Genomic DNA, 72089 nt, shown 5'->3' with positions numbered 1-72089 from the left:
GATCAGTAACAAAAGGTTCAGGAATGGAAGGTAGTGGTTTAGATTTTGATTGGGTTTCCACAGTGTCATCTCCACTTTTCCTTTTGGCATTGGCCTTCTTTCTGTTCCCTTTCTGCCATTCCTTTCTTTCCTCCACACTCTAACCAACCACATTCCCTATATCCACATTTCTGCTTTCAATCTTGTCTTCTTCACTCTTGTCTTCAATCTTCTTCTTTTCTTCAGTCTGACTTGACTTTAGCTGTTTTTTAAGTTTTGATTGTGCTCTTTTGTCAGCTTTTAGCTTTTTAGCTTCTTCCTTTAACCTCAAGGTTTCTTCCCTCTTGGCTTTTGAGAATTTGGGATCTCCTTGCATCACACAGATACTCTTTCCCTCTCTATAAATGATAGCCATATTCATTCTTTCCACTACATCATTGGTCTCTTTGTGCTTTATGATGCTACCACCCAAAACTTTGTCTTCATCAGGTTTTGGAAGAGGAAAATCCACTTCTTTTGGTTGACCAAGGTTTAAAGGGTTCTTTGTAGAGTCCCTGTTAAATCTAGTGGATGGCTTCAGTACCATGGGTTTCAAATTCCTGAAAGAAGTTTCTCCAACCTTATTCCTCCTTACTAGCTTGTGCTCCATAATGATTGGCTCAACCTTTGTGCTATGTTTCACAGATAATGATTTTTAAGTTGTAGAGCCAAACACCTGTTGCATCCTTTCATCAATTTTTCTCCTTTTCTCCTTCACCTTCATCTCAGCTGCTTCTAGCTAGATTAGATCAATTCCATCACATTTTTCTTTGATTTGAAGTGTTGGAGAAGTAGTGATGGCAGGAACTAGCACTTTGGATATTTGGATGTTTGTAGATGGCTCCCCTCCCCCTTCCATTTTATTCTCCCCCTTTTTGTTATCATCAAGGAGAGGAGTCAATCCTTGTGCTTTAGCCAGTTGCATTAGAAGACTTGTTTGAGACTGTTGATTTTGAAGAATGGTGACCACAGAGTTTTCAATGACTTGAACTCTGTCCTCCAACTTGGCCAGCCTCTTTTCAGCATCTGATTCTCTTCTCAGTCTCAGTAACAAGTCCTGCATGGTACCATAGGGCATGACTGAATCCAGCTTCTCAGAATTGTAGGACTTCAAGTCAGCTATATCCTTCTTGAGTTCATCCACACTCAGATTCTCTCTTAATTGCTGTATCTTCATGAGATGTAGAGAATCTAGGTGGGCTTGAAGAAGAGCCTTGGTACCAGCATTGGAGGTGTTCTGAATGGCTTTTTGGATAAACATGATTTGTTTGACTAAGGATACATTGAATTGTCCTGGTGTTGACTCCTTTGTCAATGCGCATTCAGGTAAATCTGGAATAGAACTTGGGCCTTCATCTCCCCCTAAGTTCATGCTTCCATCAAATGAGACAGAGTCATCATCATTAGAATTTACTACAAATTCTTCAGATGGCTCACCAGCTGTAGAAGGCATCAAGTTGACAGCAGCTTTATCCCTTTGTAGAGATTCTGAAGTATGTACTAGATTTAAAGTCTTTTCTGCCTCCTCATTGCCCTGAGTAGCCAACAATTGATAGGCTGACACAGGATGAGTAAAAGTGTCAGCATCCAAGGAAATGTTATCAACTACAGCTTTGTAATGTTGTTAAAATTGTCTTTCCTTTTCAGCATCATCCACAACCATTGACTCATTAGCAATGGCTGGATCCACCCTTTTACCTTCTATACCTGCTTTTCTCTCAATTTCTCTCTTTTCTTGCATCAGGGGCTCCCCCTGGCTCACACTCCTCACACCCTCACCTTCACCTACTAAGGTGGCACTCCTCTCACTTTCTTTTGCCATGCTAGAAGAAATAGCATGCATATTTAGACTCTCAAGCTCTCCTTTTGCGTGGGAGCAACCCAGCCTCTCACTCAAATTTTCACTCCCTTGCCTCAATCCTAGAAGTGATTGTACAGTAACCATGTCTTCTACACTTGGAATTGATTTAGTTATTTGTGTAGAGACTATCAACGGATAGGGAGTATCCGTTGAAGTAGGAACTGATGGTATCAACAGATAACTGCTGTTAAGCTTATCCGTCGAAGAACAACCATTTGTCAAAGGATGAGGAATATCCGTCGAAGAAGGAAAAGAAGTAGAAATTGAAAGTGACATAATTGTTGAATCTGTGTGGATTGATTTTAATTTAGGTGACACAGATTCTTCAACTAAGTCTGAAAGAATTGGCTGATGATCCAACAAATCATCTAAAAGATAATGATCACCAGTATTTGAGTGGGGCTCCTCCCTGAGTTGTAAAGAGGGAGAATCAGGAATTGATGTGAATATCATGTCCACATCCAAAGATGGTGATGTAGAATTTGGTGATTGATATGTGTCAATTTTGAGAGAATGGGGTTGTGACTCCACATTTGTTGGAGTCACATCAAGCTGAATTTGAGAAGGCATAGATACATGTGGGTATATCTGTGCAGTGTGTGCACCTTGTGTGGAAACTAAGGTTTTGTCCCTCTTTCTTCTTGTAAAGGCTTTTACAGGTGAGTGTGTGGGTTCAGTGTCCCTCCCTCTTTTGTTCTGTGTCCCTGGTTGGGACTATTTTCAATAGTTGCACCCTTTTGGGAGGATGTAACTAGGGATGAGTTTGAATCCTTTTCAACCACCTCAGTCTTTTGAGAAACTATGGCTTGGCTAGCTGGTGAACCACTCACCTCTCCTACCTTATCCTGGGGGGTTTCTTGATGTTCACCCCTCCCCTCAACACTCACACCCTGTTCACTCCCCTTAGGGTTTATGGTGGTTGTTACAACTGTTGTCTTTTGAGAAACAACATAGATGGCTTTCTTTGAATTTGGTTTTGAAACCTTATATTTGGTGGCCTTGGTAGGAATCTGTTGGGACAAGGACACAGATTCCATGGCCACTCATGAAGGCAAAGAAATAATGGGGTTGGAAGTAGTGGGAGTTGAAGAAGTATTTACCTCACTTACCTGAGGTGCATTCATTATTGGTAAATATACCAATAGCACCTGATTGTTGAGGTTAATTCTCAAAAGGTCTGCAAGGACCCTTTTCTCTTGTGCCCAGCATTTGAGTTTATTACTCTCATTGATTATGACCAAACCTTCAGCAACATGGTTAGCCAATAACATAAAGAATCTAGCATAGTAGATGTTATGAGGTCTATTAGCTTTGTTACCTAACCTGGTACCCAATTCTAGTATAACATAGTTGCTAAAATTAAAATACCTATCAGAAACTAGCATATAGAGCATATTAACAAGAGATGAAGTTATTGCATCAAAATTACTAATTTTCCCAGAGAAAACCTTGATAAAGGCATCACCAATAAAACTCCATTCTTTCCTAAGGCCTTTTCTTCTAATACTCCCTAAACTAGCAGAATTAAAAGAATAGCCTATGTAATCTAACATGCTAGTTACATCATTATCAATGTGTGGTGTCATGGCATTGTTCTCAGGTAGTTTGAAACAGGACTGTATATCATCACAGTTAATACAGTAATCTTTACCTTTGAGAGAGAAAGTGATGGTCATATCAGTGGGGTTGAACTCTGTAGTTGTCCAAATCTCCTCAATTACCTCACAGTAAATAGTTGGGGCTTCCAGCATTGCATAGCTTAGTTTGCAGTTTTTAATGAAGTCCATCATCTTGTGATAATCTGAGTGGGCTTCATTCTTTTCCACCAAAGCTACGAAATTGTTTTTCTCATAGACAAATCCAGACTGGGACATTATCTTTACTACTGGTGCCATTGTAGTGGGTAGAGGTTGCAGAGAAAAGTTGAGAGTTTTGGGAGAGAAAGAGAGTAAAAGCTTTTGAAAAATTGCAAGAAAGCGTAAAGTGAAAATAAGAATTCAAAGGGCTTTTATACTTTCTCAAATTAAAACGTAAGGAGAATGATTAAACAATATTTTTAAGTAAATTAGAGCCATTTGAGAATAAAGAAAACCGTATGAATTCTAAAAACTGTCTTTAATATAAATACATACAACTGTGTGTATATATATATGTATCAACGGTTAAGTAAAAGAATCAACGGTTGTGACTTACTTAAAACAACTGATGTGACACTTCAACGGATGAGGTAAACAGTTATCCGTTGAAGATTAACACAGTTTTATCCGTTGAAGGATAAACTTACCAGAAATGTATTTGTCTTTCAACGGATAATGAATATCCATTGATATAGACCAATTTTGGCTTTCAACGGATAGGGAATATCCATTGGTAGAATAAACTTTACTTAAAGCCAACTTTGTTCTTGTAACAAATTCATTTCAGGCTTCAAAGCAGATTATAATAAGGACATGAATTTATGAATAATTAAGCATACCTAGCTCACTTACTAATCTTGTGAATGTTGATTCATCAAGTGGCTTGGTAAATATGTCTGCAATCTGCTTTTCACTTGGAACAAAATGGAGTTCCACTGTACCATTCATCATATGTTCCCTTATGAAGTGGTACTTGATGTCAATGTGCTTGGTTTTTGAGTGTTGTACTAGATTTTCAGTAATGGCAATGGCACTTGTGTTGTCACAGAATATTGGAATTTTGTCAACAGTTATCCCATAGTCAAATAGTTGATTCCTCATCCAAAGTATCTGTGTACAACAACTACCAGCAGCAATGTACTCTGCTTCAGCTGTTGATGTAGAAACATAATTTTGTTTCTTGCTGAACTATGACACAAGCTTATTCCTTAGAAATTGACAGGTGCCAGTTGTACTTTTCCTGTCTATTTTGCAACCTGCATAATCTGCATCTGAGTAGCCAATTAGATCAAAACCAGACTCTCTATGATACCAAATTCCTTGATTTGGAGTCCCTTTGAGATATCTGAAAATTCTTTTAATAGCCACTAAGTGAGATTCTTTAGGGTCAGCTTGAAATCTAGCACAAAGACATGTAGAAAACATTATATCAAGTCTACTAGCAGTTAAATATAGAAGTTGAGCCAACCATGCCTCTATAGCTTGTAATATCCATAGACTTTTCAGCCTTGTTTAATTCAAGCTTGGTGACAGTGGCCATGGGAGTTTTTGCAGATGAACAATCTATTAAGTCAAACTTCCTTAAAAGATCATAAATATATTTAGTTTGACTAATGAAAATTCTACCACTAACTTGTTTAACTTGTAAACCAAGAAAATAAGTTAGCTCTCCTATCATGCTCATTTCATATTTACTTTGCATTAACTTAGCAAACTTTTTACAAAGCTTATCATCTGTAGAGCCAAATACAATATCATCTACATAGATTTGAACAAGTATTGTAGAGCCATTAACATTTCTAAAGAAAAGAGTTTTGTCAACAGTACCTTTTGTGAAGTAATTATCTAGAAGAAATTTTGACAAAGTCTCATACCAGGCTCTAGGTGCTTGCTTTAGTCCATAGAGTGCTTTCAACAGATAATACACATAGTCTGGAAAGTTTGGATCTTCAAATCCTGGAGGTTGGCTTACATAAACTTCTTCCCCCAATTCTCCATTCGGAAATGCACTCTTGACATCCATTTGATAGACTTTGAAATTGGCATGGGCTGTATAGGCTAGAAAGATTCTAATGGCTTCAAGTCTTGCAACTGGAGCAAATATCTCATCAAAATCTATTCCCTCTTATTGAGAATAGCCCTTGGCAACCAATCTAGCTTTATTCCTTATGACAATGCCATTTTCATCCATCTTGTTTCTGAATACCCATTTTGTGTCAATAGAGCTCTTGTTCTTTGGCTTGGGTACCAGCTTCCATACCTTGTTCCTCTCAAATTGGTTTAGCTCCTTTTGCATTGTTAAAATCCAATCTGGATCCAATAGAGCTTCTTCCACTCTCTTAGGTTCCTTCTGTGATATAAAACTACTATATAGACAATCATCTTGAGTAGCCCTTCTAGTCTGCACTTTAGATATTGCATCACCAATGATCAATTCAAAATGATGATTCTTGGTCCATTTCCTTTGAGGTGGTAGATTAGCTCTATATGAGGTTGCCTCAGTATTGTCATGATGTGAGACAGAGTGTTGATTGGTTGAAACTCCCCCTGAGTTACTGATCCCTTGAAAGGAACTAGGAGTTCTATCAACTGATGAAGTAAATTGATTATCCGTTAATGGACTATGATCAACGGATGCTTTGTTATGTAGTTCAACGGATGATGCACTTTATCTTTCAACGGATGCTGCATTACATCAACGGATGCCGAATTATGACTTTCAACTGATACAGCATTTTGTGCATTATCCAAAGGCAGATTTTGAATCCTTTTCGAGGTGCCTTCTCCATCATTCTCATCTTCACTATCATCATAATATATCTCAGTGTTGTCAAATTTGAGTCCTTCATGATGTCCCTCATCTGTTAGTCCATCAATCTTTTTATCATCAAACACAACATGCACATATTCCATAACAATGTTGGTTCTTAGATTGTAGACCCTATATGATTTTCTAGCAGAATAACCAACAAATATCCCTTCATCAGCCTTTGCATCAAACTTCCCTTTGTGATCAGGTTGATTCCTTAGAATGTAGCATTTGCATCCAAAGACATGAAGAAAGTTTAAGGTTGGTTTCCTTCTCTTGAACAATTGATAGGGAGTCATGCCTTTTGCCTGATTGATTAGAGAAATATTCTGAGTGTAACATGCAAAGTTAACAGCCTCAGCCCAAAAGTATGTTGGGAATTTTGACTCTTCAAGCATTATTCTTGCAGCTTCAATTAGTGATCTGTTCTTCCTTTCCACCACACCATTCTGTTGTGGAGTCCTTGGAGCTGAGAACTCATGCATGATCCCATTTTCTTCACAGAACAACCTCATGGTAGAATTCCTGAACTCAGTTCTATTATCACTCCTGATATTCCTTACTTTGAAATCTGGATGATTGTTGACTTGCTTGATGTGATTGATAATGATTTCACTAGCTTCATCCTTTGATCCAAGAAAGTAGGTCCATGAAAACTTTGAGAAATCATCTACAATCACTAGGCAATATATTTTCCTTGAATTTGACAATACATTGACTGGTCCAAAAAGATCCATATATAGCAGTTGTAATGGTTCATCAATTGCTGATTCAAGCTTCTTACTGAATGATGCTATCTTTTTCTTTCCCTTCTGACAAGCATCACACAGTCCATCCCTTGAGAATTCCACTAGAGGCATTCCTCTAACTAAGTCCTTTTTGACTAGATCATTCATTGTCTTGAAATTCAAATGGGAAAGCTTCTTGTGCCATAGCCAACTTTCATCTGGACTTGCTTTGCTGAAAAGACAAGTAATTGATTCTGCATCTGTAGAGTTGAAGTCAGCCAAGTACACATTTCCTTTTCTAACTCCAGTTAGAACCACTTTGATATCTTTCTTGCTTGTGACAACACAGGCTTCAGAATTGAAGGAAACAGTATTCCCTCTGTCACATAGTTGACTGATGCTCAATAGATTTTGTTTGAGACCATCAACTAATGCAACTTCATCAATGATGACATTTTCTTTTGAAATCAAGCCATATCCCATAGTGAACCCTTTGCTGTCATCTCTAAAGGTTATGCTAGGGCCAGCTCTCTCCTTGAACTCTGTGAGCAGGGTTAAATCTCCTGTCATGTGCCTTGAACAACCATTGTCCAAGTATCATAGATTCCTTCTTTTTCCCTGCACACAACAAAATCAAATCAAGTTGATTTTGGTACCCAAGTTTCCTTGGGTCCAGCCTTGTTAGTCTTTTTCCTAGACTTCATATCTCCTGCATCTTTTGACTTAGGTAACTTTGGGTCAACATTGGTCTCAGATGTAGTTGGTTGAAGTGTAGGGTTAGTCACAGAATCATTTAGCACATTTGGTTGAATTTGATAAGGCATAGATTGTGCAAACACGTTATTCTACATAGGCATGTTGTATGGCATTTGAGGCATACTGAATGCAGCAAAATAAGAATTATTAACATATGGCATGTTTGCAAAATGTGCATGAGGATTCTGTTGAGACATAACAGGCATATCATGCAGAGGTGACATAGACATGTTAGGCATGGAAGGAGTTAAAGGCATGGGAGCATTCTTAACAGACTTGCAGTTAGCAGATAGATGATTTACACTTTTACAATGCACACAACTTTTTCTAGGAGCATACTTATCAGGTGTGTAATTGTTGTGTTTGTTAATCCCTACCTTCCCATTTCTATTAGATTTCCTTTTAGTTTCCTTTTTATCCTCAACCATCTTAAGCCTATTTTTCAACTGATCTAAAGTCATGTGTCCTATATTCACCTTACTGGCATCTTTGGATGTGCTAGCTTCTTCTTCGATAAAGTTCTTGGAAGTTGAACCAAACTTCTTATTGATATTTTTCAAATTGTTCTTTTTAGAATCACTTGCCTGTTTTAATTGATGAGCCTTCAACGCATGCTCCTTTTCTTCCTTCAACGGATAACTTTCATCATCCGTTGATTCCACATCCGTTGACAATCCATCAATTAATTCTACTTCCTTTTTGTTTTCTTCCAGGCATTCTCACAGAGTGATTCAATTCCCCGAACCTTGACAATCTGAGCACTAACATCCCTAGATGTTTTCCAGGCCTTGATTACATCTTGTTTACGTTCTAATTGTTTAGAAAGAATTTCTACTTTCTTGACAGATTCTTCTAGTTCACTCTCAACAGATAAGCATTTGATTTTAATCTTTTCAATCTCAATTACCTTACCCTCTAACACAGCATTCCTATCACTTAAAAACAAATTATTATCTTTAATTCTTGTGTTTTCTTTAGCTAGTGATTTAAGGGAAACACGCAAATGATATAATTCATTGGACATATCATTTATAGCTTCATTGTATTCAATTTTAGAAAGCTGAGAGAGGTCAGTAGTAATTACCTGGTTGCTTGATGAACTAGTTTCATTTTCATCAAAATTAGCCATCAGGTCTAGGTTGACATATTCCATATCATCATCTTCATTGGCTCCATCCGCTACCCAGTCATCCTGAATCAGAAAAGCTCTTTCCTTTTGTTTGAGCAAATTGAAATATTTCTTTTTATAATCCACTTGCTCAAATTTCTTTTTATCAGAGGTTGGCTTTCTACACTCATTTGCAAAGTGTCCACTTATGCCACAGTTATAACATTTGAACTTAGATTTGTCCACCATGTTCTTGTTTGACTTAGTGAATCTAGCATTTTTCTTGAATTTCATCTTTGCAAACCTCCTGGACAGAAAAGCCAGAAGTTCATCAACATCATCAGAGTCATCTTGACTGGAACTATCTTCAACCTTAGCTACTTGCTCCTTTCCCTTGCTTGATTCTGATTTGCTTGTGCCAATTTTGAGACTTGGCATTATCTTTTCTTTATTCCTGGCTTCAGTCTTCTCATTGTCAGCTACAAGTGCAACTGATCCACCTTTTCTCTTTCCCTTTTCCAACAGCTCATCTTGCTCCTTCTCAAGTTCATAGGTCTTCAAAATTCCATATAATCTTTCAAGTGTGAAGTCCTTATAATCTTGAGAATTCCTTAGTGAAACAGTCATAGACTTCCATTCCTTTGGTAGAGATCTCAGAAATTTTAAGTTGGAATCCTTGACTTGGTACACACTGCCATACAGCTTCAATCCATTCAACAGTTTCTGAAATCTATTGAAGGTATCATTCAGTGATTCTCCTTCTTCAAAATGAAAGTATTCATACTTTTGAATGAGAAGCTGCATTTTGTTTTCTCTAACTTGTTTAGTACCTTCACAGATAAGTTGCACAGTATCCCAAATTTCCTTAGCATTTTGGCTGTTAATGACATTATCAAACATATCTTGATCTAGGCCATTTAACAGAATGTTCATGGCTTTCTTGTCCTTGTGAACCTCTTTAATATCTTCATCAGTCCATTCTGCTTTTGGCTTGGGAATAGACTGTCCAACAACAACTGTAGCAGTTGCAGCTGTGGCCACCTTGTGAGGGATGTGAGGACCATTTTCAATGCAGTTGATGTAGCTTTCATCTTGAGAGAGAAGATGTAGATGCATCTTCACTTTTCAGTGATGATAATTATCTCTTTCCAGGATTGGAATCTTTACACCAATATCCTTCTTACTCATGATGTTAGTAGAATAGATCTTTAAACTCTTTGTAAGTTAAGAGCTTGCTCTGATACCAATTGTTATTCCCAAGGAACTAACAATGAGATTTACAGAAGGGGGGGTTGAATGTAAATCTCAAAAAATTTTCAAGTTTTGAGCAGTTTCAAAGGCTAAGTGTTTTGATGAACATTTGTGTGTGAATTGCTTTGAGCAGGTGCAGACAGATATATATCCAAGACACAAATGTAAAGAACACAAAGGCTTCAAAAACTTTTCTGGTGGATTTGTTGTTCCACCAGAGATGTATATTTCAGAAAATCTGTGATTCAAAGAATTGATCACAGCTGCGTCCTAGTACTAACTAGATGATTTTCTCTTTGAATTTTTTTAAACAGCTCTGGAAAAATTCACACTCTAATTACTAGCTGCAACTTGGTTTATATATCACCAAGTTTACAAGTGAAGACAAAAGTACAAATACAATTAAAAAGGTTCTTCACATGTTTCTTCTTCATTTCTCTATCCAATGCGATCTAGGATAATCTGTGAATCTTTGAATACTTCCTTATTTGCACCAGAATGGAAATACTGCATTTTCTTGATTCCTCCAAGAGGCTACCACATTCCAATTTTCTCTGTCAACCCATGTGCCTCTGTCAGCTTATGAATTGTCACTGTCAACTGCTATTGAACTGAGCATTCGTTGAAGCTTTCATCCGTTGATGGCTTTATCCGTTGATGCATTAGCAGTTGAAGCTTTATCCGTTGATGCACTCATTCGTTGATGGATGTTATCCGTTGAAGCTTTAGAGACATCCGTTGAAGCTTTGTTTCTCATCCGTTGAAGGCCTTTAATTTATCAGTTGATACTACTTTATTTATACAAAATTACAAGGCATGAAATATTTACAATTAGCCCTCCTATTTGCATATCCACTAGTAGTCAACATGACATAATTTCCCACAACATCTAAGAATTATAACTTAAATACAGAAACTGAAATGTGCTACAATACTAAACTTATTTCTAAGTAAAGCTACTCCATCAACGGATAGCCAGAATGGTCTTATCCGTTGAGGCTACAAACACTAGATTTCTACTTAAGTGTTTTGTTTAACTTATCATCAAACTAATACACATATTCCTAACAATCTCCCCTATTTATGTCTACTAGAATTATAGGCATAAATTTGGGTTTAACTTGATGATAACAAAACACTTAAAAAATATATGAACTGAAATCAAGTAGAAATTCAAAAGTGCTGCAAAAGTGTATGTACTGAGATAGAATTGAAGAATTACATTGTTTCCAAGGATGCTCCTTTAGGCTGAGCAGATTATTTTCTTTTCCTTTGAACCCTTGTTTTCTTCCCTAGCCTCCTGTCATTTTCCTATACTTGGAGTTGGAGTTGTCTGTAGAATTCAGCTTCTTCTTCACTGATGTCCAACTTAGATTGCATGTCCTTGAGAGTTTCATTACTGGCAATTTTAAGCTGGTCTTCAGGTCTGAAAAATCTTCCGACTCCTTTATTGTCTCTGAACTCCATCAACCAATGATGTGATTTATGAATTGTAATTCCATGCTCAGGTATGAGTAATGTTCTATGCAAGGAATTAGACTCCCACCAAGTTTTCCTTATGCTGGCAATCTTGTTGAGAATCTCAGTTTTGGCAGTTTTGGTAAAGCCAGAATCCCTTTTGATAGCTGAGTAGACTCTAACTAAGATAGAATAGCATTCATTCAGAATTCTTTGAAGAGGCCAAGTCCTTTCCTCACTTCCTTTATACTTTGAAGAGGCCAAGTCATTTCCTCACTTTCTTTGAAGATGCAGAATCAATTACTTGTCTTCTCAGCAAAGCAAGTCCAGATAAAAGTTGGCTATGACACAAGAAGCTGTCTCATTTGAATTTCAAGACAATGAATGATCTAGTCAAAAATGACTTAGTTAGAGGAATGCCTCTAGTGGAATTCTCAAGGGATGGACTGTGTGATGCTTGTCAGAAAGGAAAGCAAAAGAGAGCATCATTCAGTAAGAAGCTTGAATCAGCAATTGATGAACCATTATAACTGCTACACATGGATCTTTTTGGACCAGTCAATGTATTGTCAATTTCAAGGAAAAGATATTGCCTAGTGATTGTAGATGATTTCTCAAAGTTTTCATGGACCTACTTTCTTGGATCAAAGGATGAAGCTAGTGAAATTATCATCAATCATATCAATCAAGTCAACAATCATCCAGATTTCAAAGTAAGGAATATCAGGAGTGACAATGGAACTGAGTTCAGGAATTCTACCATGAGGTTGTTCTGTGAAGAAAATGGGATCATGCATGAGTTCTCTGCTCCAAAGACTCCACAACAGAATGGTGTGGTGGAAAGAAAGAACAGATCACTAATTGAAGCTGCAAGAAGAATGTTTGAAGAGTCAAAACTCCCAACATACTTTTGGGCTGAGGCTGTTAACTGTTCATGTTACACTCAGAATATTTCTCTAATCAATCAGGAAAAAGGCATGACTCCCTATCAATTGTTCAAGAGAAGAAAACCAACTTTAAACTTTCTTCATGTCTTTGGTTGCAAATGCTACATTCTAAGGAATCAACCTGATCACAAAGGGAAGTTTGATGCAAAGGCTGATGAAGGAATATTTGTTGGTTATTCTACTGGAAAATCATATATGGTCTACAATCTAAGAACCAACATTGTCATGGAATCTGTGCATGTTGTGTTTGATGATAAAAAGATTGATGGACTAATAGATGAGGGACAACATGAAGGACTCAAATTTGATAACATTGAGATATATTATGATGATAGTGAAGATGAGAATGATGGAGAAGGCACCTCGAAAAGAATTCAAAATCTGCCTTTGGATAATGCACAAAGTGCTGCATCAGTTGAAAGTAACAATTCAGCATCCGTTGAAAGAAGTAATGCAGCATCCGTTGAAAGACAAAATGCATCATCCGTTGAAGTACATAATGAAGCATCCGTTGATCATAGTCTGTCAACGGATAATCAATTCACTTCATCAGTTAATAGAACTCCCAGTTCCTTTCAAAGGATCAATAACTTAGGGGGAGTTTCAGCCAGTCAACACTCTATCTCACGTCGTGACAATACCGAGGCAACCTCATCTAGAGCTAATCTACCACCTCAAAGGAAATGGACCAAGAATCACCCTTTTGAATTGATCATTGGTGATGCAACATCTAAAGTGCAAACTAGAAGGGCTACTCAAGATGAATGTCTATATAGTAGTTTTCTATCACAGGAGGAACCTAAGAGAGTGGAAGAAGCTCTATTGGATCCAGATTGGATTTTAGCAATGCAAGATGAGCTAAACCAATTTGAGAGGAACAAGGTATGGAAGCTGGTACCCAAGCCAAAGAACAAGAGCTCTATTGATACAAAATGGGTATTCAGAAACAAGATGGATGAAAATGGCATTGTCATAAGGAATAAAGCCAGATTGGTTGCCAAGGGCTATTCTCAACAAGAGGGAATAGATTTTGATGAGACATTTGCTCCAGTTGCAAGACTTGAAGCCATCAGAATCTTTCTAGCCTATGCGGCCCATGCCAATTTCAAAGTCTATCAAATGGATGTCAATAGTGCATTTCTGAATGGAGAATTGGAGGAAGAAGTTTATGTAAGCCAACCTCCAGGATTTGAAGATCCAAATTTTTCAGACTATGTGTATTATCTATTGAAAGCACTCTATGGACTAAAGCAAGCACCTAGAGCCTGGTATGAGACTTTGTCAAATTTTTTTCTAGATAATCACTTCACAAGAGGTATTGTTGACAAAACTCTTTTCTTTAGAAATGTTAATGGCTCTACAATACTTGTTCAAATCTATGTAGATGATATTATATTTGGCTCTATAGATGATAAGCTTTGTAAAAAGTTTGCTAAGTTAACGCAAAGTAAATATGGAATGAGCATGATGGGAGAGCTAACTTATTTTCTTGGTTTACAAGTTAAACAAGTTAGTGGTGGAATTTTCATTAGTCAAACTAAATATATTTATGATCTTTTAAAGAAGTTTGACTTAATGGATTGTTCATCTGCAAAAACTCCCATGGCCACTGCCACCAAGCTTGAATTAAACAAGGCTGAAAAGTCTGTGGATATTACAAGCTATAGAGGCATGGTTGGCTCACTTCTATATTTAACTGCTAGTAGACCTGATATAATGTTTTCTACATGTCTCTATGCTAGATTTCAAGCTAACCCTAAAGAATCTCACTTAGTGGCTATTAAAAGAATTTTCAGATATCTCAAAGGGACTCCAAATCTAGGAATTTGGTATCCTAGAGAGTCTGGTTTTGATCTAATTGGCTACTCAGATGTGGATTATGCAGGTTGCAAAATAGACAGGAAAAGTACAACTGGCACCTGTCAATTTTTAGGGAATAAGCTTGTGTCATGGTTCAGCAAGAAGCAACATTATGTTTCTACATCAACAGCTGAAGCAGAGTACATTGCTGCTGGTAGTTGTTGTACACAGATACTTTGGATGAGGAATCAACTATTTGACTATGGGATAACTGTTGACAAAATTCCAATATTCTGTGACAACACAAGTGCCATTGCCATTACTGGAAATCCAGTACAGCACTCAAGAACCAAGCACATTGACATCAAGTACCACTTCATAAGGGAACATGTGATGAATGGTACAGTGGAACTTCATTTTGTTCCAAGTGAAAAGCAGATAGCAGACATATTTACCAAGCCACTTGATGAATCAACATTCACAAGATTAGTAAGTGAGCTAGGTATGCTTAATTATTCATAAATTCATGTCCTTATTATAATCTGCTTTGAAGCCTGAAATAAATTTGCTGCAAGAACAAAGTTGGCTTTAAGTAAAGATTATTCTATCAATGGATATTCCCTATCCGTTGAAAGCCAAAATTGTTCTATCAACGAATGTCCATTATCCGTTGAAAGACAAATACATTTCTGGTAATTTTATCCTTCAACGGATAAATCTGTGTTAATCTTCAACAGATAACTATTTACCTCATCCGTTAAAGTGTCACATCAGTTGTTTTAAGTAAGTTACAACCATTGATTCTTTTACTTAACCGTTGATACATATATACATATATACACAGTTGTGTGTATTTGTATTAAAGGCAGTTTTTAAAATACATACAGTTGTCTTTATTATCAAACGGCTGTAATTTACTTAAAAGAATTATTTAATCATTCTCCTTACGTTTTAATTCGAGAAAGTATAAAGGCCTTTTGAATTCTAATTTTCACTTTACGCTTTCTTACAATCTTTCAAAAGCTTTTACTCTCTTTCTCTCCCAAAACTCTCAACTTTTCTCTGTAACCTCTACTCACTACAATGGCACCAGTAGTAAAGATAATGCCCCAGTCTGGATTTGTCTATGAGAAGAACAATTTCATAGCTTTGGTGGAAAAGAATGAAGCCCACTCAAATTATCACAAGATGATGGACTTCATCAAAAATTGCAAACTAAGCTATGCAATGCTGGAAGCCCCAACCATTTACTGTGTGGTAATTGAGGAGATTTGGACAACAGCAGAGTTCAATCTCATAGATATGACCATCACTTTCTCTCTCAAAGGTAAGGATTACTGTATTAACTGTGATGATAACATTCTTGTTTCAAACTACCTGAGAACAATGCCATGACACCATACACTGATAATGATGTATCTAGCATGTTAGATTCCATAGGTTATTCTTTTGATTCTGCTAGTTTAGGGAGTATTAGAAGAAAAGGCCTTAGGAAAGAATGGAGTTTTCTTAGTGATGCCTTTATCAAGGTTTTCTCTGGGAAAATTAGTAATTTTGATGCTATAACTTCATCTCTTGTTAATATGCTCTATATGCTAGTTTCTGATAGGTACTTTAATTTTAGCAACTATGTCATGCTAGAATTAGGTTCCAGGTTAGGTAACAAAGCTAATAGACCTCATAACATCTACTATGCTAGATTCTTTATGTTATTGGCTAACCATGTTGCTGAAGGTTTGGTCATAAACAATGAGAGTAATAAACTCAAGTGTTGGGCACAAGAGAAAAGGGTCCTTGCAGACCTTTTGAGAATTAACCTCAACAGTCAGGTGCCATTGGTATATTTGCCAATAATGAATGCACCTCAGGTAAGTGAGGTAAATACTTCTTCAACTCCTACTACTTCCAACCCATTATTTCTTTGCCTTCAAGTGTGGCCATGGAATCTGTGTCTTTGTCCCAACAGATTCCTACTAAAGCCACCAAACCTAAAGTTTCAAGAACAAAGTCAAAGAAAGCCACCTATGTTGTTTCTCAAAAGGCAACAGTTGTAACAACTACTATCAACCCTGAGGGGAGTGAACAAGGTGTGAGTGGTGAGGAGAGGGGTGAACATCAAGAAACCCACCAGGATAAGGTAGGAGAGGTGAGTGGTACCCCAGCTAGCCTGGCCACAGTTTCTCAAAAGACTGTGGTGGTTGAAAAGGATTCAAACTCATCCCTAGTTGCATCCTCTCAAAAGGGTGCAGCTATTGAAAATAGTCCCCAACCAGGGACACAGAACAAAAGAGGGAGGGACACTGAAGCCACACACTCACCTGTCAAAGCCTTTACAAGAAGAAAGAAGGTGAAAACCTTAATTTCCACACAGGGTGCACACACTGCACAGATACACCTACCTGTATCTATGCCTTCTCAAATTCAGCTTGATGTGACTCCAACAAATGTGGAGTCACAGCCCCATTCTCTCAAAATTGACACACATCAATCACCAAATTCTCCATCACCATCTCTGGATGTGGACATGATATTTACATCAATTCCTGATTCTCCCTCTTTACAACTCATGGAGGAGCCCCACTCAAATACTGGTGATCATCATCTTTTAGATGATTTGTTGGATCATCAGCCAATTCTTTCAGACTTGGTTGAAGAATCTGTGTCTCCTAAATTAAAATCAATCCACACAGATTCAACAATCATGTCACATTCAATTTCTACTTCTTTTCTTTCTTCAACGGATATTTCTCATCCGTTGACAAGTGGTTGTTCTTCGACGGATAAGCTTAACAGCAGTTATCCGTTGATACTATCAGTTCCTACTTCAACGGATACTTCCTATCTGTTGATGGTCTCTACACAAATAACTAAATCAATTCCAAGTGTAGAAGACATGGTTACTGTACAATCACTTCTAGGATTGAGGGAAGGGAGTGAAAGTTTGAGTGAGAGGCTGGGTTGCTCCCAGGCAAAAGGAGAGCTTGAGAGTCTAAATATGCATGCTATTTCTTCCAGCATGGCAAAAGAAAGTGAGAGGAGTTCCACCTTAGTAGGTGAGGGTGAGGGTGTGTGAGCCAGGGGGAGCCCCTGATGCAAGAATATAGAGAAATTGAGAGAAAAACAGGTACAGAAGGAATAAGGGTGCTTCCAGCCATTGCTAGTGAGTCAATGATTGTGGATGATGTTGAAAAGGAAAGACAATTTCAGCAACATTACAATGCTGTAATTGATAACATTTCCTTGGATGCTGACACTTTTACTCATCCTGTGTCAGCCTATCAACTGTTGGCTGCTCAGGGCAATGTAGAGGCAGAACAAACTTTGAACCTAGTACATACTTCAGAATCTCTACAAAGGGATAAAACTGCTGTCAGTAGGATGCCTTCTCAAGCTGGTGAGCCATCTAAAGAATTTGGAGTAAATTCTAATGATGATGACTCTGTCTCATTTGATGGAAGCATGAACTTAGGGGAGATGCAGGCCCTAGTTCAGTTCCAAATCTACCTGACTGGGCCTTGACTAAGGAATCTACACCAGGACAGTTCAGTGTCTCCTTGGTCAAACAAGCTATGGCTATTCAAAAGGCCCTTCAGGAAACTTCAGATGCTGGTACCAAGGCTATTCTTCAAGCCCACCTAGATTCTCTACATCTTATGAAGCTACTGCAACTAAGACAAAATCTGAGTGTGGATGAACTCAAGAAGGATATAGTTGACTTGAAGTCCTACAATTCTGAGAAGCTGGATTCAGTCATGCCCTATGGTACCATGCAGGACTTGTTACTGAGATTGAGACGAGAATCAGATGCTGAAAAGAGGCTGGCCAAGTTGGAAGACAGAGTTCAAGTCATTGAAAACTCTGTGGTCACCATTCTTCAGAATCAACAGTCTCGAACAAGTCTACTCATGCAGCTGGCAAAAGCACAAGGCTTGACCCCTCTCCTTGATGATAACAAAAAGGGGGAGAATAAAAAGGAAGGGGAAGGAGAGCCATCTACAAACATCCAAATATCTAAAGTGCTAGTTCCTGCCATCACTACTTCTCCAACACTTCAAATCAAAGGAAAGCTTGATGGAATTGATCTAATCCAGCTAGCAGCAGCTGAGATGAAGGTGAAGGAGCAGAGGAGAAAAATTGATGAAAGGATGCAACAGGTGTTTGGCTCTACAACTTCAAAATCATTATCTCTGAAATACAGCACAAAGGTTGAGCCAATCATTATGGAGCACAAGCCAGTAAGGAGGAATAAGGTTGGAGAGACTTCCTTAAGGAATTTGAAACCCATGGTACTCAAGCCATCCACTAGACTCAACAGGGACTCTATAAAGAACCCTCTAAACTTTAGTCAGTCAAAAGAAGTAGATTTTCCTCTTCCAAAACCTGATGAAGACAAAGTTTTGGGTGGCAGCATCATAAAGCACAAAGAGACCAATGATGTAGTGGAAAGAATGAATATGGCTATCATTTATAGAGAGGGAAAGACTATCTGTGTGATGCAGGGACATCCCAAATTCTCTAAATCCAAGAGGAAAGAAACCATGAGGTTAAAGGAAGAAGCTAAAAAGCTGAAGGCTGACAAAAGAGCATAAACAAAGCTTGAAAAACAGCTAGAGTCAAGTCAGACTGAAGAAAGGGAGAAGATTGAAGACAAGAGTGAAGAAAGAAAAAATGTGGATATTGGGAATGTGGTAGGTGAGAGTGTAGAGGAAAGAAAGGAATGGCAGAAAGGGAACAGAAGGAAGGTCAATGCAAAAAGGAAGAGTGGAGATGACACTGAAGAAACCCAATCTAAATTCAAACCACTACCTTCTATTCCAGAACCCATTGTGCTTAATCCCTATTTAAATATCCATGGTGAAACAATCATTTCTAAGGAGGAACCCATTGATTGGGATACCATCAAATTGCCTACCTTCTTAAATACTTCTCCACTACCAAAGAAACAGAAAAGAAAAACCAAATCAACACCTCCCCTAACCTCAAGAAAATTCACTCAAAAACCCAAGCCTAAGCCACAAGCCTCAAAGGATAATTATGTTCACATTTGTGATATAAAGGAACAGACATACATTGAACTCTACCTGGATGAGCTGGAGGAAGTAAGGGGAATAGATGCCTACAGACAGCTACCAGAAAGATTAGTGTTCAAGTACAAAGGAAATGGGGAAATGACTTGGCCCCTTTACAGAATTCTGGATGAAGGCTATTCTACCTTGGTTAGAGTCTACTCAGCTATCAAAAGGGATTCTGGTTTTACCAGGATTGCCAAAACTGAGATTCTCAACAAGATTGCCAGCATAAGGAAAACTTGGTGGGAGCCCAATTCCTTTCCTAGAACATTACTCATCCCTGAGCGTGGAATTACAATTCACAAATCACCTCATTGGCTGATGGAGTTCAGAGACAATAAAGGAGTCAGAAGATTCTTCAGACTTGAAGATCAGCTTAAAATTGCCAATAATGAAACTCTCAAGGACATGCAATCTTAGTTGGATATTAGTGAAGAAGATGAAGCTGAATTCTACAGACAACTCCAACTTCAAGTCGAGGAAAATGACAGGAGGCTAGGGAAGAAAACAAGGGATCAAAGGAAAAGAAAATAATCTGCTCAGTCTAAAGGAGCATCCTTGGAAATAATGTAATCCTTCAACTCTATCTCAGTACATACACTTTTGAAGCACTTTTGAATTTCTACTTGATTTCAATTCATATATTTATTAAGTTCTTTGTTATCATCAAGTTAAACCCAAATTTATGCCTATAGTTCTAGTAGACATAAATAGGGGAAGATTGTTAGGAATATGTGTATTAGTTTGATGATAATTTAAATAAAACACTTAAGTAGAAATCTGGTGTTTGTAGCCTCAACGGATAAGACCATTTTGGCTATCCGTTGATGGAGTAGCTTTACTTAGAAATAAGTTTAGTATTATAGCACATTTCAGTTTCTGTATTCAAGTTATAATTCTTAAATGTTGGGGGAAATTATAAGTCATGTTGACTACTAGTGGATATGCAAATAGGAGGGCTAACTGTAAATATTTCATGTCTTGTAATTTTGTATAAGTGAAGTAGTATCAACTGATAAGTTAATGGTCTTCGACGGATAAGAAACAAAGCTTCAACGGATGTCTCTAAAGCTTCAACGGATAACATCCATCAACGGATGAGTGCATCAACGGATAAAGCTTCAATTGCTAATGTATCAACGGATAAAGCCTTCAACGGATGAAAGCTTCAACGGATGCTAAGTTCAATAGCAGTTGACAGTGACAATTCATAAGCTGACAGAGGCACATGGGTTGACAAAGACAATTGGAATGTGGCAGCCTCTTGGAGGAATCAAGAAAATGCAGCATTACCATTCTGGTGCAAACAAGGAAGTATTCAAAGATTCACAGATTATCCTAGATTGCATTGGATAGAGAAATGAAGAAGAAACATGTGAAGAATCTTTTTAATTGTATTTTATATTTTTTGTCTTCACTTGTAAACTTGGTGATATATAAACCAAGTTGCAGCTAGTAACTAGAGTGTGAATTTTCCAGAGCTGTTTAGAAAAATATTGAGAGAAAATCATCTAGTTTGTATTAGGAAGCAGCTGTGATCAATTTCTTGAATCACGGATTTTTTGAAATAACATATCTCTGGTGGAACAACAAATCCACCAGAAAAGTTTTTAAGTCTTTTATGTTCTTTACATTTGTGTTTGAATAATATCTATCTGCATTAGCTCAAAGCAATTCACAAACACTTGTTCATCAGAACACACAGCCTTTGAAACTACTCAAAACTTGAAAAAGTTTTGAGATTTACATTCAACCCCCTTCTGTAAATCTCATTGTTAGTTCCTTGGGAATAACAAAAAAATTAACTTTATGTATTATTTCCAATTATACAATATACACTATTATATACTTTTATTTTTAGATACTCATATTCACATTATATACATATTCATAAAATTTACGATCTACTTTACATTACTAAATATTTTAGTTTTATACATACCATAGTATTTAAATTTTTTAATAAATTTATTAAACTCATCCAAGTTGACCAAACCAAACCTAAACTGATATATAAGTAGGGTTGGGTTATGACTTAATACTTTATGGGTTGGTTTGAAAATTTTCAATCAATTTTATTGGGTGAGATTGCAAAAATGTTTTTAAGCCGACCAATCTTAGCAAAGAACATCCTTACATATAATTACTCAATTATAAATCAACTAATCAAATACTATATCATTGAATATTTACAGTAAGTAACTTTAAAAATTTTAGAATTGGATTATCGGTTGTTCTTGGTGTTGTAAAAAGTGAGTATCAGACATAATCGGTGCAAACACCGTTCAAGGATTAATCGGATAATTGAAGGTTAATTAGAAGAATTAATCGGATATTAACTGAAATCAGTTTAATATTGTGATATATATCTACTAATTTAGTTTTACATGTATAATTATTATATAATAAAATATATTTAAAACTAGTATTTAGTTTTAAGAAAGATTTAAACCTTATTAAGAAAATTATACGTATTGAATAATTGTACCACAAATGTAATTATAGATTCCATAATGTTTTCACAGTGTAGTCTTATGTATATGACATGTTTTATATTTTATAAATATATTGTTATTTCGTTAATCTAACACGAGTTTACATACTATCATGTTCTTATCAAAATAAAAAAAATCGTCTCAATAATTACTATAAAAGGGCTTAAGATAAATTCAAAATATTATCATTTACCATATTTTTAATTACAATTTTTTTTTGATATATAGACAAATATTTTCTAGAAATTATTTCGATGTATAAACATGCATGTGCTAAATGGCTGTGAAGTTATATATGTATATTTAAAAATTACAAACGTTTTCTCATTATTATTTCTTAAAATTAGAAGAATCTGTGTTAGTAGTAAGAATTGAACTAGTAACATCTTCCTAATCATTTCATGTCATGATCATTACGGTACAATGAGTTTTGAGTTTACCCTTTAAGACTTTCATTAGATAAACTACATTTCTCCTTATATCCAATTTTTTATTTTTAACTTTTTAATAAATAAATTGTTAACTAATATTATTTATATGAATCAATTTTGTTTATCTTTCATAATTATATGTATAAGTATGTATTCAATTATACTTTCAATCGAATCGAACCAACCTGGTCACTTTTTGGTCGGTTGAGCCGATTAATAAAATAAATTTGAAATTAGGTTAAAAAAATAATTTGAATCGAATTAAATTGGTTAATTACGAGTTCTATGTATTTTCATCAAATCAAACTCGATTAATATTTTAATATATTATATTTTAATTTTTAATTGTAGAATTAAAAAATATGTGTATACATATGATAAGATCTAATATATATTACTAAACTCATATATTTATTTAAAATTAAATATTAATACTAAAATCATAAATTATTTTTTTCTTTTATATGAATAATAATATTTAGCTTTTATAATAAACTTATTAAACTCATTTAACTTAATTCGAACTAACACAAACCTATACATAAAGAGTAAGTTTGATAATGAGTTTATTTTGTATGGCTTTGGTTTGAAAATTTTTAAATGAATTTAATTGGGTTAATTTACAATAATATTTTCAACATGGGCGGGCCATGAACACCCCTATATATAACTACACAATTGTAAATTAATTGATAGGGATAAATAAGTCCTGATTTTATAATTAATGGGCTGCTAGGCCCAATAAGAAGATGTATGATATTCAGACCAGAAAGGTTAAGCCTGATGGACCAGATCAGGCTTGGTGGAATAAAAAAGGCCCAAAAGCCCTGATTATTAATTAATTTCATAATTAATTAATAAGGGAAAAATCAGCTAGTGAGAAGAGTCCCGATAAGGATATAAATCCTTATAGATTAGCCTCAAGGGGACCTAAAAGGATAAGGAATCAGCTTCCTACTTCCTAGGACTCCTAAGTCTATCCTAATTCAGAGGCTTGTCCACCAAGTCTTCTATACCAAGTCCAATTCAAGGACTCCCACATCTATATAAGGGGCCTCACCCCACAAATCAGAACGACGTTTTTTGGCTTGATTCTCTAATTCACAGAGATACGTAAGCATCTCGTAAAGGCAGAATTAAGCTACGATACACGAGAGCAGCCATTAAAGGCCTTGAGCTCCCGAATCTTAGTAATAAATACAGCAAATAATAACCTTAGTTTTTTATCCATAACATTTGGCGCCATCTGTGGGAATCACAACAACAACCATGGCGAGAACACGGAGAACAATTGGAGCTCTAGAGGAAGGAACACCAACCCAGGTGATTTCATCAACCGTGGAGGTTCCTCCCCATTCAACTTATGCATCTACTCAGGAGGAAGCCCAGATAGGGGCAACTCAACCCCAGCTACAATGGACAACTCCCCCGATTCAAGGTACGAATCCTCAAGTTCAACAAATACATATACCTGTGAATTCTCGACCCGTTGGGTATGAATATTCAACTATTGTTACTACTAACCCCCCTTATGGGATGCCCCTTCACCCTGAGGTTGGAGGAAGCGGATATGCTGGGCGAAGCGAAGCACGAGGGCGGTCCCCCCTATATACGAGGTTTGGGTCCTATCCCTGAGGATCGGGAATTTTCTGGTCCATACACTGAGAGAGACTCCGAATCTTCGGATGATGAAGTGGCCCCGAGAAGGAGGCGTCCTGGAAAAGAGCCAATGGCCGATGGAAGGCAACGCCCCCAAAGCACCCCAGAGGCGAATCCCCAAGAAGTGCAGGAAAGGATCAGGGCTCATGAGACTGAAATCCAAAGGCTGAGGCATGATTTGGAAGCTTACCAGGCCACCAGACCCCACATACCTCCTAGGGGGAGAAATCCTCCTCCTATCATAGACCTGGATGGTCCGGTAAGAAGAAGGGCTGCTGTCCCAAGAACTGATCCAAGCAATCTCCTTCCCCTTGGAGATCCTGATGATCCAACTCCACCTTTCATAGAAGAAATAATGAATGCCCATATTTCAAGAAAATTCAAGATGCCCACTATCAAAGCCTATGATGGCACAGGTGACCCCGCTAATCATGTTAGGACATTCTCTAATGCACTGCTGCTGCAACCCGTGAATGATGCTATAAAGTGTCGGGCCTTCCCTCAAACCCTGTCGGGTATGGCTCAAAGATGGTACAGTCGCTTGCCCCCAAACTCTATTGGATCATTCAGAGAATTAAGTCAGGCTTTTATTAAGCAATTCATCAGTGGAAGAGTCCATGAGAAAAGTTCAGCATCTCTTATGAGTCTTGTGCAGAGAGCTAAGGAATCCTTGAGGGATTACCTGAATCGTTTTACAAAGGAGGCTTTAAAAGTCCCAGACCTTGATGATAAGGTAGCCATGATAGCACTGCAACAAGGAACTAGGGATGAGTTTTTCAAGATGTCCTTGGCCAAACGTCCCCCTGAAAACATGTTGCAACTCCAAGAGAGGGCAGGGAAGTATATCAAGGTTGAAGAAAGCATGAGGAAGACCGTAGTAAGTAATGAGCCCACTGGAGGCAAGAAACGAAAAACTGATTTGGAGTATATCGCTAAGGACAAATATCCTAGAACCGAACAAAACCCTGATTTAACCCCCAAGAAGGGAGGACCTGGGCAAAAGTTCACCGAATACGCTAAGCTGAGTGCTCCTAGAAGTCAGATTTTGATGGAGATTGAGAAAGATAGAGATATTCGCTGGCCTAAGCCCTTGAAGGCTGATCCCGCCAAGCTAGATAAGAGCAAGTATTGCAGGTTTCACAAGGATGTTGGCCATGCCACCGATGAGTGTAGGAAATTGAAAGATGAAATTGAGTTTTTGATTCGAAAAGGAAGGTTGAACAAGTATACTGGAGATGGAGGGGACAGAAACAATAATGGAAGGAAGAACTTTGAAGATCGTAGGAGGGACCAAGACGATCAGGGGTGGAATCCCCAACCTAGAGGGCCGGTTATAAATGCAATTTTTGGAGGACCACGACGCCCTCGAGGACCTGTGATAAACACGATCTTTGGAGGTCCAACTGCTGTTGGATTGTCCAAAAATTCCAGAAAGGCATACACCAGGGAGGTTATGCATATTGTTGGCGAAGCCCCGAAGAGGGCCAGGACAGAAGTAACATTGGCTTTTGATGATTCTGACCTAGAGGGCGTGAAGTTTCCCCATGACGACCCGCTCGTCATAACACCGATAATAGGAAATAGCCCGGTTAAGAGGGTCCTTGTGTATAATGGTGCTTCTGTGGATATCTTGCTCCACGACACCTTTCTAAGGATAGGGTATAACGACTCCCAGTTGACACCAACCGACATGCCGATATATGGATTTGCTGGAGTAGAATGTCCTGTGGAAGGGATAATCAAATTGCCAACCACCATAGGTACGGAGCCAACGCAAGCAACGCAGATGCTGGATTTTGTGGTGGTAAAGGCTAGTTCAACTTATAATGCTATCATGGGGAGAATAGGGATACATGCCTTCAAGGCAGTCCCCTCTTCCTACCATTCAGTCATGAAGTTTCCCACCCGAAACGGGATTGGAGAAGAGAGAGGAGATCAAAAAATGGCTAGAAGCTGTTATGTGGCCTCTTTGAGGGCAGATGGAGTCGGGGGCAGGTTCTTCCTATTGAAGATATGGATGTTCGAGAAAATGATGAGAATAGAGGAAGGCCAGCAGAAGTATTGGTTTCGGTTCCTTTAGACCCCAAGAATCCTGAGAGGATGACTTTCATTGGAGCCACATTAGAGGAGCCCCTTAGAGGGAAGTTAGTGAATTTTTGGAAGAAAATAGTGATGTGTTTGCATGGTCCGCAGCTGATATGCCAGGCATAGATCCGGAGTTAATTACTCACAAGCTAAACGTGGATCCAAGCCGGAAGACAGTGAAACAAAAGAAAAGAAATTTTGCCCCGGAAAGACAAGAGGCTATAAAAAAGGAAGTAGAAAAGCTCTTAGAGGCTGGTTTCATTGAGGAGATTCAATTTCCGGAGTGGTTAGCAAACCCTGTAATGGTGAAGAAGGCTAATGGAAAGTGGAGGATGTGTATAGACTTCACTGATCTGAATGATGCATGCCCCAAAGACTGTTTTCCGCTGCCTAGAATTGATACTTTGATTGATGCCACTGCTGGACATGAGATGCTGAGTTTCATGGATGGATTTAGCGGATACAACCAGATCAAAATGCATAAGGATGACATTCCAAATGTATCATTTATAACTGACTTTGGTGTTTATTGTTATCTTGTTATGGCGTTTGGTCTCAAGAATGCAGGAGCCACCTATCAAAGGTTGGTGAATAGAATTTTTAAGGATCTTATTGGTAAGAATATGGAAGTTTATGTTGATGACATGTTAGTCAAGAGTCTAGTAAAGACTGATCATATAGCCCATTTAAGGGAAGCTTTTGAGGTCCTGAGGTACCACAAGATGATGTTAAATCCTACGAAGTGTGCTTTCGGAGTAGGATCTGGAAAATTCTTGGGATTGATGGTCTCAAAAAGAGGAATTGAGGCTAATAAAGGCGATCCTGGACATGGAACCACCAAAAACTATCAAGGATATTCAGAAGCTCACAGGAAGGGTTGCTGCGCTAGGACGATTCATCTCCAAGTCAGGAGACAAGTGCTTGTCATTCTTCAAGTCACTAAAGAACATTAAAGACTTTGTATGGAGTGAGGAAAATCAGAAGGCATTTGAAGAACTAAAGAAATATATGGGCCAGGCCCCGTTGTTGGCCAAGCCAGTTCTGAGTGAAGTTTTATTCTTGTACTTGGCTGTTTCAGAGAGCGCCTTGAGCGCGGTGTTGGTTAAGGAGGAACTGAAAGTCCAGAAACCCGTATACTATGTCAGCAAAATCTTGCATGGTGCTGAGTTGAATTATTCAACTATTGAAAAATTCACTTTAGCCTTGGTAATGGCTTCAAGAAAGCTGCGTCCTTATTTTCAAGCTCACCAGATTGAAGTGCTAACAAATCAGTCACTGAGAAACATCATTCACAGTCCCAAGGCAAGTGGGAGACTGATTAAGTGGGCAATAGAGTTGGGAGAGTTCGATCTCAAGTATAAGCCGCGCACGGCTATAAAAGCCCAGCCACTAGCTGACTTCGTGGTGGAATGTACCATACCCAACCAAGAAGTCGAGGGGCAGGAAGATACCATACCTCAAGACAAGGGAGTCGACAATGGGGACAAAGAGAAGGATGATAAAGAATATTGGGTTCTCTATTTTGATGGGGCATCAAAAACAAACTCCAGTGGAGCAGGATTGGTTTTGCAAAGTCCTGATGGATTCTTAATTGAGTATACTATGAAGCTAGACTTCCCAACCACAAACAATGAGGCAGAGTATGAAGCCCTGATTGCTGGCCTTGGTCTAGCTGGAACACTTAGAGTCAAAAACTTAAAGGTCCGTGGAGACTCGAAGCTGATCATATCCCAGGTAAAAAGAGAATTTGAGGCAAGGGATGATACGATGGCTAAATATGTTCGCCTAGTAAGGGCTGTGATGACCCAATTTAATGAATGTCATGTTGAACACATTCCAAGGGAAGAAAATGCTAAAGCAGATGCGCTATCAAAGTTTGCTTCATCTGAGATTGAAGAAAGTTTAGGAAGTGTGTACTTCCGTGTTTTGAAGACACGAAGCATAGATGTTAAGCTTGTGGCTCCCGTAGGCCTGGGGGCGTCATGGATCGATCCCATTAAGGCTCACATTCAAACTGGATGGTTGCCAAGCGATGCAACTGAAGCACGAAAGTTAACTGTTCGAGCACTAAGGTACTCTTTGATAGATGGGATTCTGTATAAAAGATCTTTCGTGGTTCCTTACTTGAGGTGTCTCAGGCCCGATGAGGCACGCTTGGCTCTTGAGGAAGTGCATGAAGGTATTTGTGGACAACACTTGGGGGGCAGGGCCTTAGCTCATAAGATAACCCGTTTAGGCTTTTATTGGCCAGAAATGATGGCTGATGCCAAACAATATGTAAAGAAGTGTGATCGCTGTCAGAAGCATGCACCAGTTGTTAGACAACCCCCCGAGATGCTGACCTCTATCAACTCTCCTATTCCCTTTGCTATGTGGGGGATGGATATTCTAGGGCCTTTTCCTATGGCCACGGCACAAAGGAAGTTCCTGATTGTAGCCATTGATTATTTCACCAAGTGGATTGAAGCCAAACCCTTGGCCAAAATCACAACTAAGCAGGTTGCACAGTTCCTGTTGGAAAACATTATGTGCCGATATGGAATTCCCCGTATCCTCGTCACTGACAATGGAACACAATTCAACAACGAGGAATTCAAGAAGTATTGTGAAGAAAATGAAATTGAGTTACGGTTCACCTCTGTGGCTCACCCACAAGCTAATGGGCAAGCAGAAGTAGCAAATCGAATAATCCTGGATGGATTAAAGAAAAGGATCGAGAAGTCAAGAAATAATTGGGTGGATGTGATACTTCCCATATTATGGGCCTATAGGACTACCTGTAGAGTTACGACAGGAGCAACTCCCTACATTTTGGCGTATGGGGCAGAAGCAGTAGTTCCAGTAGAGATATCACATTCCTCTCCAAGGATTCAGGCTTTCAATGCAGAAGAAAATGAGGAAGGGAAGAGGTTAGCCCTGGATCTGATCGATGAAGTGCGAGATACGGCACATGCAAAGATAGTAGAATATCAGAAAAAGGCTTCATTCTACTACAACCTAAGGGTTAAAGAAAGGTTTTTTAAACAAGGCGATCTAGTCTTGAGAAAAATAGAGGCTTCTGGTGTCGGACAGAAAGGAAAGCTAGCCCCAAATTGGGAAGGGCCGTACAGAGTCAAGGGCGTTCAGGGTAGAGGAACCTACAGGCTGGAAATTATGGATGGTTTTGAAGTCCCGAGGACCTGGCACGCACAAAACCTGAAGGTTTACTACGTGTAAGATAGGCGAAGTACGATTCTCACTTGTCATTGTGACAAGTAGGTTTAAAAGCACCTGGAAGCTTTGCTTGCATAGGATTTTATATTCCAGTAGAATTTACATTGTCTAGTTATTATTGATTAGGGTCGAACCCATGCTATGTAAGGTTTTGAAAAGCCAGACTTCATATTAAAGAGTTTGAAATTATTTCAATCTAAGGATGTTTAAGATTCAAATGCATATTAAGATTGTAAAGTCAAAACAGAAAGAGGCAAGAAAAGCAACATATAAAATATAAGCCCCGAAGGGTAATAAGTTCTGAATACGATTAAGTCAATACATAGACAGCCACAATGGGCCAAACAAGAAAAACAAAATACTCAAAGATCCTTGAAGAAGTCATCATCGATGTTTCCTTCATCGGCAGCAGAAGAAGGAACTGGAACAGGATCAGCACCTCGAGGAGAAACAGCTTCGGCCTCAGCAGAAGAAGTAAGAATAGGAGAAAGAGGGATATCATCAAGAAGAGGCTCTTTCCCAGGAATATCAGGGACTGGATAGGCAGTGAGAGTCACCTCCGGAATCTTCTTCCCAATCTCCTCTACTATCTGCTCCCAACAGCTAGAAAAGGTCTCCGGGAAGTTAGCATCGTACTCAGCATTTAGGACATCCTGAAAGTCCTGAGATGCCTTATACTCAGCTATCACCTCAGCTCGGGCCCTTTGAGCATCCAGCTCCAGCTTACGAACTTTCTCCTTCTCATCCGCCAGCTCCTTCTCTACCTCACAGAAACGAGTAAAGTTGGCCTCGGAAGCCTTGAGGTACCTATCCCTGTCCCTCTCAGCAATAGTTAGGCTGGTCCTCACATCCTTCAAATTATGAAGGGCAGCCTGGAGATAGGTATTCATCTGCACGAACATATCAAAGTACAGTAAGTAATTAAAAAAAACAGTTAGAAAAGGAAGTGGCTTACAGAAGCCACGGCCTGAGCACCCAGACGCTCAATCTGTAGGTCATCAGAAGACTCTACGATCTCAGCCCTGTCACGAGGCGTGATCACACTCTGAGACCAAATGGTGGCAGCCTCGGAACTCCCTACCACCGTGTCCCTCCTCTGAAGGCCCCAAGTGACGGTGAAGGGAGAGGTATCTTCATCAAGGCTAGGAGGCCTCTGGGATAAAAAGGTAGGGACGGCCTCCTGAACTGTGACTGAAGGGCCGTCACCAATCCTAACCCGCTTGTCGCGGTGGGTCTCAACAGCAGAGCCCTTGGCGGCACGGGCCTCCCGCTTCTTGAAGATCGTGTCCAAAGTGGTCCTAGCTGCAGGAAAATACGAGCACGTAAGAAAAAGGACAAATAGAGAATGGAGAAAATGGAACAAAAAGGGGAAAGAAATACCCTCGGGACTAAGGTCACTTAGACCTAAACCTTGCAAATTACCCTCTGAAAGGATGAGAGCGCAATGGTGCAAGTTATCAGCAGTAATGGCCTTGATGGCCGCATCCTCATCTATCCCCAATTTTAGGTCTCTTAAAGACCCGTCTATACTTTTTGAGAAGTTGGGCCTGAAAAAATGGTCCCAACCCTCCTCGGAATCCAGAAATACATAAAACCACTCACTCTTCCATGTTGGATACGAGTCGGGATTGGTGCCAGAAATAAAGCAGGAACGAGCCAAGGATTTATGAACTATTTTGACCCATCCTTGGTCCTCAGAAGCATTTATAAATTTAAATAAATAACGAAAGACACAAACATTTGGCTCAAAACCGTGTTTACGAGATTGGGCCATATAACAGTGAATAAAACGCCAAGAGTTGGGTGTGAGTTGGGTCGGACAGACTCGGGCCTCAGCCAAAAGGCGAAAAACAAAAGGATGAGGAGGTAGGCGAAAACCAGCATAGAAGGTTTCCTTATAGACCCGAATGGCCCTAGGTTTTGGGTAGCAGGCCCTATCATTTGGGCCTGGAGCCTCGGCCCTATAAGGGTGAGAAATGCCAAAAAGGCGGGCTATGGTACCTACTTGATCTGGACCAAATCTAGAAGGATAATTATATGCATCTAAGTGTAACATGTTAGGAAAGGCTTGCCCAAATTCGGTTAAAAGATCCCTAAGAGAAATAACTGAGGAATGTACAAGAGATTTTTTACCTCGGCTGGCCCTAGAGGGACGGGCAACAGCTTGGGGGACATGGGAGTGAGATGAATCAGAATCCGCCATGGATGAAGACAAAAACCCAGGAAGCTCTTGAAAGTAAGTAAAGAAGATGAACATTCAAACGGAATCTTTAAAATAAGCCCAGAAAGCGGCGGAGTAGAAAGCCTTTTGTGAAAGTGAAGTGTGAGAAATGAACTCACACTCCACCTCTTATATAGAGGAGCTCAAAGATGCACAAACGGGCCTGGGCCTAAGAAAAAGGCGGGAAGCCCATAAGATTTGAATTTTGAAAAGATTTAAAATCAAAGTTCATTGAATGAATCAAGGCTCGAACAGCCTCAACAACGCCCAGGGTACATTATCCCAAGCCGTTGTTAGAAGTGTGGCTCCTAGGCGTGGTACAACAACGCCCAGGAAGCATCTGTCCTCAACAACGCCCAGGATGCATCGTCCCTAGCCGTTGTTAGAAGTGTGGCTCCTAGGCGTGGTACAACAACGCCCAGGAATCATCTGTCCTCAACAACGCCCAGGATGCATCATCCCTAGCCGTTGTTAGAAGTGTGGCTCCTAGGCATGGTACAACAACGCCCAGGAAGCATCTGTCCTCAACAACGCCCAGGATGCATCGTCCCTAGCCGTTGTGAGGAGTGTGGCTCCTAGGCGTGGATCAACAATGCCCAGGAAGCATCTGTCTTCAACAACGCCCAGGATGTATTGTCCCTAGCCGTTGTGAGGAGTGTGGCTCCTAGGCGTGGATCCACAACGCCCAGGAAGCATCTGTCTCCAACAACGCCCAGGACGCAAGTTTCCTAGACGTTGTTAGAAACCTGTCTCCTAGGCGTGGGTGCACGATGTCTAGGATCTATGAATGCATCAGCCTCCAACAACGCCCAGGACGCAAGTTTCCTAGACGTTGTTAGAAAACCGTCTCCTAGGCGTGGATCAACAACGCCCAGGAAGCATCAGCCTCCAACAACGCCCAGGACGCAAGTTTCCTAGACGTTGTTAGGAAACTGTCTCCTAGGCGTGGATCAACAACGCCTAGGATGTATTGAGCAGCAAAAGTTCTATTTTTCTGATCATTTAATTAGAAATTAGGGAAAAAATCCAAGGAAATTCCTTAAATATTTTCTGAAAAATGTTAATATTTTCAGAAATAAGGAATAAATCCAGAAAATTAAAGGATAAATCCCAGAAATTAGGAAATTCCTTAAATATTTTCTGAAAAATGTTAATATTTTCAGAAATAAGGAATAAATCCAGAAAATTAAAGGATAAATCCCAGAAATTAGGGAAAAATCCAGAAATTAAGGATAAATCCCAGTAAATTAAGGAATAAATCCAGAAAATTAAAGGATAAAACCCAGAAATTAGGGAGAAATCCAGAAAATAAGGATAAATCCCAGTAAATTAGGGAAAAATCCAGAAAATTAAGGAAAATTCCAGAAAATTAGGGAAAAATTCCTGGAAATTAAGATGATTCCTGAATAAAAGGAAGATTCATTGTAAATAAATAGGTCGCTCCACACTTTACGCAAAAATGAAACCCTATAAGGGAACGAATAGATTTAACTTCTGCGAAACCTAATCAATGTTTTCCAAAAGTTGGGGGGCAAATGATAGGGATAAATAAGTCCTGATTTTATAATTAATGGGCTGCTAGGCCCAATAAGAAGATGTATGATATTCAGACCAGAAAGGTTAAGCCTGATGGACCAGATCAGGCTTGGTGGAATAAAAAAGGCCCAAAAGCCCTGATTATTAATTAATTTCGTAATTAATTAATAAGGGAAAAATCAGCTAGTGAGAAGAGTCCCGATAAGGATATAAATCCTTATAGATTAGCCTCAAGGGGACCTAAAAGGATAAGGAATCAGCTTCCTACTTCCTAGGACTCCTAAGTCTATCCTAATTCAGAGGCTTGTCCACGAAGTCTCCTATACCAAGTTCAATTCAAGGACTCCCACATCTATATAAGGGGCCTCACCCCACAAATCAGAACGACGTTTTTTGGCTTGATTCTCTAATTCACAGAGATACGTAGGCATCTCGTAAAGGCAGAATTAAGCTACGATACACGAGAGCAGCCATTAAAGGCCTTGAGCTCCCGAATCTTAGTAATAAATACAGCAAATAATAACCTTAGTTTTTTATCCATAACATTAATCAATCACATAATCAACTTAAAATTTTAGAATTGAGTAACAAAGGGTGGTACAGTGGTTGAACTCTTGGCTCCTCTCGGGAGATTGGGAGTTTGACTCCTGGTGAATGCGTGTGTAATCAATTAGCAAAAAGAAATAGAATTGAATTCTAGATTGTGTATAATTCTTTAAAGAGTGGGAGTTAGAGTTAATCAATATAAGTACCGTTCATGATTTAATAAGATAATTGGAGATAAGTTCAAAATTTAATAAAAAATTAACTGAATATTAATATAAATATATTTATTTCATAATTTAGTTATAAATATATACTTATTGTATAGTAAAATATATTAAAAATAGTGTTAATTTTTAAGAAAGACTTAAATGTTACTCATAAAATTATACATACCATAGAATTGCATCACATATGTAATTATAGATTTTATTTATAAAAAAAGTAAGACAACTTTGATCTTTACGACTAATAGATTTTATGATCTGAAGATAACGAGTTCCTTGAATCTGAAAATTTATTAATTTTCTTTATTAGTTGCAAAAAATCAAATTGCATGTGATTTAATTGAAATTTCTAGAAAATTTTGATTTTTATATATTAGCTTAATTAGTTCGATTTTGATGTAAATTGAAGGCCTGAAGTTTAATTCTATTCTTCGTGTTTGAATATTGGTATGATTCAGATTTATTTTTAGTTAGTTTGAGATGTGGAGTTATTGAATATGTTTAATTAGTTTATGATCGAGTATCAATGTGTATGTTGAATTAGGAAATTTTGAGAATATATATTATATTAGATTTTTGGTTCGAAATATATGAAACATGATCAACTGTACTAATATAGGATTATTTTAATAAAATCATACGAGTTTACCAACATCTACGTTCTTATCAAAATAAAAAGTTGTTGTAAAAATTATTTTTGAAAATTGAGATAAATTTAAATATTAATTTTACAGTTTTTTAGTTATAAAATTATTTTGATATATATAAAAGTTCATATAAGAATTATAATAGTAAATAAATAGTATATAAACAGACCCGTGTTTTACGCAGTTTTTAGGCTACTTTGATCTTAAATTCCTGCACACGATGAAACAAACTTGCACAAGAAACCTTGTTTGGTCTTAAAAGAATATGAATTTACGTTTGGTAAAATATTCAAGTGTTTATTATTATTGAAAATTTTATATAAGGAATAAGGACGTTATTGTTGGTGTTGTGTGCTATTTATGAAATTTATTTTTATAAATATATAAATAAGTAAAATTAATTCGGTAAAATTAACACGTACCAAAAAACAGGTATTGTATCAAAATTTTAAGCTAATTCAGAGAAATAAACACGGATCTAAAAATTAGAAAAGTCGGCGTACGAAGTACTGTAGAAAGAATAAAAAAATGGTAGATAATTTGAGGTGAATACAACACTATTATCGCATGCTGATATGAATATTTAGGATTAGAAAAGTGTTTAATATGAATTCTTTTTAATGTTAAATTTAGTTAAGAAGTAAATAAGGGTAATTAGGTAAATTCAGCAAGTACCAAAAAATAGGTACCGTACAAAAACTTTTAATATTTCATCTTTTATATAATAGTAATAGATATTATATAGTGTGTTGTACATTTATTAAAAATATTCAATGTTTTATAATTTTTTTTTGAAAGGTGAAATTTCATTAGCTAGAAAATTCAGATGGTAACATCTCCAACAAAATATTTGGAGGAGACATGAAATGATTGTAGCTACCTAGCAAACATGGGACTCTTGCCAACAAATGTGCCGCCCTGTTTGCTTGCTTTTTAACATGACAGACAAGGATATCCGTTCTCTGCCTAAACTTCTCCCTGCACTCCTCAATTACATGCCCAACTTCTACCAGGTACGTTGTCTTCCCTTGCAGCGAATGAACCACAAGCTCAGAGTCACACTCTAGTACCACATAGGGATGGCAATCGGGTCGGTCGAAACGGGTTTAGCAAAAACCAAACCCGAACCCGATTATTTTTGTCAAACCCGAACCCGAACCCGGAAAAACCCGAAGCACTAAACCCGAACCCGAACCCGACGGGTTCGGTTCGGGTTCGGTTCGGATTCGGGTTTGTAGATCACTATCAAATTGCACCTTAGTTTGCACAAACTCTAATAAAAAATTACTAGGATCTGGTATGAGCAAAGTGCTCATAAATATGACGGTATTGAAATTTTTGGGATTGAATTAGAGGGTTTTGAGAAGACAATGGATAATATACCTCTATGAATAAAATTGTTGGTGAAATAATGCAACGATCTTGACCTTTAGTATACTTGTAGTGAAAATGCTGCTAAAAATATATTTAAACAACTTTAATGCAATAGTTTGTAAAAAGTATAATTTTTTAGTACTAATATTAGTAATATATTGTATTATATATTATATTATTACTTATAAAATATAAAATATTATTTATATATTAACACCAGTTTCGGATCGGGTTCGGGTTCGGATCGGAACGGAACGAGTTTCGGGTTTTCGGGTCGGGTTCGAAACGGTATGCCTTAAAACCAAACCCGACCCGAAAATGGTTCGGGTTTAACCCGAATCCAAACCCGAAATATTCGGGTTCGGTAAAACCCGATCGAATCGGTACGGATCGGGTATCTATCGGTTCGGTACAAATTGTCATCCCTAGTACCACATTCTGCACCCCTTGATGTTCAATCCATTTAAGCGCTTCCAGAACCCCTGTAGCTTCTGCTTCCAACACCAAAACCTTGCCGTTAATCCTCATATTTTTCCCAGCATGAATTGACCATGGTCATTCCGCAAAATCATCCCCAAAGCAAATGTAGTGTCATTAGTATAAACTGAAGCGTCCACATTTACTTTATACCACCCTACCTCTGGCAAAGACCACTGAGTACATGAGCTTGGAGGAGCTTGAGCTGTTTCCGGATGTGACAACATCTTCTTTTTGTCTGCTTCACGCCAATCGACCATCATTTTGGTACTGATGTTCATTGCCACTCCTGGAGAAATATTTTTTCCCTCCCAAACTCTTTTATTCCTGGAGAACCATATGCCCCATAGCACTGTGCCAATCTTCTCTACCAACTCTAAATCACCATTACTGAATTTGTCCAATAGCCAGTTCGGGGCTATTTCTACATCGCTGAAGTCAATATCTAACCCTGATTGCTGCTAGCACTCCTCGTCAAACTTGCATTCACAAAACAGGTGCCGCATATGTTCGATATCAACATCACACATAGGACAACTAATCGGCATTACCACCCCTTACTTCGAAGCAGATACCTAACAGGTATCGTGTTCTTGCAGAATCTCCATAAAAAAGTTCTAACCTTATGCGGAAGTTGAACTTGCCAGATCTTATTCCAGCCCTTTGACACATTCACAGATGCAGTAGAAGTGGACTGAGAAGCCCAATATCGATAACTTGACTTTACTGTATATTCCCCATTACACGATCCCATCCAGGCTATTCTATCCCTGATATTGCTTTGCGGAATTCTTTTCTGCAAGATAAGCTGAATATCACCGTCATGAAAGTTTTGTTGAACCTTATGTACGTCCCAGTCTTTGCTATTAGGACGGAAGAACTGACAATTTCTTTCATTTCTGATACTATTCATATGCGAATCCTCCACACAAAAATCACTCTTACCCCTTAACCAGGGATCTTTAAAAATTCAGATTTCCTTCCCATCTCCAAGAACCCACCGAAATCCTTTGTACAAACTTTCTTTGGCTTCCCAAATCCCTGTCCATATGAAACTGGGGTCACTCCCTTTTTGCGCTTGCAGAACATGATTATCTGGGAAATATCTAGCTTTGAAAACACGAGCGACAAGAGATGTAGGGTTATGACAGAACTTCCAAATGTGCTTACTGAGAAGGGCTATGTTGAAGCCATGAAGATTACGGAAGCCTAGCCCACCAGTAGATTTATCTGTTGCCAACTTATCCCAAGCCAACCAACGCAGACCTTTACTATTGTTGCCACCTGAACTCCACCAGTATCCATTCAAAATCCTCTCTATTTCAGTACACAGAGATTTCGGTAGCATGAAAAATGACATAGTGTGAGTTGGAATTGACTGCGCCACATTTTTAACCATGATTGTCTTACCCGCCTTCGATAATAACTTGTGATTCCAATCCTGCACTTTCCGCCAAATTCTTTCCTTGACATAGCTAAACACTGCTTTCCGAGATCGACCAATAAGCGATGGAACACCTAAGTATTTACTATCACCCAAACCATTACATACCCCCAGAATCTCTTTAATAGCTTGTTGTTTGTCTCTTCGCACATTGGCACTAAAGAAAATTCCCGACTTCTGATAATTGATAAGTTGACCTGATTGACAGCCATAATCATTCAACAGAGATTTGACACTCTTAGCCTCATCAATAGTAGCCTTAAAGAATAAGAAGCTATCATCAGCAAAGAGTAAATGAGAAACTCGAGGAGCATTAGGACTGACTTGGCACCCTGTAACAACGCCTTCGTTTGAAGCTTTAATAATAGTATGTGAGAGGCCTTCAACACAAAACAAGAACAAGTACGGTGACATGGGGTCACCTTGCCTCAAACCACGCCTTGGCTGTATAGGACCAACACTACTCCCATTAAAAGCAACCATGTAACTCACAGTCGTGACGCAAAGCATAACCCATTTGATCCAAGTGTCAGAGAAACCCATAGTCTTCATTCTACATTTCAAGTATGCCCATTCAACACGGTCATAAGCCTTCGATATATCCAATTTTAAGGCCACCTCCCCATCGTGACCTCAGTTCTTCTTCTTCATATGATAAAGCGTCTCAAATGCCACTAAAACGTTATCTGAACCATTCCTACCAGGGACAAACGCCGACTGGTTTTCAGATATGATATTTGGGAGAATGCTTCGAAGTCTATTAGCAAGAACTTTAGCAAGAATTTTATATAAAACAATGCAAAGAGCTATAGGACGGAGCTCAGTCATCCTCTCAGCGTTTTCTTTCTTAGGTAACAACACAAGAGTCGTGTCATTCAAATTAGCAGGAAAAGAGAATTCTGATAGCCAGGTGCGACAGCAATTATAAATTTCCAAACCAATTAGATCCCAGAAGTGTTGGAAAAATGCAGGGCTAAACCCGTCTGGACCAGCTATTTTATCCGGGTGCATTTGTTTAACTGCTATTGTAAATTCTGAAAAAGTAATCTCAGCTGTAAGTTTGGCATTCTGATCATCAGTGATAACTCTACCTACTACATTCTCCATGTGCAAACCAGTGTCATACTCACCCCCTGCAAAGATTTCTTGAAAGTAGTCAACAGCCATTTTACACATGTCATCGTGATTTTCCACCACCACTCCCTCATTTGATACAAGATGCGAGATGTGATTAGCCTTCTTTCTTTTTGATGCAGTTGCATGGAAATACTTTGAATTCGTATCCCCTTCAGTTAACCAGAATGACTTAGCTCTTTATTTCCAGTACAACTCCTCATGAACTAGTAATTCATCTAGCTTCTTTGTTTCCTCAAAATACCTTTTCACTCCTTCCTCGTCTTCCCTGTTCACTAGCTCACCTATTACCTCCTTCTGCTTTTTAACTTTATCACGAAACTTGTGAAAAAACATCCTACCCCACCTAGCCATGAACGACGATACAGAAAGAAGTTTGGGAAGAAGATGAATCTTCGGAATATTGCCCCAAAATCTGGTAACCTCCTCTTTAAAACTCAGTTCATTTAACCAAGTATTTTCGAAACGGAACCTAAATTGTTTCCTGGAAAATTCAACATGTGTAGGTTCTAACATAATTGGATCATGGTCAGATTTAATAACATGGGATACCGACAACTTATATAGAGGAAACTTTCTCCACCATAAATCATTCGCAAAAGCTCTATCAATACGTTCCCAAACCCAGTTCTCTGTACCCTTGCTCTTCTCCCAAGTAAAGTCCCCCCCAGTCAGATCCAGCTCTGTGAGACCACAGTCCTCTATAGCTAGTTTAAACCCGTCTAGAAGTGAACGAGGATGAGGATGAGGGCCCTTCTTGTCCGATACATATAACATATCATTAAAGTCATCGAACACACACCAAGGGATGCCATCATTCTTGACAAGACCTCTTAGAAGATTCCATGATTCTTGACATCGATTTCTTTCTGGATAGCCATAGAAACAAGTAAGTCTCCAAGCTACATTCTGTCCCTCTATAACATGAACATCAATGAAGTTATTAGATGAATCAACCACCTGACAGACTAAATTATGCTTCCACATTACCGCCAAACCACCTCCCCTGCCTACTCTATCTACAGCAAAATATTCTACAAAACCAAATTTCTCTGCTAACTCCTTAATATTTTTACCTTCCACCAACGTTTCAGCTAAGAAAATAAAATCAGGGTTGTGAGATTTTATTAAATCTCCAAAGATACGAACTGCACAAAGGTTCCCCATACCTCTGCAGTTCCAGCCTAAGTAATTCATAATGGCCGGCTAGCTTGTACCGCAAGCGTAGCCAAATCAGATTTGTTTGAAACTGTATAATCTGAATCAGAAAATGCAGCTTCCATGCGTTGGTCACCATTTGCCTCCCATAAATCAGTCCCTGTATTACTCACAATACCAATTAACGTATCCTTTACCCCTGGGCTGAGTCGTTTTCTTTTCCTCTCTTCTAGCTCCAGTCTCGAATACTCTTCTAAGCCCAGCCCAACAGCCAAATTATTTGCCCCCAGCCCACTATTTCCCCCGCCTTGAAATTGAACTCTATTTGAATTTTCCCCCTCATCCCTCCTGATATCTCTCCTTTCATGACTAACCATATCTCCATTCCCTGGAATCACGCCCGAAGGATTCGGGATGTTATTTTCTCGCCCAATTCGCGCCGTCCAATCCGCATCATCACCCGCCCTCAACCACTTACTGCCGCCCTGGCCAGCACCTCGGCGCGGTGGAGCTCGAAGCCATGCTCCCCATTCTTTTACACCTCCCTCAGTTCTACTATCAATTGATCGTCTACAGAACCTCTTAGTATGAGTGACTAGACCACATGCAAAATAGAAATCCCCAAGACGCTCATACTTACAGGTCACAATAAACTCCGTTCCATTCCTTCGCTTTATCCTCTTCTTTCTTTTCAAAGGTTTCCTCACATCCAGCCTTTTCTTTAAACGCATACACTCCCTCCATATACTACTATCATTTTTCACATCATATTGAACAAACTCACCAAAAAAGTTCCTAAGTTCTTGGCCAATAGCTTCTGACATGAAACCGCTTGGTAACTCATGAATCTGAATCCAGATATTTAGCCACCATAAAGGAACTTTCAAAGGTTCTTCTCCTAATGGTATCTGCTCAAGTAACAACATAGCATTGTCAAAGCTCCATGGTCCTCCATTCAACACCTAAGCTTTGTCCTCCTTGTGGTAGAACTGGAACAGAAACACGCCGGTCTCCAACTCCTTGATATTGATTCCCATCGTAGGTTTCCAAATATCTGCCATTTTGGATTGCATCGCTCTGGTATTGATATTCTTCTCTGTTAGAAATCGACCCACCAAACAGAGATCATACTTGTTCACTTCCTCCACAATATCCCCTTCAAAGATCAAATCCTCATTTTCTTCACCCTCCACGTTAAGATTCTCCATCTGTTCACTAATGTTTTGATATCTCGCCATCGAAGACTCACACGAATCTAGACTCAGACTCGGAGAGAAAACAAGCCTCTCACAAACTTGGAGAGAATATATTCATTTATAATCAAGAGGGTCACCCGGTGTGTCTAGTTAAATACTTGTTTTTGTTCAATATTTTATAATTATATATATGTAATCGGAACGGATTATTAACGGATCCGTATCAAATCCATATCCTATACTTATTGGATCGGATTTTTTTGGATCAGATATTTTTAAGTGATCCATATCCGCCCTGTTAGCCTCCGAATCGGACCGGATACCCGATCCATTGACAGCCCTATATCCAACAACTTTGTAGCCTACCGGTAGAGCTGTAAACGAACATAATTGAGCCGAGTTCTGTTCGAGCAGAACCGAGTATAAATTTTTTAAAATGAACCGAGTCGAGCCGAGTTTAAAACGAGCCGAACAGGAATTTGATCATGAACAACCGAGCCGTACTAGAGCCGAGTTCTCCACTAATAATTCAGATATTTTTTAATCAATCAAACTTGAGGGATAATTTATAATTTTATAAGTTGTATGGAGATGAAATACTAGATTTATATTACAATTATATACTCACACTCTACATTTCTTTCTTAATCAATATAATTTTATTAATTTATTTCACAAGTCGAGTTTTAAGAACAAAATCAATTTAATTTAAAATATTGAGACATTTTTAACTTTAGAAATCGTACATTATTTTTAAATTGTTGATGTCGATTGTCAAAGATTTAGTAATTTTTAATATTTTAGTTAAATTGGTTTAGATTAGGAAAGACATATAAAAGAAAATAAAGGAAGTAAGCCGTTTTAAGTGGCTGAGAAATATAATTAATAAAAATTATTTTATCTTTTTCGTAAAAATATTATAATGTTATAATTTATTTTAACAACTCGCTATTTTAATTTATTTGAAATCGTAATTCTGATCGATTTTATCATAGACTGCTCTAATAAAAGTGTGAGGTGAAATTTAGGGTTAAGTTTAATCAGAAATTATTTGTTAAAGTAATCAAACTCTGGTGATATGTAAATTAATAAAATTAATTATTTTATTTATTATTATATGAATTAAATTTTAATTAAATTAATCATTTTACTTTGAAATAAGTATTAAATTTTAATTAAAAAATCTAAAATCTTTGTACAAGTGATTAGTAAATATTTATTATTTGTTATATATAATAATATTTTATCCGAGCCGAGTCAAGTTACCTGAGTTCGAGCCGAATCCGAGCCGAACATACAAAAAACTCGGCTCATTTCGTTTAATTATCCGAGCTTATTTTTATGTTCGTGATCGGCTCGTTTAAAAAAAACGAGTCAGTCGAGTTCAATTAAACGAGCCGATCTCGAGTTTTGTTCGCGAATATTTCTGTTCATTTACAGCTCTATCTGCCGGTATCACGAGTTTGGGTTCATACTCGGTGTCTGAAGAACACACTTCATGTCTTGAGAAACTTAAATTACGAAAATTGTAGTGAATGAAACTATTTTTCCGAAAAATTTAGTATCAACGAATTCCGATATTTAAATGTATTTGATTTAATGGTACTTGATCAGAGAGTGCCAGAGGATTTTAAAAGTGTTTGTGGTGGAAGAATTCCAACTGGCTTGAAGATATATTGTAAAACACATAAATGGCATGCTCGATATGATTCAGAAATCGGAAAAATATGTGGTCTTTCTCGCTTTATGGAGTTTTATGGAATTACGATATATAATCTTATTTTATTTGATTATCATGGAATGGGGTCTTTAACGTCAAGATATATAAGGAAGCGGCAATTGAGATAAACTACCCGACGATATAACCAAATGAGTGGATGTTAAGTAAACCGGAATGGAAAGACGAAGAATTCATGGTTTTCTATGGAAACATTCAGTTTCAGAAATCTATTTCTGTTGCTATGTTATATGATGGTTTCCTTAACAAAACTGAAACTTACCGTATTAGCGTAAATAGTGCAGACTTGCAAGGTGATGGGATTGATCTGGTAAGATTTATTTGCAATTGTTTTCCGTATCAGGTCGCATTCATACTTTAATACCAATGTGTATATGCTGGATACCTGAACAAATTTTTGCATATATGATAGACAATGCAGTTAGGAACAGAGAATTTCTACAAAAACTTCAAACATGGAAACTCTGTCAGTCTGAGGTTCACCACTAAGGAATAAAAATGTGAGGTGGAGAGGGTTGGAGGCCATTGCAGATTTGGGAAAGGCTGGTCTGATTTTGTATCAGACACAGGACTTTGAATTGATTATTCTATGCTGATGTACATGATGCATAATGATATAGATAATGTGAACAATTTGAATGTTTGCATCTATAAACATGATGTTTATGAGAAAGATCTTGATAGAGGTAATGTGATGAATTAACTACTTTAAATTCTATATTTAAATTGATTCAATTACGGATATTCTACAATATTACAAACTTATAAATTATTTTATTTTTTGTGGCAGGAAACTTGTTTGCGCCAAAATCAGTTCTGAAAATCGTCTCCGAAGATACTTTGACATGTGGAGGTTTTGTAAGTATTGTTGTGTATTGATAGGATGAAAAATTAATTGTTATTCATAAATGATGTATAGCTGTATTGTTAGATGAATATGAACTACATAATGGTTAAAAAAATATTTAGCGGGAATGCTTAATAATCATGCATAGTAATATGTCAACAAAAAATAATTGATCTGATTTAAATTAATAATTAAGCATATGTATTATTGATCTTGTTAATCATATAATTTATAATTAAAAAAAACTTAATACAAATAGATATAACACGGGTTATATAAAATAGTAAAATTAAGATAACAAAATTACGTGAACTAATCATATAATTTTTTTAAATAACCAAAACTAATGCAAACCCCTTGATTTATATTTAAAAAATAGCTAACTGCTAATAAATATGTTTTCTACAAAAATAAAAATTAAAACAAATGATTACTTAAGATGAAAATGTAATTTTTTTTTAAATTAAACAAACACCATATACACACCAGAATAACAATTATACCTTAGATTAATAATAAGTAAGATTCAGTTTCTCTGCATTGCAAGACCTGATTTTTTTACAATTAATCGGTTAAATACGTATAATCCCAACTTAACCGAAAATATAAAATTGTAAGGATTTTATTTTTTTAAAAACAGATGATTAAAAATTTATAAGACTAATTTTTAATACATAACTGTTGCAAATAATACTTGAAGCTTATCAACTTAATTAAAAAATAATATTTTAAAAATATTATGTTAAAATATACTAAAGCTATAATGTGCTTTGTTTATACTACTATCCTTATTATTGCAACAATATACCTCTACCGAATTTAGAGATTTTAAGTTATGATAAAATGACAATTGTAAAAACTCTATAATTTAATAAACTTTAAATGTAATGAAGATATATTTATAAAAAAATTTTATCTTAAAACAAAATAAAATTGTATGAATTGAAAAAGATTTAATAACTATACATATTTTAGTTATTCTTAATACTTACCAGTTTATGGACTAAACATTTATATTAAAAAAGAATAATAATTATTTTATTATACAATTAACTTTCTATTAAAATATTTATTCTTCATTTGCAAATTACTTCACCTTAATTACTTAAATATAGTATTTTTAGGAAAATAAAACCATTTTCTACGATTAACTAAATAATTTACCATTATTTAAAATTTGAAAATATTTTGATGTTTATTGATATATGTTGTGCTTGTAAAGATATAAACAAATTCTATTCAACTTCATAATTTAAGGCTAATAAAAATGCAAAGGCGGTTTATCTATTTAAAATCTGTACCTACTAAACTAACAATAATATCATATTTATGGGGAAATACGCTATTAAAAATATAGTAAACTTGAATTTCTACCGGTATGAAAACCATTATGTCAATGATAATCAGTTTTCTATATATAAAAAAATAGATTAAAAATAATCTATAACTACTAAATCCAATATTGTTAGCTTTCAAATTGATTCATCAAAATTTAATGTCAAGATTTTAGGTTCTAATTTTCAAGTTTCAAAATCTCATATCAGCCGGGTTCAATCATATGACCTAAAATCCCCCCGATAAACCTGATATCCACATTTGGGTTGTTGACATAACATGATATCTATACTTGGGTTGATGTTACTCGTCTTAAGCTTGTAAAATTGGTCGGTACAGTCTGCTGAGTCATCTTATGCTCACAAGTTGAAAACGAAACGTGCAACACTTTGCATCAATTTTTAACCCATAAGGGAGGGGACTAATTAACACAAACAACAATTTAAAAGGCATCAAGAGATTATTCATACAAACCCAAGTACCAATTAATGGGACCATAATTTGTAAATCCCAAAACCATATTCAATTGGTTAACTTTTTAAAATTGTAAAATCTGATTTAGATAAGTTTGTTTTAGTTGCCTTGCATACCTCATCCTTTCCCTAAAGCATACTTTTCAAGAAACTCTTCTTAACCTTTTTAGAAAAAAGAACCTGCCACCAACCTCTCCTGGTTCTAACCACCCTGAATGAAGTTACATATCCAAACCAGGCATGCTTAAAAATTATTTTTCTGCATCTACTACCTAAATAATTGTAAGTAAATCCTTAAAAGTAAACCTGAAGTTTCATGCAAATAACACTTGAACCTGCAGATTACAAAACAAAGAAGATAGGGGTAAATAGAAGTTACGTATCCAAACCAGGCATGCTCAAAAATTATTTTTCTGCATCTACTACCTAAGTAATTGTAAGTAAATCCTTAAAAGTAAACCCGAAGTTTCATTCAAATAACACTTGAACCTGCAGATTACAAAGCAAAGTAGATAGGGGTAAATAGAAAAAGTAAAATAAATATCCGAGTTATATTTTAATCAAAATGCAATTATATGTTCCCGACATGTATAATACCTATCAATCATTGGTTTCTTTTTTTTGTTTCATAATTTATAGTATCATTAGGGCAGGGTGATTTGTTTTTAAGATGTTGAAGACCTCAACACTCTATAAATTTGAAAAACAACATAATCAAACTGCTGGAAAATTTACAGCATAATCCATTCAATAAAGAAACTCTGCTTCTACATTATTAATCAAGCCCAAAAGGGGTCATTTGTATTTAAAATAACCACTACAGGTGCTCAAACCAGTAAATATATGGGTTTTTCTTTATTTTTTACTTCAAAAATATATACAGTATTTAACACACCTGTAATCCAAAGAGGTAAGAAAGCCTGCATTCTTAATTATTTTCTAATTTAATGAATCCAATAACATGTGACCCATCTAATTCAACACCATCAACTCTATGACATGCATATGGGAGAAAACTGAAAGAGCTTTACTTTGGAAACTGTTGCACCTAAATCCGATAAGTATAACAGTTCTTTCAACAGTAAATCTAGAAGCGACCTCATGAAACCATTCTGTAAAATGTGATGATCACATAAAATATATATTAAAGATTTATCATAAGTATGTTAAGGTAATTAACATAGCAAATGAGTAGCTGGTAACCAGATCGAGGTATGTTAACATTTCTTTTTTGCTTACCAACTTACTCCCGAAGAATTAAATAGCTTTTACAAGAAGACTACCATTTTCTTCAGCTTCCGAGCTCTCAAAAAACAGATGCACGGTGGCGTGAATTAAATAGCTATTGCAAGAAGGCTACCATTTTCTTTAGCTTCTGAGCTCTCATAAAATAGATGCACGGTGGCGTTTGGTCCACATCATAATAAAGAAGCTGGTTGATTAATTTTAACCTGCCGACTTCTATATACCAAAGCCACAGGTCATTAAAAGACACAACTGAGCACTTAAAATTAGACATACATTTCCAATTCGATCTTGTAGCCTAAGTGCAAAACCAAGGTAACTTTCTCACATAAGATGATAGTGTGATACAGAGCTAATACGATTCTGATATTATTAAGTATAGTAGTACCACTGAATACATGATCGTCAACTTCAACTCTAAATGAAAGTGGCCGCACGATTGAATTTTTAGGCCATTAGTAGCAACAAAGAATAAGCATAACCATGAAAACTCTAAACTCATAAAATTTCTTTGAGGAGTCAAAGAGTCAAAGAAATGTTTGCAGATCTTTTGTTATGATAGTGAAGAATGTACCAAAGGATAATTTCCAAGCCTACCTGATAAGATCATCTATTGACAAAATCTTTAATGTTCTCTTTATTTGCAAATTCCTGAAGCTTTGGTAATCGAGCCATAGAACCATCTTCATCCACAATCACACAAAAAACACCTCCCTGTATCTCAATGGAAATATATGTCCTGGACGGTTAAAATCCTCTGGTTTTGAATCTTTGGATGCAAGGGTCAATCCTCTGGAGTTGTACCTTTTTTGCATCCTACATGATATAATGAGCAGATGCAAGTGTTAGCAAAATTGATGCTGAACTAAGCCCTATAATAAATTTAATTACAATATGGTCAATAATTATCATGCTATTGCTTTTCAAAGAAAGATTTGCACTTAACTAAAATTTCAGGTTTACATTTAATTATTATAAGAAACTTCATGATTAAGAAACAAAAAATGCCATATTACTGACCACAACATATACAATAATATGAGAATAAAATCTAAATGTAAAAATAAGGCTGGTAAGTGATTTTACATACCACTGACACTGTAAATACAGTAGTAAGTTTCTCCTCATTATCTTTATGAGTAACCATGAGAGGAAGGTGCAACCTCTCCAAGTCCTTATCAGGAACATTCCATTCTGCAAAACTTTCACATGATTATTAGAAAGATGCACAATATAATAAAACAATGCAACTCTGTGCCCCAAAGTCCCAAATGTCAATACAGTTCTCCGAGTCTAAGAACATAATATATACATGTTCACATTCTCGCTTATGAAAAATATACAAAAACTTATAATGGACAAATAAATAATCAGCTTTTCTTTGATCACATTTGTTACTTAGATTTTCAAATCTAACAGTAACTTAAATATGATATGACTATTTTTGAATAATATGGGCTAAGTTTGAATCATACAGTAATAAGGTCATAATTCATAGGCATAATAACTTAAATACAATGATGACTTTGAATAATATAAAAATAAACTTGATTGTTTTTCCATTACTAAAATATAGAATCAGATTTGAACTAAAAATAACACTGATGACTTCTCGGCAAAGAACAAACATGAAGACCACACTTTAAGTCTCAACTCTATAGCTGACCTTAAATCCAGAAAACTGGAAGACTCTGGCTTCTGCATCAAGCCCGACTTTTTATGCTCCGGTGTGCTAAAGTACTTTGTCTTTCCCAAGAGTACATGTATTCTTATTGAACTCAATCAACATGTGAATTGTTCTCAAACATAAAGTTGTAATACATCTGGCCATTTTCTGTATCAACTGTGTCCTGATTTTTAAACCTTGACCGGTTCAGGCAGGCAACACAATAGGTAGTGGCGCTGCAAGCAAAAAGCAACATGAGTATTTTACATGTAGGTGAAACAGAATTTGCAATATGGCTGAATAGGAAATTTATAACATATATATGTTATTGTTGTGAGCTTACTGCCTGGTGTGCCAATTGAAAATTTACACATCAAGCATTTTAGGCTGATCAAGGGACACAATAGAATTATTACTGCTATCACCATCCTACATGAGATCAAGAAAATGGCCTTTAGGTGCTGCAGGAACCAGTGGTCGTACAGAAGCATGTGGAGCAATGCTTGCATTTGGTGGTGGTGATCCTCTATTATCGATTTCATGAGTAGGTGATACTGAATATCTTGCCTCGCCTGTTTCTTGTTAATCATATTCATCAGTTCTTTGAATTGTTTCTAGACGTATTACAAATGCATCTATGCACAATTAATACACAAAGGATAATGTACCTATGTTGGAAAGAAGCTCATCAAGAAGAGGTGGATCAAGAAGATTTGAATCATCACTTATAACAGGCTTTTCAGCCAACACGAAGTCCTTTGCTGACTAAGTAATAAAGCAAATCTCTTATATATTTGGAGCAAGTAAATATATAATGAAACACATCAACGCTCTTAAGTAACAAAGAAAAAAAAGGAACGACGAAGACATTATTGCAAGATTAAGGTACGTATATCATTTTTCTTTCGGGGTCAATGGAAGGGTAATACCTTACAATCAGTTCAGAAAAGGTGTCTGTATAACAGAAGATAATATATGAATATAGTAATTGACATGTAAGAACAATTGTTATAAAATACATATAGTTTATAACACCAATATTATAGTCCAGTGCTTAGGAACTTGTACCTGATTTGCATGGTGGAAGGGTCAATGGAGGTGCACGTTTACCTGATTTAATTTATATTTTAAATATTAATACATGTTATGTTTAATCTTTTTTTATTATTCTAAAGATTATAAACCTTTTGGCTTATAAACCTTTTGGTAGCGAGGTTTTTTTTGACAACCTTAAGGTAAAAAACTGGTGCATACCTCCAAGATATCCTTTTTAAAATGTAAAATTGATTATTAATGGATTAAATCTTACTTTTTTTGTGCTCCAAAGGTTGCAGAGCGCTGAGCATAATGGTTTTCAAGCCTTTAAGTATCCGAGCAACGTACTATCTAATCTCTCAATGCCAATTTCCCATCCTTGCTAATTAATGCACATGCAACAAAAAGATTTGTGGTCATTTAGTCCTCTAGTGCTCCTTCAGAAGAATCAACAAATATATACATAAACACTACGATATAAAAATTATAAATTTCAATTAATAACTACAAAAGTGGTCTAAGAAATAGATGAGACAATGTAAACAAAACCATCGTTCACTAATTAAAAACTCATTAAACTGATATTTTTTAAATCAACAAAAAATTTATGAACTTTGATCAATAATTACGATACATAATAAATAATTTCTACACATCAAGATTATAACTTTAAAAAATGATTCAATGTAGGTTCATAGAAATACGGGTTACAAATAATTACACAACTTTATAGCTTGAGATGTTGTTACCGTGAATTGGTGAACAACCAATAAAGAATAAAGAATAAAGAACATTCCACTGCATCTCCTTATTCAATTCGTTGTCCTGAAAAAATCATAAATATGACTGAAATTTGTAGTTAATTTAGATAACTTTACCCTTTCATCATACTTGTAATTATAACAAATATGATAAGAAAAAAAGAAACTTCGGTGAGAACTTTTATCAAACACTATCAAAATAACATTCATCATGTCAGAAATCAATATCGCAATTCATAATTCATGATCGAGAGAGAAGAATAACTAACCTGTTTCATCTATAGAGCATAAATATGTCAGAATAGAAATTCGAAAATTCGATTAACATTTGAATATTTTTTACATGCACCCACAGAAAATTCGATCATCAATCATCACCCATCTACAGATGCTCTGGATGAGCAAGAGTTTCTCCATACTCGTTTCGTATGCTGAGAATCAACACTCAATAAGTATCATACATTAATTAATTAAAATCTATATAATAAACAAATTAGATACTTACATAAATACAAACATGATAAAATATCGTTAGGAACAAAATTGAACCCGAGGATAAAAATAACCTCTTTTAAAAATTTCATCAAACATGTAAATCTCAAAAAAGAAATTTGTATAATTGCACGAGGGGACATCGATTTTTACCTGTTTTGGCTGAGAAAAATGTAATTTTTGATCCCAAACAATTGTTCTTCACCGTAAAACCTAAACAAACAACAAAACATGAAAACAAAATCAAATACGGATGATAAAAATAATGATCAATTATTCATCAAGTAACTGCGTATGATTACAAAACAATCAAACGTATATACAAATGAAAATGGATAAACACACCCAAAATATAGATCCATAGAAATATAATAAAGAAGAAAAGAAGATGGAGAACAAAATTATGGATTTAATTTTGAAAATGGATGCAGGTGATAATAATGGTAAATCAGATAATCATGTAATAGTAATTTTGAAATTATGGATTGATATGGCCTGTAACAAAGAAAGAAGAAGAAGATAATGATTATCAAGAAAAATAGTAATGATTTTTGAATTTGAATTAGTATAAGCATGAATTTTGGATCTGTAATTGATTTGATATAGTAACAGATGTGAGAAAATCATGCAAATCTTTTCTTAGATAAGATATTTAAATTTTAAAATTCAAAAAATTTCCATGTTTAATGTGTTGATGGGTAAAAAAATGGGTAAATTTATATGGATATATCCATGGATATATAGATTTTATACTTAATATGGGTCATGGGTACATTTATTTACCCACTGGGTAAATTTTGTGGATATATCCATGGATCTAGTGATTTTATACTTAATATGGGTTATGGGTAAAAAAAATTACCCATTTGGAAAATGGGTAAATTAAGGAGTACATTTTAAGAATATATAGATATTGCTATTGTAGAACTAATTATTTCAAATATATTCTGACATATTTTGATTTTATGTTATACTGTATTATATTCTTGGCATTTTTGTATGTTACTATAGTGAATTCCGTAAACAAATGTTGGTGTCTTATAAAGATGACTTTAATATATTAAATTGTGATTAAACTTCTTTTTTTCAAACGGAACACACGTACAAACATACTCACAAATTCCTATTAAACCATAAAATATGGAATATAATTCAATCCATTACACTTTGAAAAAATTAAAATAAAACCGAAAAAGAACGGATTATTCTCATTACACAAACTTGTCATAAAAGATAATAATTCAATTATAAAAACAAAATATGTTCATTGTTCACCAAATCATAAATATATGGAAATTTATATATTCTGATAACTCCTGGATGCAGAGCTACTCCTTCGATTCCGCGCATAAATCCTTCGTCGTAGTGGCGGTGTAGCTGTCGTGGGGTTCCTAAAAAAAACACCGGAAGAGGGTTTGGATCCCGCGGCGCCTACGGTGTGAGAGTAAGAACTCGCTTTTGGGGAAGATGAAAATAGGTAGGAATGTAAGGTGGTTGTGTGTGTATATGAGTGTGAGAGAGTGATTAATCCCAAAACCCTTATTCTTTGGGCTATTTATAGCCCAATGTAAGGGTTTTGGGGTTGGTACCTTTGAATCGTAGTCGTTGGTTCTAGGAGTGGAGGACACCTGGTTTGGGGATGCCTTACACGTGACAGGATGGGAATGGTCAAGGAATATTCTAAGGATCTTCATGCATGTGCCCTAATTGTACTCATGATTGATCAATGACAGTTGTCCCTATCACGCGCTTGGGAATGTGTCTCACGTACTGGGACTTCCCAAGATTAGGCTTCCGGGACTAGGTAGTCTGGACTAGTTGTGTGCGGGGCTGTATGGAACTGGGAGTCCGGACCTAGTCCTTGTAGGAGCCATATGTACTATCATGTGCCCCCCACTCCCTTATGCAGATTTTCTGGATGGGGGAGTAAGGTTGATATTGTTCATTGTTTGTTGCTTGTGAAAGGAAATTTGTGCTTTCGTTGCCCCCAGTCCGAATTGTGTTGAGGTATGTCAATCCGAACTAAGGTAGATTGTCTTTAGAAGAAATTTGAGATTTCCTTGCCCCCCATACCGGATTGTGTTGAGGTATGCCAATCCGGACTATGGTAGATTATCTTTGGAAGAAATTTGAGCTTTCCTTGGTCCCAATAAGGATTTTGTTGAGTACAATGTGTCCGAACTGGAAGTTGAAACGGTTTTGGGATTCCCCCCCCCCCCAAAGATTTGAATTTTTACAGCTGTAATTATTTTAAAAAGCAGTGCCATAATCATTACTGCTATTGATGATTGTTTTAATGGGCGGCGCAGATGTTGCCACGTGGAAAGGGCTGTTGGTATTCGTTGTGCCTATAAAAGGCACCCCTGCCTTACTCTTTTTTTTACTTCTCTACAATTCTTTTATCGCTTGTTTTCTTCTCCCCTTCTTGTTTTCGGCGGTGGCCACAGGAGATCTCGAAGCTTTACCACTGTTGCTCGGTCGTCCCCAATCACAGGAGATCTCGAAGCTTGATGCCCTGGTGGAGTGGAGATGGCCGCTACCCGGGGAGAAGATCTACCATAGGCCTGCAGATGGCTATGTCCCGGTCTGGTTAGAGCACCTGAGGTCCGGGTGGAATCCTAGGTGGCACATATTTTTGAAGCATTTCTGTAAGTATGTATATAGATTATCCCCGATGCAGATTAATCCTAACGACATTAAATGGATGTCATGGTTTATAGCTTGCTGTAACACGTTCAAAATGTAGCCTACCTTCCGGTTATGGCATCATATTTTTACCATAGTAAAGTCTAGTCAGCTTCCTTTGTACGAGATTTATTTTCGAGCGCCGGAGTGTGGTTATGGATCCTCCTACCAACCTGTTATTTAGTAATCCTCACTTAAGCACTGGAATGGTGAGATGATCCTGCTCAAGGGCTTGGATCTCTCCTACTTGCTATTTATTGCTAAGGTGGGTGTTCAGGCCCGATTCAAGAGGGCTGAATTGAGGGGGGAAGCCTGGGGACTTGTTTTTAGTTTTTTTGAGTGTCTCGGGTTTTAGATTATCCGGGATACTTTTATGAACCATAAGAAGATGAATAGTCTTGGCTGTAAGATTCTTTTTCTTTCCCCGGATTTTCTTGTTCTTTGTTGTTCCCAGATTGGTTTATTTTTTTGTTTTTCCGGACTAATTCAATTTTCTTTCTTTGCTTTCCAGGTCTACCTTACTATAATCCCAACATGTCTCCATCAGCATACAGTGATGCTCTGCAGCTTAGGGACTGCTTTTAAACAGAGGAGAAAGCCTTCTATTGCAAGGTCCGGGTCTTAGACCCACCATGAAGAGGGGTCCCAGAGCAATGCCATCTCGAATTTAGATACTTTTCAGGATGTACGTGCTGGGGATCAAGGTGGTGATGCTGAAGTTGGGGATGAGTTCAAGAATTTAGAGGAGATTGAACCGCTAGGTGAGGTTCCCGATGTTGACGTGGTCCGGAGGAGGAAGAGGCTCTGGAGTAGTGGGATGAAGCCTCCCCGGACTGAGAAGTCTTAAGCTCTTTCTGGTGCTGAATCCGGGAAGGACAATGGGAAGGGATTGGAAGAGTTGTGCCCAACTAGGAGCGGTCTGGTCTGGATGAGAGAGTTGCCCGTTTCATGGCTGAGATTCCGAAACAGACTGAGTGGAAGGACATGAATGTTGCCGAATTCGATGATACTATGAAGGATTGTACCCGGCTGTAGGGCCAGGTATATAATATTTTTATACTCCTTTTGTTTTCCCTATTTTTGCCTTAGAATCATTCTGAGACATATCTTTTATTCTTTGTAGCTTGGTGGGTATATGGTCGAAGCTGTGGCTATTTCGTATAATGAATTGAAATATGCCCGGGCCCCTATTGCTGAGAAGAACAAGGAGCTTGGTGAGTTGAAAGATGAAATTTTTGAAAAGGACTCGTCTCTGTCTGGATTGAACAAGCATCTTAATGATGTGACAGTACGGGATGAGAATGTTGAGAAAGAATCTGCTGATCTGAAGTCCGAGTTGGTCGAGCTCCAAAAGCGGCTGGATTCTGTGAAGCCGGAGTCTGAGGTCATTAAGGCCTACAAAAAATCTGCCAAGTATGACAAGGTGATTGCTAGCGCAGGTGCTCCAGAGGTCGGTCGCTGCTGGATCGTTGCCGAGAGGTATATTAAAATGGATCCCGAGGCAGACTTCGGTAGATTTTGTTAGGAGTTATCAAGGGGAACCAGAATATTGAAGCCGGACTTGGTGATCTGGAGCAGTTTGACGGCCCTTGCCCGAGCTTTCTCCCTGAAAATGCCCCGGAGTCTTAGATTTTGATTCTTAATTTTGGCTGATTTGTAATTCTGAAATACTTGTATTTGACTTGGTTTTTCTTTTGTAACTTTGGATCTCGCTTGTACTTTGTCTGTACATGATTTTTTTTGGATGGTGTTTTTAACTTGCTTTTGCTTCTTAAATGTTTCTTTTGGTTTTATTCATATTTGCACATATTTCCCTGGTTTAGAAAATAGTGATTGCTTTTGCCTTAGAGAAAATTTGAAAAAAAAATTTAAGTACAAACTTGGCTTCTAGTCTGGGTTCAATATTGTTCCCGGATTTGTATTGCTTTCTCCTTAGATGATAATTCTAAGTTAAAATAATATTCTAGTATGGGTTCAAGGTTGACCCTGGATTGAGTTTGCCTTAAATTAGAGAAATAACTCTAAAATAAGTTTCTGGTCCGTGTTCAGGCTTGACCGGGACTGAGGTTGCTTTTACTTAGAGGGAATATCTGTAAGTAAAAATAGGTTGCTAGTCCGGGTTCGAGCTTGACCTGGACTTAGGTTGCTATTACTTAGAGAATTAACTCTAAGTAAAATAGGTGGCTAGTTTGGGCTCAAGTTTGACCCGGGACTTCAGTTGCTTTTATTTATAGAAATAACTCTAATAAATAGGTGGCTAGTCCGGGTTCAAGTTTGACCAGGACTGAGGTTGCTTTTACTTAGAGAGATAAGTCTAAGTAAAATAGGTGGCTAATCCGGGTTCAGGATTGACCAGGACTGAGATTGCTTTTAGTTAGAGAAATAAGTCTAAGTAAAATAGGTGGCTAGTCTGGGTTCAATATTGACCAGGACTGAGGTTGCTTTTACTTAGAGAAATAAGTCTAAGTAAAATAGCTGGCTAGTCCGGGTTTAAGATTGACTAGGACTGAGGTTGCTTTTACTTAGAGAAATAAGTCTAAGTAAAATAGGTGGCTAGTACGGGTTCAAGATTAACCAGGACTGAGGTTGCTTTACTTAGAGAAATAAGTTTAAGTAAAATAGGTGGCTAGTCCGGGTTTAAGATTGACCAGGACTGAGGTTGCTTTTAATTAGAGAAAAAAGTCTAAGTAAAATAGGTGGCTAGTCCTGGTTCAAGATTGACCAAGACTGAGGTTGCTTTTACTTAGAGAAATAAGTTTAAGTAAAATAGGTGGTTATTCTGGGTTAAAGATTGACCAAGGCTGAGGTTGCTTTTACTTAGAGAAATAAGTTTAAGTAAAAAAGGTGGCTAGTCCGGGTGCAAGATTGTCCCCAGACTGTGATTGCTTGTATAAAATTTCTAATTGAAACAAAAAGTGCTTTTCTTTGATTTCAAATTTTCTTTATATAAAATATAGAGTAATAAAGCGTTTGCTTGCCATAAGCTATGAATGTTTGGTTGCTGGAGTTGCTTTTCTCCTTGCTACTGGTAAAACTTTCTTAGACTGAGTCCATGCCAGGTGTTGGGAACTTCGGAGTCATCCATATTCATCAGTTTGTAGGTTCCTGACCTTAGGACTTCCTTGACCTTGTATGGTCTTCCCATTTGGGTATTAACTTTCCAGTGTTTGTAGGATCTGAGGCTTTTGTGTCTCGAAGAACCAGGTCTCCAACTTGAAATTTTTTGGCTCTGGACTTCTTATTGAAGTGCTCTTTTGTTTTTTCCTTATATTTTCTCCATCTTTGCTACTACTTGGTCCTGAACTTCATTAATTAGCTCCATATTTTTCTGAGTCCTTCTTCGTTAGCTACTTCGTCAAAGTTTAATGCTTTGTGAGAAGGAGATCCTACCTCGATGGGTAGCATTACTTCTGTACCATAGGCTAGATTGAATGGAGTTTCTTCAGTGCTTTTCGGGGGGATTGTCCTATAGGACCCTGATATACTTGGCAACTCTTTTGGCCATTTGCTTTTGCTTTCTTTAAGTCTCTTCTCAATGTCTCGGAGCAGGATTCTGTTTGTGACTTCTACTTGACCATTTTCTTAGGGATATGCTACTGATGATTTTTTGTGCTTGATCCCGTGCTCTTGGAGGTAGGACTCGAATTATGATCCGATGAACTATGGTCCATTATCTGATAATAGGACTCTTGGGATCCCGAATCTCATCTGTCCATAAACTTTATGCAGTCCTGCTAGTTTATGGTCCTCGTTGCTTTCGCTTCAACCCATTTGGTCATGTAATCAATTAAAACTAACAAGTACCTGAGATCTCCTCTAGCCCGGGGAAAGGGTCCCATGATATCAATACCCCAAACAGCGAAGAGGATTGGAGACAAGACTGAGGAGGGTAGAACTGGGATCATCCGGTATATATTGGTGAAGAGTTGGCATTCCTTACATTTTTTCACGAACTCTACTGCATCCTAGTGAATAGTTGGCCAGTAGTATCCTTGTCTTATGATCTTGTGAGCTAGGGCCTTTGCAGACATGTGATCTCCATAGATCCCTTCATGGACTTCCATTAAACAGTAATTAGCTTCTTCTGATCCGACACACTTCAGAATAGGGGATGAGAAGGTCTGGTGGTATATAGTCCTTCTTCAAGAAAGAACTTGGCTGCTTTGGCTTTTTGTCTTTAAGACTTTCCTTTGTCTTCTGGGAGTTCTTCTTTTTCCAATTATTTGATGAAAGGAGTCATCCAGTCTTGGTTGTTCCAAATTTCTAGGACTTCCTCAACTTCAATGGATGGCTTTTGTAGTTCTTCAAAATAAACCGAGTAGTCTAGATCCAATGAGTTTCAGACTAGTTTGGAAATAGTATCCGCTTCTTCATTTTCTTCATGACATATTTGCAGGACTTGATGTCTTGGGATTGATGCTAAGTAGCTTTGAACCAGGGCTGATACTTTGCCAAAATTGGGACTTTTGCTATGTATTCTCTATTTGTTTGCTTGACCACTATATGGGAGTCGTTGTAGATATTTAAGTCCTGGACTCTGAGATTCCTGGAAAGCTTCAGTCCCGCAATCAGTGCCTCATACTCCACTTGGTTGTTTGTTTCTTAGAAGCCGAAGGATATAGCTGTTTGTATTACGAATCCCTCAAGGCCTATTAAGATGAGTCTAGCTCCTGACCTTTCGCTTGTTGATGAACCATCTACTTTCAAGGTCCAGGCTCTTGGGCTAACAGTTTGATTGCTCTCTTGGTCTATGCTCATTGGTTTTGGTTCTTCCTCCGGGAAGTTGCATTCGATTATAAAATCAGTAAGTGCTTGAGCTTTGATGGAAGTCCTGGGAATGAAGCTTATATTGAACTGACTTAACTCCACAGCGTAATTTACTAGCCTTCCAGAGACATATGTCTTGTGAATTATTATCCTTAAAGGCTAATTTATGACTACTCTGATTTCTCTTTCTTGGAAGTAGTGTCTGAGCTTTCTTAATGTTGTGACCAAGGCGAAGGCAAACTTTTCTAATCTTGGGTACCTGGTCTCCGCATCCTTGAGTACTTGGCTTACATAGTAAACTGATTGTTGTCTTCTGTTCTCTTCCCGGATTAGGGCAGCCCTAACTACTAATGATCCGGCTGATAAGTATAGGTAGAGGGGCTCTCCTGGTTGGGCCTTAGTTAGGACTGGTGGCTGTGAGAGGTATTCCTTAATTTCTTCGAATTCTCTTTGGCACTCCGGGGTCCAGTTGACTTCTTTCTTGTTGTTTGCTCCTTTGAGTAGATCAAAGAAAGGTAAGCACCTTTCTGCTAGCTTGGAGATAAATCTTCTAAGTGTTGCTAGTAATCCCGCTAGCTTCTACACATCTCTCCGAGTCCTGGGAGCCCTCATCTCCTAGATTGCTTTTATTTTCTTTGGATTAGCTTCAATTGCTCGGTTGCTAATCATGAACCCCAAGAACATGCCTGCTCTAACTCTGAAGGTACATTTCTCTGAATTCAGTTTGAGTTCATGCTTCCTCAGGTTGTCAAAGCATTCTCTCATATCTTCTATGTGTCCTGGGATGGTTATTTATTTAACAATATGTTTATGTGTCCTGGGATGGTTGTTCATTGCCCTTTGGTTGGTGGATTCTACGTTTGTAAGTCCGAATGGCAACATCACATAAGCGTAGACTGCTCTGTGAGTTATGAATGCTGTCTTAGGTATGTAATTTGGGTTCATCTTGATCCGGTTGTACCCGGAAAAGGAGTCCATGAAACTTAGCATGATGTGTTTGGAGGTGGCATCTATGAGCTGTTTAATATTTGGCAGAGGGTATGGGTCCTTCAGGCAAGCATCATTTAGGTCGGTGTAGTCGACACACATTCTCCATTTTCCGTTTAACTTCTTAACCATGACCACATTGGCCAACCACTCTGGGTATTTTATCTCTCGGATGATTCCTGCTTTGATTAACTTCTCCACTTCTTCATCTATTGCCCTTTACCTTTTCGGGGCAAAGTTTCTTCTTTTTTGCTTGACCGACTTCCTGTTCGGGTTGACGTCCAAGCTGTGCATTGCAATGGACTCATGCAGCCCGGGCATGTATCTTGGGCTCCAGGAAAACTTATCTTTGTACTCCCGGAGCAAGGATACCAGTTATTCTCTAAAGAATTCTTTGAGTCTGGACCCAACTTTCACCTTCTTTGTAGGACTACTCTCATCAATCTGAATTTCTTCTGTTTCTACTGCGACCTCAATTTTTGCTTGGTCTTGGGTTGAGATCATTTAATGAACTCGGGCTTCGGATTTCTTCTTCAAGTAGGTATTAATTTGTGTTGTTTATTTTTCTTTGATTGCTTGCATGGTTGGATTGGTCTGGTCTGAGACCTGATTTGCTTCAATAACTATCATGACTTGGTTGCTTTTTAGTTCTTCCGAACTTGGTTTGGTTGCTTTTGGATCTAGATTGAATTCAATAATTTGCACTTCTTTGCATGTTTCTTCCCTTGAGCGGGGTCGATACTTTTTATACTTTGCTATTTGCGAAGAACTTTTGCTTTTCTCTTGTTGTCCTGATGAGTTTCTACCATTACTAAGGCCTGACTGTAGCATCTCTCAGCGACCTTAAATTCTCCTTTTTATTTCCATGACTCCAGTCGGGGTCGGGAACTTGATTTTGAGATGGGAGATTGAAGTTATTGCTTGCATCCTGGTTACAGCTGAATGGCCAATTATTCCATTATAGGATGAAGGAGTGTTGATGATATAGAACTTGATGATATAAGTAACTTGGTTCGGGGCAGTTCCAAAAAGGACAGGTAAGTATAGGGTCCCTTGGATCGGGACTAAGTTGTTCCCGAACCCATAGAATGAGTCCTCCCGACAATTATTTGATCGGACGCTCCTGAGCTGCATTTGATCCACAATATGCTTGAAGAGAATATTTGCCGAGGAACTATTCTCTATTAGCATTCTCCTTACTTCGTTGTCAAAAATATCCAAAGTGACCACTAAGGCTTCATTGTGGTTAGGATTGACCCCATCATAGTCCTTGCTTCTGAAAGATATAACCATCTCTGGAAGCGATTGGATTGAGAGTACCTCTTTTCCAAAGTCCGGGCTTCATGGTAGGGAGTGAGAGCCTCCTAGGACCACATTTACTATATTCTTCCCTTTCTTTGGCCCTTCCCCTCTTTGGTTTTTGTTCCGGACTAGGTACTTGTTGAGGTTTCCTTTCTTGACTTGCTCCTCGATGAAGTACTTAAGTGATAAGCAGTTCTTGTCACACCCCGACTTAATAATAGCTATTATACAACTTATTACAATAATTAACAAAAAGAAGTAAATACATCCAAAATCGAAGATCTTATAGTTTAGGGTTTGGAACAGCCCAACACTATTAACTATTACAACCTGATTTTTAATATCGAGTCTTCACACAAAACGATCACTAATCTACCTGATCTCGAATATACGAATCGACATCACAAGTCTTACGCGCTATCTGTTTGAATCTAACCATATCTGCTAGCTGAAATATCAGGATAAGCAAGTAGTGAGCCAAATGCTCAACAAGTACTATAATATACGAAAACAAGAAGAATAAACAAAGGAAATGAAAGATTTATCAATATAGCATCAAGAGATAAACTCTCAGGGTGATAGCATCTTTTACTTTTAATAAAACAATTTAAAACCATTTCTTCATCAAAAACCATTTTATGACGCTACGGATAACAGCCGGTGATCAGCCGCGAAGTACTCCCGAACCTCGCTGGGTTTTAGAACATTAATGGGATCCCTAGGCAACCTTTAAGCCTACAAATTAAGAGCAGAAAGGACTTGCGTCTCAGTCCATATCCACCATTTAAAGAAAATATTTGTCCCCCTTTGGGACTAGAAATCCAAATTTGAACTTTTTCATTTTAAAACAAATTTATTTGATGCCAAGTGACGGTTAAACTATTGAACAATGAACATCTTTATTAAGGGTCTAGATCAACTTTAAAGCCATGATCAACTAGACTAATTCCTTATCAAATAGAATTGCAAAGTTTCTATTCACAAGGAATCTGACAATGAGGTTTCACAGGGTTGTTGGATAGTATAAAGGAGCTAAGTCAAATTAGGTTCATGATAATAGTTCCAGATAAGACATAGGTATTAAGATATAAAGAAGGTGATCATCAGTTCAAAGTATAACATGGTATTATATTTTAGGGGTAAGAATAGGGTTATCAAGCAATCATGAACGACTTTAAGGAATAATTGACTTTTAGGTATCAAGATACGGTTAATGAGTATAACTTGCACAGGGCTCAATATCACAATTACTTTGGTATATTAGCATGGTATGACTTTTGAATTACTTGCATAGAAATCACCAAGCAAAGTTAAACTACTTGCAATAGATACTTGAGGGTTCATGGCATTTGCATATAATACGAAAGATAGATTTGAAACCACTAGGATCATATATTCATATATATCAAGGTGAATTAGAATACTCACATCATATATATAAAAGCAGGGCTAACACACACTTGCGGTGTAAACAAAAAGGTAGGTTGAAACACTTGCACAATATAAGTTTTCAAGGGAAGGACACTTGCCTTGAGAGGCTTGACTACAGACGACTTGTCTTGGGAGCGACGGGAGCACTACTCGATCTTGATGGAAAGCTTCCTATCTTCACTCGATCCTACAAAATAATAAGAATCCCTCATTACTATGGACTCTTATGACACCAAACAATCTTAACACTAAATGCACAAATTGACTTCAAGTAACGCTTAGTGTCTTATATTGCGTAAGACACTAAGTTAACACACAATACCATCCACATATACATATTATAGCACCTTGGAGCACATAACACAGATAGGTATACTCATACTATTATTTAGACTTGGTGCTTTATTCGGGACTTGAATGATCTCATTCTCAAATCTCCACAATTCTACTTGCGACACACTACCAAACTAGTCTCGACTCTTGAAGGGCCTACACTTGGTGGTTCCAATTCTCTTAGCCAAAACCTTGTCCTAACACTCTACTGACCTATATCTAAATTCAAACACTAGGGATCACTCATGCCTCACTCATACGGTCCACAAAACTAAATGCTAAAAGAAAGCGTTCTCACTTGGACACTTATGATGACACCTTAGGCGACTCTCGGTTTTTGACACCACTAAAGCTCGAATATTCCTAACCAAAACTGACCTACTGGATTCTTAAGTCTATAATCAAACTTGTGCACTTTAAATGACACTAAGGACCTTCCTAGATTTTCTTGGGCCTAACCTCAAAGTTGACACAACTCTAAACGGGTGTCCTAAAAACTGCCATGTTTTGGACTAACTTAAACTCATTGGTTCTAACTGTAAACCTCCATGGTTAGACTTGAAACTCTTCCTTAAACTCCCTAGTTTCAATACTAATCAATGCCTAATGAGGTCCTACACTTAATCCAACTTTTTGACCTCCAAAAGGTACTAAACTCAAACTGTCCCCTGTTCTGGCTGAATCTAAGTTTTGGTGTATGCACCACACTATATAGTTGGTCTTCTCTAAGTTATGGCTTCTGGACTCAACTACAACCCAAGTACCAACTCCCTGTAGCTTGGGCCTAACAATGCCTAACAAATGTCCATTCAAAATCAACACATAACTATGGAAAAAAAATTCAGGGTTTTATCCTAGCCTTTCCACCTTAACTTCCACTTCAAAACAACGAATTAAATCTCAATCAAGGCAAATTTACTTCTATAAGACTCTAAACTAAGGCCTCAACCAATAATGGAGATCATTCATGACCTATAGCACCAACATGCAAACTAAAACTTAATATGCAACTCACAATGATCACAAAAACAAGTTCGACTAAACAATGGGATTATTAGCTCATAAATTCAACTTAAAATACTAAATTATTTCAAGGGATCAAGCACACTATCTTTTAACAGCTAAGATCAAACATGATATCAAGGAAACAATTTTTTTTTAGCCCATATACGTCGAATTTAATCACAAACCAAACATGCATGTATATTGTCGAAAAAGAGAGCATATATAGCTTGATCATTCTTGAAAAAAATGCCTATTTCTAACATGCAAAGTAAAACATGGCATTACAACTAGAGATCAGTAGCATGTAAGTGTTTTAAAGGAGTTTTTGTTGGGAACCACAGACTTAGGGTGTTACTACGTTTTACGATAAAGATTACGAAAAGAGGATTACCTTGTTAATGGTTGATTCCACGCTCTTCTATTGTATTCCCAAATTCCCTTGAGCAAAGTGTGGCCTCCGTCTTCTCAAGTTATCCTCTCTTCTTGCTCCTTGGTGGCTACAATATGTTTTCACACAATTGCCAAGCAAGAAGAGAATAAGATTATATATAGGCTACAATAGGGACCATGGATAATTAGGTTGGGCCTTCTAATTACATCTTGAGCCTAGCCCAATGTAATTAAATATTAATTCAATTCACTAAAGAATTAATATTTGCACTACCTTTCCTAATACCGTGATTTAATTAATTAGGTTCCAATATTATTTGCTTATTAAATTCCCCATGTTTAAAATATCATATGTCCATTAATTAAATAAATTACTGATAATTTATTTAATTAATATCTTTTATCCTTGATCATCCACTCAACCTTTATTTAATTATGCCAGAATAAATTCCACCTGCAGGGTTTCACATAATTAAATCTTTTTGAGCTTTCAAGGGGACATCATTAACCCGAATATTATCAGGACATGGATTCCTTCAATAAATAATATCCACCATGTATATAATTCCATCACCCAAAATATAATGATATAATTCAAAAGAATTATTTCATATATAAATCAAAGCATGTAAATAATATACATGTGTCAATTACTATTTCTGGATTAAGAACCTAAGCATTAATAATAACATAGAATCTTAGTTCTCCTTCTTAATCAGTATTAAGGGAACAATTCTAAATTTGATCCTGTTCAATATACACAAAGTATACTAGTATTATTTATTAGTCAATATAAACTAATCTAAATAATACTACAGCCATACCAGTGGATTGTCCAACACCACCTGTGCTGTGAACCTTATTATATTATATAACCGTATTTAACAATCTAATATTCTGTATCTCATTTGATACTAGATTGTTCACAATATATAATATTAGACAACATGTAAACATTCAAATGATTCTCAAATAAACTAGCCAGAAATAAATGTACATACTTCAAATAAATATTTTCAGTATACACTAACAGTTTTAATCAAGAAAAAACTTATTTTATGCACATAAAATTATATCTCATGGAGAACTTTTTAATCCACATGAATTAAGAGTTTCTCCTTGGAGATCACATAAAAACAAGACATGCAAGCATTAAACTTTATCTCCTAAGCATGGAACTTCTTGGAAAGTGTATTATATATTAATGGGTAGTGAAATTACACTAGACTGGCAAGGATTTGTTGAAGAAAAATTGAAGGGGATGGGGAAGGGGGCTTCGACCGAATGGAAGAAAAAGGGGGGGGAGAGAAAATTTTGAGAGTAAAAATGGTGAGGTTGAGTGGAGTGTAGTTTTGGATTAACTCTCCTCCTTTTGATCATCATGCACCAAGTAATGAGTGGAGTGTGGAATTTACAAGAGTGCCCTTCTGCCAAAGCTAAGCAAAATTGCATGCAAGGTTAGTTTGGTCTTTTGGTAAATAAAAGAGAGTTAGTGGGGTATGAATTATCTTTTAACCCTTTAAGTTGAATGGGAGGGTATTTTCATGCATGAATATCCATGTAAATTTCTAATTACTAAACAACTAATTTCAAAGATTTACTTTTATAAAATAAAATAAAATTTCAAAAATTATAAAATTTGTACCATAAAATAACTTGGATTTTTAGAAATTTTATGAGATCAATTTTGTGATTTGTGAATGAAATAAATTTAAAAGATAATTTTCCCATGGTAAAGAATATTCTCTATACATCAAGAATAAGAGCAATTAATAAAACTCTCGCTTTGAAAAATTCATATTTTAAATAAAGCAATTTATAGTACAGCAAATTCCATTCACACAAATGTACAATCAATAAATATATTTATGATCGACTCTAATATTATACAGAGTTCGCAAATAATATTACACAAAATGGTAACATCCTCTCCCCCTTAAAGGATTCTGTCCTCAGAATCTAAGAGAACAGATGAGGATACCGGGAATGCATATCAGACTCTAACTCCCAAGTTGACTCTTCAACCTTGGGGTTCCTCCAAAGTACTTTTACTAACTTCACCGACTTATTTCTAAGACTCTTTGCTTGCCAGTCGAGTATTTCGACAGGTTGCTCCACATACGATAAGTCTGCCTGAATTTCTATAGGCTCATACTCTATTACATGATTAACATCCGGGTTATACTTTTTAAGCAAAGACACATGAAAGACAGTATGAACATGCTGATACTGCGGAGGCAGTGCTAACTCGTAAGCTACTTTCCCTACTTCATTCAAAATCTTAAAAGGACCTATATATCTAGGTGCTAATTTGCCTTTCTTTCCAAATCTAGTCAACCCTTTCCACGGTGACACTTTTAACAATACGGTTTTGCCGACTTGAAAACTCACATCCTTTCGAGCAGGATCTGCGTACTTCCTTTACCGGCCTTGAGAAGCAAGCAATCTTTTCTGGATCAGTTTGACTGTCTCCCTCATTTGTTGGACCAGTTCGGGACCTAGAATCTTTCCTTCTCCAACTTCATCCCAATTCGTTGGCGATCTGCACTTTCTTCCATACAACGCTTCGTACGGTGACATGCCAATGCTGGTGTGATAGATGTTATTGTAGGAGAATTGCACCAATGGCAAGTGGTCGTCCCAACTTCCTACAAAATCAATCACACAGCTACGCAACATGTCTTCAATCGTTTGAATTGTCGTCTCGCTTAAAAGGCTGAATTAATCCACTTGGTCTTTGATGTTCTGCCTCCACTTTCTGACAAGTATAGCACTTCACAACCCATTCTGCTACTTCTCGCTTCATATTTGGCCACCAAAAATTCTGCTTCAAGTCCTGGTACATCTTGGTGCTTCCCGGATGGATTGAAAATCTAGAATTATGAGCTTCTCGCAATATCTCATTCTTCAATTCAGTCACATGAGGAATCCATATTTTGGAGGAAAACCTTAATATACCTTGCTCATCCCTTTGAGTACAAATCTCTTCTCCGGTCAGTTGATTATTCTCATGTTTCCTCACTTCTTCCTGACATTTCTTTATCTTTTTCAACAATGATGGTTGAAAAGTCATAGTACGACAAATCTCCTCAGCTTTTCCGCAAATGCACAGTTCTAATTCAAATCTCCTGATTTCTCTAGATAATTCCTTCGATACCGCGGCCATATTCAACCTCTCTTTCCTACTCAAAGCATCAGCTACCACATTCGCTTTTCCCGGATGATAGTTTATCGAGCAATCATAGTCCTTAATTAATTCCAACCATCTCCTTTGACTTATATTGAGCTCCTTCTGAGTGAAAATATACTTCAAACTCTTGTGATTTGTGTAGATCTCACACCTTTCTCCGTAAAGGTAATGTCTCCAGATCTTTAGTGCAAATACTATAACTGTTAACTCCAAGTCATGTGTAGGATACTTTAATTCATGTGGTTTTAACTGTCTTGACGCATACGCAATCACCTTGTTGTGTTGCATTAGCACGCAACCCAGACCTTTATGTGAAGCATCACTGAAAATCACAAAGTCTCCCTGATCATCTGATAATACTAGTATCGGAGCTGTAACCAACCTCTGTTTCAATTCTTGAAAACTATCTTCACATTCTGCATTCCATTCAAATTTTTTATTGTTCCTAGTCAACTTAGTCAATGGTGTGGCGATTTTCGAGAAATCTTTAACAAACCTTCTATAATATCCCGCCAATCCTAGAAAACTTCGCACTTCCGTAGGTGTCTTTGGTCTCTCCCAACTCATAATTGCCTCAATCTTTGCCGGATCCACTTTGACTCCATCACTTCCAATAATATGTCCTAAAAATTGAACTCCCTTTAACCAGAACTCACACTTAGAAAACTTGGTATACAACTTCTCTTGTCAGAGTATCTACAATGCTAACCATAGATGCTGCATATGTTCTTCTTCTGACCTTGAATATATAAGAATATCATCAATGAATACCACTACGAACTTGTCCAAATACTTTTTAAATACTCGGTTCATCAAATCCATGAATGTTGCGGGAGCATTAGTCAACCCAAAAGGCATTACTAAGAATTCATAATGTTCGTATCTTGTCCTGAATGCCGTCTTCGGAATGTCATTTTCTTTGATCTTCAGTTGATGGTATCCTGATCTTAAATCAATCTTAGAAAAGCACTTAGTGTCTTTCACCTGATCAAATAAATCGTTTATCCTTGGTAACGGGTATCGGTTCTTAATCGTCATCTTATTCAATTCTCGATAGTCTATACATAACCTCATGCTTTCATCCTTCTTCTTTACAAACAGAACAGGTGATCCCCAAGGCGACGTACTCGGCCATATTACTCCTTTGTCCAACAATTCCTGTAGCTGGCTTGCCAACTCTTTCATTTCTGCCGGTGCCATTCTATAAGGTGCCTTCGAAACTTGTTCCGTGCCTGGAACAAGGTTGATTTCAAACTCAATCTGTCGATCGGGCGGTAAACCTGGTAGTTCTTCTGGAAACACATCTGGAAATTCGTTGACTACAGGAATATCTTCTATCCTGATGCTCTCTCTTTCTGAATCTACTACATAGGCAAGGAATGATTCGCAACCTTTCCTAAGTAATTTCTTAGCTTGGACGATTGTAAGAAACAGTCGTTCTTGCCTCTGACCCTTAAATACCACTTTCTCTCCTCTCTCTGTCTTTATATATACTTTCTTAGATTTACAATCTATCTGGGCGTTATTCTTCCCTAACCAATCCATGCCTAAGATTATATCAAACTCCCCTAAATTGAAAAGTATCAAGTCTGCTGAAAATTTATGCCCCGAAATATCAATCTCACACTTAGGACAGAATTGACTCACATGAATCTTCTCTTGGTTCGCAATTACCACATCTATTACCTCGTTCAAGGTCATTTTATCACATTTAAGTTTATCAACGAAAGTTTCTGATATAAAAGATCTCGTAGCTCCAGAATCAATCAATACCTTAGCTTCAACATTATTCATTAAAAGTTTACCTGCTATCACCTCAGAATTCTGAACAGCATCCTTCATCTTTAAATCGAATGTCCTTGCTATTGCTTGCGAAGTTCCGGTAGATGGTGGAGGTAATGCCAATGCCTCAGCTGGCATCTGTGCACTAGTACTTTCCATGTTCATTAAAGCCTTGACTGGTCCAGTTGACTTGCATTCCCTAGCTATATGTCCAGTCTTTCCACACTTATAGCACGTAACTCCCGGCTTTGGTACCTTACATTCATTAGCCAAGTGTCCCTTCTGATTGCATCTATAGCATGTCATGTTCAACTTATTACACACTCATGTATGTCTTTTTCCACAATGCTTGCACTCTGGTCTCTGAAATCTATTTTCTCCAACTTTTCCTTGGCTTGACTGGTTGTCCCCCTTAGAATCTTGTCTCTTGTTCAAATTTCCCTTCTTCTGAAAATTTCCGCCTTTGTGGAATCCAATCCTTTTCACACTCCTGTCTTTTGAGCTTCCGGCTTCAGACTTCTCTCCATAAAATGGAAAATTTCTCTTCTTGTTATCCTTTTCTTTCCTTGACTGTATCCCATTACTCTCAATCAGAGAAGCCTTCTATACTACTCCAGCATAAGTATCAAGCTCAAACATAGCCGCTCTATCTCTGATCCAAGGCTCTAATCCTTGTTGGAATCTCTTTGCTTTCTCTTCCTCAGTGTTGGTATACTTCGTCACAAACCTTGACAGCTCCGTAAACTTCTTCTCGTATTCCAATACAGACATACTTCCTTTCTTTAATTCAAGAAATTTAAGCTCCATCTGATTCTGCATGTACTTAGGGTAATACTTTTCCTGGAATAACTTCTTAAACATTTCCCAAGAAACCGGCTGATTTGTCTATATAGCTTTCACTAAATCCCACTAATAGATGACCTCCCCTTTCAGAAAATAAGTAGCATATGGCGTCTTCTGATCTTCTCCCAACTGAACCAATTCAAAAGCTCTTTCCATTTCCCTAATCCATGTATTAGCTATTACCGGATCGGTGGTATCATGAAATGCAGGTGGATTCGAATTCTGAAAAGCTTTGAAAGTAATAATTTGTCGAGGTGGTACTGGTGGATCAGCTGGTTGGTGTGGTTCACGGTTATCTTGGTTTTCGAATTGTTGTTGAAGAGTTAGTTGTTGTTGAGCTATAGCGTTTGTTTGTTGTTGTAAGGTTTCCAGTAATCGAAGAATATTAGGATCTGTGGTAGAAGTTGTTATCGGGTTCTTCTTTTTAGGTGGCATGATCCTGAAATGAAAGTTATATCAAAATAGGTATGAAAAATACAGATAATTCAAGGTTTGGGTACCATAAGTCATTATATTCATATATACGATCGGGTTTCATATTAAACAATAAGGGTGATGCATGTAAAGGCATAAGAACAATTGAAAGCAAATAGAACGATAGTGCATGATTATTGAAAGCAAGGTCAAGGTACATCAAGATCGGAATAGAGTCTGATTCCAAGGACAACATGCTTAATTAAAGGAAATCAACAGGGATTTCTACAAGGTCCAACAATACAACATGAAAAGTAGATAATGGAAAGAACTAAGGATCCACTCCATCAGAACGGGGTCCGTTAGTCTTCTCTTCATGAAGCATCTTCACAATGCACTTGAGCTCGTCTGCAATCATCTGGATAGTATACTGGCTGGTACGGTCTTGGTGCAATGGCATCTCATCAAGCTTAATGTTAACGTACTGAACCAAGGTCTCAAGTCTCGCAGTCATGTGCTCCTTAGGCTTTCCTCCATAATTTCTATTGTCCGGATACACATTCTTAAATCGCTTTAACAGTCGATCGCACTTGCCCTGAAGCCTGTCGAACTCACGCCTCAACTCAGCATACACGGAGAAAGCAATTGTGTCAGACGGTTCAGAAGATGATGAGGAATGCGCCCTTTACTGACAAACAATGCATAGATATATATAAGAGAATTAGTGGCGAACGACTCGAATATCCTATACCTACACTCTCGTATAATATTCTATAAACCTATATACATATATAACCTATTTGGGCTGTCTAGGGTCTCTAAACCGTAGCTCAGATACCAAAACCTGTCACGCCCCGACTTAATAATAGATATTATACAACTTATTACAATAGTTAACAAAAGGAAGTAAATACATCCGAAATCCAAGATCTTACAGTTTAGGGTTTGAAACAGCCCAACACTATTAACTATTACAACCTGATTTTTAATATCGAGTTCTCACATAAAACGATCACTAATCTACCTGAGCTCGAACATATGAATCAGCATCACAAGTCTTACGCGCTGTCTACTTGAATCTAACCATATCTGCTAGCTGAAATATCAGGGTAAGCAAGTAGTGAGCCAAATGCTCAACAAGTACTATAATATACGAAAACATGAAGAATGAACAAAGGAAATGAAAGATTTATCAATATAGCATCAAGAGATAAACTCTCAGGGTGATGGCATCTTTTACTTGTAATAAAACAATTCAAAACCATTTCTTCATCAAAAACCATTTTATGATGCTACGGATTACAGCCGGTGATCAGCCGCGAAGTAATCCCAAACCTCACTAGGTTCTAGAACATTAATGGGATCCCTAGGCAACCTTTAAGCCTACAAATTAAGAGCAGAAAGGACTTGCGTCTCAGTCCAGATCCACCATTTAAAGATAATATTTGTCCCCCTTTGGGACTGGAAATCCAAATTTTAGCTTTTTTATTTTAAAACAAATTTATTTGATGCCAAGTGACGGTTAAACTATTGAACAATGAACATCTTTATCAAGGGTTCTAGATCAACTTTAAAGCCATGATCAACTAGACTAATTCCTTATCAAATGGAATCGCAAAGTTTCTATTGACAAGGAATCTGACAATGAGGTTTCACAGGGTTGTTGGATAGTATAAAGGAACTAAGTCAAATTAGGTTCATGATAATAGTTCCAGATAAGATATAGGTATTAAGATATAAAGAAGGTGAGCATCAGTTCAAAGTATAACATGGTATCATGTTTTAGGGGTAAGAATAGGGTTATCAAGCAATCATGAACGACTTTAAGAAATAATTAACTTTTAGGTATCAAGATACGGTTATTGAGTATAACTTGCACAGGGCTCAATATCACAATTACTTTGGTATATTAGCATGGTATGACTTTTGAATTACTTGGATAGAAATCTCTAAGCAAAGTTAAACTACTTGCAATAGATACTTGAGGGTTCATGGCATTTACATATAATACGAAAGATAGATTTGAAACCACTATGATCATATATTTATATATATCAAGGTGAATTAGAATACTCGCATCATATAT

The 72089-nt window shown here is 37.2% G+C and overlaps 2 protein-coding genes across 2 annotated transcripts; both read right to left on the bottom strand.

Moving 5' to 3' along the window:
* Positions 1 to 36397: 36397 nt before the first annotated feature.
* Positions 36398 to 37263, bottom strand: LOC141719153 (uncharacterized). The gene is made up of 2 exons (XM_074521534.1): positions 36973 to 37263; positions 36398 to 36808 (listed from the first exon to the last, which is right to left on the bottom strand). The coding sequence occupies exons 1-2, from the start codon at positions 37261 to 37263 to the stop codon at positions 36398 to 36400; spliced, it is 702 nt and encodes a 233-aa protein (XP_074377635.1).
* Positions 37264 to 39108: 1845 nt separating this feature from the next.
* On the bottom strand, positions 39109 to 40095 carry LOC141719152 (uncharacterized). The gene has a single exon (XM_074521533.1). The coding sequence runs from the start codon at positions 40093 to 40095 to the stop codon at positions 39109 to 39111; it is 987 nt and encodes a 328-aa protein (XP_074377634.1).
* Positions 40096 to 72089: the final 31994 nt, after the last annotated feature.

The sequence above is a fragment of the Apium graveolens genome, chromosome 4 (assembly GCF_009905375.1).
Source record: "Apium graveolens cultivar Ventura chromosome 4, ASM990537v1, whole genome shotgun sequence".
NCBI classification, from domain to species: domain Eukaryota; kingdom Viridiplantae; phylum Streptophyta; class Magnoliopsida; order Apiales; family Apiaceae; genus Apium; species Apium graveolens.
Note: the sequence above shows the minus strand (reverse complement) of the source record. Positions and strands in the feature narration are given on the sequence as shown.

Bases quoted from the DNA above. Each gene is read 5' to 3' on its own strand.
- LOC141719153 (XM_074521534.1), bottom strand. From the start codon at position 37,263: ATGAATAGTATCAGAAATGAAAGAAATTGTCAGTTCTTCCGTCCTAAT. The intron at 36,809-36,972 runs GTTAGAACTTTT...GAGTGCTAGCAG, and splicing joins AAGTTCAACTTCCGCATAAG to CAATCAGGGTTAGATATTGA.
- LOC141719152 (XM_074521533.1), bottom strand. From the start codon at position 40,095: ATGGGGAACCTTTGTGCAGTTCGTATCTTTGGAGATTTAATAAAATCT.